Source organism: Coffea eugenioides, chromosome 5, assembly GCF_003713205.1.
Source record: "Coffea eugenioides isolate CCC68of chromosome 5, Ceug_1.0, whole genome shotgun sequence".
NCBI classification, from domain to species: domain Eukaryota; kingdom Viridiplantae; phylum Streptophyta; class Magnoliopsida; order Gentianales; family Rubiaceae; genus Coffea; species Coffea eugenioides.
The window spans coordinates 11,201,731-11,273,819 of NC_040039.1; the positions used below are offsets into that span (position 1 = coordinate 11,201,731).

General features: G+C 39.2%; 3 protein-coding genes and 1 pseudogene across 3 annotated transcripts in view; 3 read left to right on the top strand and 1 right to left on the bottom strand.

Moving 5' to 3' along the window:
* The window catches only part of LOC113772358 (anthocyanidin 3-O-glucosyltransferase 2-like), a 1,679-nt gene extending 376 nt beyond the window's left edge, over nucleotides 1–1,303 (top strand). Inside the window, exon 1 of the mRNA XM_027316949.1 lies at nucleotides 1–1,303. This exon is cut by the window's left edge and continues 376 nt beyond it. Within this exon, the coding sequence (XP_027172750.1) occupies nucleotides 1–1,088 (1,088 nt within the window). The 3' untranslated portion in view covers nucleotides 1,089–1,303.
* Nucleotides 1,304–11,225: 9,922 nt separating this feature from the next.
* Nucleotides 11,226–14,402, top strand: LOC113772219 (annotated as a pseudogene).
* Nucleotides 14,403–17,698: 3,296 nt separating this feature from the next.
* On the top strand, nucleotides 17,699–23,982 carry LOC113771166. The gene is made up of 6 exons (XM_027315781.1): nucleotides 17,699–18,106; nucleotides 18,306–18,998; nucleotides 22,479–22,547; nucleotides 22,633–22,761; nucleotides 22,840–23,025; nucleotides 23,869–23,982. Exons 1-6 carry the CDS (start codon nucleotides 17,699–17,701, stop codon nucleotides 23,980–23,982), a joined length of 1,599 nt encoding a protein of 532 aa, XP_027171582.1.
* A 26,951-nt stretch (nucleotides 23,983–50,933) lies between these two features.
* LOC113771167 lies at nucleotides 50,934–53,958 on the bottom strand. The gene is made up of 4 exons (XM_027315782.1): nucleotides 53,758–53,958; nucleotides 52,764–53,065; nucleotides 51,909–52,499; nucleotides 50,934–51,225 (listed from the first exon to the last, which is right to left on the bottom strand). Exons 1-4 carry the CDS (start codon nucleotides 53,956–53,958, stop codon nucleotides 50,934–50,936), a joined length of 1,386 nt encoding a protein of 461 aa, XP_027171583.1.
* Between the last annotated feature and the right edge of the window lie 18,131 nt (nucleotides 53,959–72,089).

Genomic DNA, 72,089 nt, shown 5'->3' on the forward strand with positions numbered 1-72,089 from the left:
ACATGTTTTGCACCTCTTTGATTGATGTAGCCAATGAATTTGGGGTTCCTTCCTATATATTTTACCCAGGCGGTGCTGCAACGCTTGGCGTTTTATTCCAGTTGCAAAGTCTGAGAGATGATCTCAATGAAGATGTGAGCCATTACGAGAATTCAGACGTTGAATTAGCTTTGCCTACTTACATCAATCCTGTTCCAGCTAAACTTTTGTCATCTGCATTGTTTGAGAAGGATGGAGGTGTCGACATGTTCCTCGATCAGGCACAAAGATACAGGAAGACCAAGGGAATCATAATTAACACTTTCCTTGAGTTAGAATCCCATGCGATTCACGCCTTGAGCAATGATAAAACCATCCCACCAGTATATGCAGTAGGGCCTGTATTGAATCTGAAGGGAAGCAATAGTCAAAATCAAGAAACTGAGATGATTATGAAATGGCTAGATCTTCAGCCAGAATGTTCTGTTGTGTTCCTTTGCTTTGGTAGTGCAGGTAGTTTTGATGGTGACCAAGTGAAGGAAATTGCCTATGCACTCGAGCGCAGTGGATATCGATTCCTCTGGTCATTGAGAAGGCCTTCACCCAAAGAAAATTTTGAGTTTCCAAGTGAGTATGAGAACCTGGATGAAGTCATGCCAGAAGGGTTCTTGCAGCGAACTGCAGCTGTTGGAAAAGTTATTGGATGGGCACCACAGGCGGCAGTTCTATCCCATCCTGCTGTGGGGGGCTTTGTTTCTCACTGTGGTTGGAACTCAATATTGGAAAGCGTTTGGTGCGGTGTGCCAGTGGCAACTTGGCCGCTTTATGCAGAGCAGCAGCAGAATGCATTCCTAATGGTGAAAGACTTGGCAATGGCAGTGGAGATCAAAATAGATTTCAAAAGGGATTTCGTACTGGGTGTGAGCAGTGAGATTTTGAGTGCAGATGTGATTGAAAGAGGGATTAAACATCTGATGGATCCTGAGAATGAAATCAGAGAGAAGGTGAAGGAAATGAAAGAGAAGAGCAGGTTGGCTCCTAATGAAGGAGGATCATCCTTTTCTTCCTTGAGGCGTTTTCTTGAAGATGTGTTAGATAACATTCCATGATTGAATAGTATGTCAGAATTGAATAGTGATAATGAATTACATGATCCCTTGTTTTTCATAAATTCAATAGCTGGATATCAACTACTACTACAATCATGAAATCTGCTATTATCAATTCTGTTTTGAGAGTCAGTGAGAATTAATCAATTAATGGAGTCTCGTTCCTTTATCCATCTGTTTTTCCTTTTGTACTTGCTTTTTGGCTATTCTGATCATCTATAATTGCATATGGTTCTTTGTTTCTTGTAATGTGCTCTGTATTCCTTGCTGGCTCTTACCTGATACGATTTTCCTTTTCCTTGTACCCTTTTATTCCCCTTTTTCCTAAAATTTTAGGGTTAATTACATTTACTTCCCCTATGGTTTGATCAAATAACAAACCAGCCCCTCATTTTTAACAAAACTATGAAAAGGTCCCTCAAACTCAAAGCTCCATAACAAAAACATCCCTGTGTGGCTGTGTCAGTCAACTAACGTTGATTTACAAACTGGCTGTAATGTCACGGCAAATATATGACAAAACTCCGAGAATGCCCATCAAAAATCTGTTACCAGTTATCTTTCTTCTTCCTTCCCCTTATGCAATCAAATAGTACTAAAACCATAATTTGTACGTTACTACTTATCTTTCTTCATCCTTCCCCGTATACAGTATACAGTAAGACACTAAAACCGTGACTTGTCCCAACAAGACGCCAGAGTTGAAGCATCCCGCTCCAATTGCCAATGTCAGTTTTAAAGTTTTTTTTTTTTCAAGGTTTGAGCCTTAACGTTTCAATATTTCAATAAACTTGATATAAAAAAAAAACACAAAATGTGGGTAAAAACGTGCTTAAATCGAAACTGAATTCTTCCAAAGTCTTCGGACAACTCCTAGAAATATTAGAAACACACACTGATGCAATAGCTCATATTCAATCATAAATGGACTCAACGAAAATCACCCGTTAACAAATATGGGTAGATCAGATTATGGATAGAAAATCATATTCCAATTCATAGAAGGGTAATTTCCCAATTTCATGGGCTATTAAATCCCAAAAACAAATTGTTACAAGGCCTGTTCATCATTGTCGGTGTGTGTTTGAAACAGAGAAAAAGGGATAGCGAGGAAATATGAAAAAAGCAATGGAGGCAGTGGCGATTGACAACAGAGTTGGCGGCGGCAATGGTATGGAGACATAACTTGTTCTTGGATAATTACTAGATTGATTCATATATGAGCTTGTTCTCCAAATTTGTGTGGTTGTTTAAATAAATTTTTGTTGAATCTTTGGTTTTGACCTGGGGGGAAGGGAAATAAGGAGAGACCCAATCTATGGTTTTGATCACTAGTATTTTTTTTTTTTTGGCACATTATATATTTTATTCTATATTTGCTCTTACTCTATGTTAAGGAAAGGGGATCCAAAAAAATCAAAGGGAGAAGAAGGAGGAAGAGGGGAGGAGACTGCTAGGGAGAGGGGAAAGAGGGACCTAAAGAGGTTAAAGGGAGAATTCAGAGGAGACTGAACCACCATCCAACTGGTGAAATTTGTTGGGGAGGGGGAGTGGGGGAATTGGGGGATCCAAAGGGGTCAAAAGAAGGGGGAGAGGGAAGTGGGGACCCAAAGGGGGGATTTGATCCTACATCCAAAGAGAGTTTTAAAACTCTCCCCGGTGACCAACTACTCTAAAAGTAGTGGTTTGACCACTAGTACTTAGTTTCTTTATTCTTATTTTTCTTTTCTTTTTTTCTCAATCTTTTCTTCTCTAATTTTTTTAATCTTTGTTTTATCTTGTACTATTGTCACCTTCACTTGCTTTTTCTATTTTTGGTAAAATAAATCTTAGAAGTAGCGATATGTAGCCTTATACAAAGAATGAGAGAGGATTTTTAGAAGATAAGAGATGGTATATAATGGTTGGTATTGAATTCAAGTTATATTTTTATATAGTATTTTTCTTTCATGATAAAAAATAGATTTCTCTCCGTGAACATAAATTCAATGATGGCATCAAATCATGTTAGGATTCAAGCGCGGAACACACAATAATTTAATGAAAAATAAGTCACAAGTATGAAAGATAAACAACACACAATATTTAAGATAGTTCGACTCCACCATTGAAGCTACATCTACAGAGAGAAATCCGCTCTTTATTATAAGAGGAAAATCCTATACAAGAATATAACTTGAATCCAAACCCAACTTTTGTATACCATCTCTCATCTCTCAAGAACCCTTTCTCACCACCCATGTATAAGGCTATATGTCGCCTCTTGTGTGCTCTTATGTGTCTCTTGTGTAGTATGTCAGCCCACCTATTTACAGATAATATATTTGGCTAAAAATTCAAATAACAATAGAAAACTAGTGCTAATTCCTAGACTTATACAGAATAGCAAATAACTTCTAATTTTAAACAAAATAAGAAATTCTTTGACTACTGTTTTAAGTAATTAAAACCAATTAGAAAGCTATTTACTTTCACACAAAATAAGAAACATGTTTAAAAGAAATTAAACCAATTTCCTATCAAATCTCCACCTTCACGAAAATTTCTTTTAGCAACCATTTGCCTTCAACTATCAAATAATATGTTACAGAATTATATACCCGGATCAATATAGTCCTGACACAAATGAACATGTGTAGTTACTCCAAATCCAACTTCCAGTTGACTCATGAGAAGGTGCCTCAATTTACCATATCCCTTTATAAGATTTCTTCTCACCACCACTTGCAATTCGAGATCCCCTTCTGTGAGTTCTATCTCTAATCATTAAGGCAATCAAGTATAAAATCACCATATTTCTTTCCATTCTCAGAACTGTCTCGCCATGTGTGATTTTTAAAACTCCATCCAAAACAAAATACTTGTAACTATCAAAATCTTCTGGCACCTGGAAATTAAATCTCTTTGTTTTTCTAGAACACATGCCACACCACCTAAAGAACATAACCGAGATCTAAAAGCCACCGGCATGAAATATCAACTGTTGGAGGTATGAGAAAGTCTCCACCGATTCACATCCAAAATCAACACTAGATTCCACCTTTTCCTTAACACTTGAATCACCTGCTTAGATTCACCGTCAAGTGTCTCCATGCTTTTCAGTTTTCTATTTTTCACCATCAATGCTTTTTGCCAAACTATTCAAACAAGGATATCATTCATTAAATTATTTAATTAGTAACAACTATCAATCCATTTGATCTCAATAGTTAACCAGGATCCAACCTTGAACCACCAAACTCTTGATCCAACCATTCAATTTGTTGGGATCCAAGTGCTTGTGAGTAACCCAATCTCGCAATCAAACTCTGATACCACTTGTTAGGATCCAAGTGCGAAACACACAACTATTGAGATATCAAATACATAACAATTTAATGATAAATAAGCCACAAGTATAAAAGATAAACGACATATAATATTTAACATGATTCGCCTCTATCATTGAATCTACGTCCACGAAGAGAAACCTATTCTTTATTATGAGAGGAAAATCCTATACAAGAATACAATTTAAACTCAATCCCAACCCTTGTATATCATCTTTCATCTCTCAAGAACCTTATATCATCACCCATATATAAGGCTATATGTCACCTCTTGTGTGTCTCTTGTATAATATGTCATCCCACCTATTTACAGATAACATTATTTGGCAAAAAATCCAAATAACAATAGGAAACCAGTACTAATTCCTAAACTTGTATAGAATAGAAAATGACTTCTAATCTTAATCAAAATAGGAAATTTCTTAACTACTATTTCAAATAACTAAAACCAGTTAGGTAACTAGTTACTTCCACACAAAATAAGAAATCTGTCTAAAAGAAATTAAATCAATTTCTTAACAAATCACGTTAAATCTTGTGTGTCATTTATCATTCATGTTTGTGGCTTGTTTCTAATTAAATTGCTGTGTTTTTATTTTTCAATGGTCATTTGTTCCGTGTTTCAATCCCAAGGGATCTCTCTTAAAGGTGTTTCTGCCTAACAAATGATATCAAATTTTCTAGTTATGAATCTGAATTACTCATGGACAAGTGAATTTTTCTCAGAATTGAACTGATAAAAATTCTCTTATGGGTAGTGGACCAAAGTATCATGGAGTTTGACTAGTGTTGGATCAGGTGCACTATGGATTTGGCAGACGGTCCAGTTGGCGTTAGACCAAAGAGTCAAGGGTTGGCAGGGGTCCAAAATCCAGTTTAGATGTTGAAAAGAGTTGGTCCATGATTGGAAAATAAGGTGACCTTATGTATTAAGATGATTTTGTGTTAAGTATTAAAGTGAGCTCAGAGAAGAGTTTGTAAACTTGGATTCAATGTGAGAGATTACTTATGAAAGGAAATATTGTTAGATTATGTGTAAGGAATTGTATCCCACATTAGTTGAGAGATAAAGAAAGAGTATTTGATATATAAGTAAGGGTCCAAAATCTAAAAGGTTAAACTTTTAGCTCAGAATTGAATTCCTGACTTACATTTTAGGTTCTTTGATAGCCTCTCTCTAAGATGTTTCTCCCTAACAACCGAAGACTTGGAATGTATTCAGAACACAATACATGAAACCCTTAAATCTATACATCAATTTTTTACATGCATGGACATTTTTTCTCATTATAAAGGTTGTTTTGAGTATCAAAACAAGTGCATTTGAATTGGCATTATTTACAAAAAATTATTTGTTTGCATAATAAAATTCAATTTTTTTTATTTTTTAAACTATCTTTTATTTCACATACATTAGATCATTTAAAAAATGCTACAATAATTATTCTAAATAACATTTCAAACAATCTCCTATCCAAACACAAATATTGAAAAAAAATAAATAAAGAAAAACATAGCTTTAGGTTTGGTTTTCTTGTGTGAGAAATGAGAACACTCAAATGTTTTCTCTCAACTTTTTCTGATCAATGAATATTGTTGGATCCACCCTAACTTGATAATTTAGAAACAGAGACTGGAGCGTTGCATATTTTAAAGATTCCTAGAATATTTCTGATTCTTTGACCATACAGCTATTATACTTGGCCGTTAATGTCATTATCATTGAATTTTTGGATAAAACATTATCTGTATTCTTTGATTGGTCATTGTAGGAGCTCAACTGTATATACTCAAAATATTTGGAAGGCAAATTGTTTCTAAGACCCAATTTAGAGGGGCAAAGCATAAATTAATGTCAGTTTGTCCATCAAATTGTAGAAGGTTGAGCTAAGCCAATCCTCCTCAAAGTTGAAATAATTGCATGACTTAATTACTGGACAGTGATGCAACTATATTGATTTGATCGTGAATCAGGTACCATGACTTCAAGCCGGATATCTTAGGTTGGACAGAGTGTAGGGACGATTGTGAACCCTAATAATTCATCAATCCAAATTTGTTAATAAGGCAAAAAAATTTGAGTTGTAAGAATCAGAAAATGCCACGTAAGTCTAATATAACTATCACGTGTGGACTGATATGAATAGTAATAAAATGTAATTTCTTTGTTATATTTTAAAAATTTCTTGTTAGGATCCAAACACGGAACAAACAACTATTGAGACATCAAGTGCACAACAATTTAATGAGGAACAAGCCACAAGCATGAGAGATGGACAACACACAATATTTAACGTGGTTCGGCTCCACCATTGAGTCTATGTCCATGGAGAGAAACCCGTTCTTTATTATGAGAGGAAAACCCTATACAAGAATACAACTTGAATCCAAACCCAACCCTTGTATAACATCTCTCATCTCCCAAGAACCCTCTCTCACCACCCCATGTATAAGGCTACATGTTGCCTCCTGTATGCCTTTGCATGTCTCTTTGTAGTATACCAGCCCACCCATTTATAGAGAACATTATTTGGTCAAAACCCAAATAATAATAGAAAACCAATTCTAATTCCTAGAGTTGCATAGTATAGGAAATAACTTCTAATTCTAAACTCAATAGAATATTCCTTGACTACTACTTTAAGTAACTAAAATCAATTAGGAAACTAATTATTTCCACACAAAACAAGAATTCTATCTAAAAGAAATTAAGCCAATTTCCTAACAAATCTCCACCTTGGCGAAAATTTCTTTTAGCAATCATTTGCCTTCAACTACCAAATAATATGGTACCGAACTACACACCTGAATCAATACAGTCCTGATCCCAAATTGATTCAATCGGTAAATAAGCATGTGTAGTTACCCCGAGTCCAACCTCTAGTTGACTCGTGGGAAAGTGCTTCAATTCAGCATCTCCCTTTGCAGGATTTCTTCTCACCACCACTTGCAATCTGGGATCCCCTTCTATGAGCTCTAACCCTGATCATTGAGGCAACCAAGTGGTAAAATCACCATACTTCTTCCCATCCTCAGGACTGTCTCGCCATGTATGGTTTCCAAGACTCTACCTAAAACGAAAAACTCGTAACTATCAGAGTCTTCTGGCGCATGAAAATTAGATCTCTTTATTTTTTTTGGGACACGTGCCATACCAGTCAAAAAATATAATCAAAATCTAAAATTCATCGGGATGAAGTATCGATAGTAGGAGGTGTGAGAAAGTCTCCACCGATTCACGTCCAAAATCAACATTGGACTCCACCATTTCCTTGACCCTTGAATTACTTGTCTAGATTCATTGTCAAGTATCTCCATGCTTTTCGACTTCTCATCCTTTACCATCAATGTTTTCTGTTAAGTCATTGAAACAAAGATACCACTCATTAAATTGTTCAATTAGTAACAGTTACCAATTCTCTTGATCTCAATAGTTAATTAGGATCCGACCATGAATTTTGCTCATTGCCCAATCTCGCAACCTGAAATTCTGATAGGTTCATGAGTAAATGATTGTGTCCTACATTGATTCGAGAGATGGAGAAAAAACGGTTAATGTAAGTAAGGGTCCAAGATCTAATAACTTAAGTTTTTGGGTCAGAGTTGGATTCCTTACTTAAATATTGGGATGTTTGGTGGACTCTCTCGAGATGTTTTCCCCTAACAAATTGCTATCAAAGTTTCAGGTTGTGAGACAGGGTTACTCATGGGCAAGTGGATTCTTCTCGGAGTTGGACCAGGTGAAAATTTTCTTCTTGATGGTGGACCGAAATGCCAAGGAGTTTGGTTGGTGTTGGACTAGATGTGCCATGAGTTTGGCAGGGGGTCTGGTTGATATTAGACCAAGAAGCTAAGGGTTGGCAGGGGTCCAGAATGAAGTTTAGATGTTGAAAAAGAGTGGGTCCATGTTTGAGAGAAGATGTGACCTTGGTGATAAAGGTGGACTTGCATTAAGTATTAACGTAGGTTCGAAAAAAGAGCTTGTAAATTTGGATTTAATGTGGGGGTTACTCATGAAGGGGGAGATTTGTTAGGTTCATGATTAAAGAATTGTATCCCACATTGATCCGAGAGATGGAGAAGAGCGGTTAATATGTAAGTAAGGGACTAAGACCTAATAGTTTAACCTTTTGGATCAGAGTTGGGTTCCTGACTTACATATTGGGTTCTTTAATGGACTCTCTCGAGGTGTTTCCCCCTAACATTTCTATTATAAAGATGTACAAGTTATTTACTGATGAATTACAACTTGTTAAAGTACTCTTACATCATTTAGAAATACTTACATCGATAACTTTTCCTACCACTCTCCATCTCGAGTCAATATGTTCCCTTTCCTTATATTATTGTGCCCCAATATACCAAAAATCTTGGAACCCCGCATTTCTATGGATATGATGCAGACGTGGAGTACGTATTCTTTGGAATTTGGATAAGATGTAGACTTGGCCTGGGTTGAGACATCCACAAGTTGTAGAGAATTAGACATTACAATGGACATTACGATGGCTGCCAACACCGCAAAAGGATCAGGAATAAAATTTGGGATAATTTCATAAACCATCCCTATGGTTTCTAGCAAGATTACTTGCACCCTTAAAATTTAAAAAGTATCATTGAATTCCCCTATTTTAAACTTTTTTGTAACATTCTCAACCCATTTTAAAATATATCATTAGAATATTTATTTTAAGAGAGAAGATAACTTGTTTCAGAAAATTGCCCTTTTCTCGTGGTTCTTTAATTGTCAAAACATACAAATTTAATCCCTCAATATTTCAAAACTTGACCAATGTAATTCGTTAAGTGAAATTATAAGTTTTTAACTGGGTTGAGTGATTCTTTAATAGTTTTTGTGTTATGATTTGGATACAAAATCCAAACTTCTACAAAAATTACAAATTTCATAAATATGTCCTGAAAAGCTATAAAGATTAAGAAAGTAGCTGTTTGTTCCTTAAGAAAAATCTCAAATAAGTTTTTTGGTATAATTTTCAGAACTTTTCTTTTTTCTTTTAATACTCAAGCCATTGATTGGGATAACAAGAATTTTAAGATTCTAAACAACTATAAAACTCCTTCGGTTAACCAAAATGCCTATACATTTAAGAAAGTTATTTGATGCTCTATTGGCACACGATAAGCACATAAAAAATGAAATTGGATCCATATTAAAGTTTTTAAATTAGTGCCCACCTCTTGAATTGCAACACTTTCACACGAGAATTTTACCTTCTTTTAAAAAATAGTACCGGGCTCATTCCTCATCTAGTGCCCTTAGGGCACCGAACCTTAAACACATTTCAAATAAATTTTTAATTTTTTTGGGCCTCAAAAAACATACTGCTGATAGTCATTGTTGGTATATTTTATCACATCAAACTTATGCCTTCATGCATTTTTTTGTCTTTGTTTTTTGCCTTGAATTAATATATTTTTACTCATATGTCTTGAAATATGTTGAAAATGTTGAAAAAAAAGGAGGTCAATGACATCTCTCAAAATTCAAGGGTGCTAAATGATATTGTCAAAAATCTTAGGGAAAATTTCTAAAGTTATCCCTCAAAAGTTGGCAATACTTTAGAAAATATAAAGAGACATTTAGGTAAATAGTATTTCTTATAACCAAAGGTTGTTATAATGTTTATATTCATAGTTGGTGTGTATACAATCACCTATAACTGATATTAAAAATGACTGATGCATTGGATCACCGGAGGTTTTCAGCAATTGTTAAATGTGATTCTACTATACTGAAAACAGGAAAATTTTACGGTATCTTCTCTGAAACTGTTGCTTAGATTGTATCCTCAATGATGATATTAACTTATATTTTAAATAGTTGAAATTGTTATAACTTAATTGAAAATAAAAGAGGCCAATGACATTTTTCAAAGTCGTCAAAAACTTTACAGGAGATTTCTAAAAGTATCCCTTAAAATTTGGAAATAGTTAAGAAAAATACAAACAGATATTTAGGTAAACAGCACTTATTATAACCAAAAATTGTAATAATGTATATATATATATATATATATAGTTGGCGTTTATATAATCACCAATAACTCAGACTAACAATGACTGATGCATTGGATCACCAGAGGTTTGCGGCAATTGTTGGACGTGATTCTATCATTTAAAAGGAAAATTTTATGATCTATTATGGAAACTTGTTTTTAGATTTGTATCCTCAATAATGATCTCTTATTTGAGATAATTTTGGATTGTAAATTATTTGAGATAAATTTGCGAAAAAGTACTGTAGCACCTTTTTTATATGATGTATGTGAGATAAAAAAGTGATTGGAAAATGTGTTGATAATGCAAGCAAATCAGTGTGTGTAAATAAAGTGAAATAATCTTTAATCCAAACACACTTTCAACGGAAAAATCTAATCTAGGTCTTGTTTGGATTGCAATTTTTCTCCAAAACATTTTTATGTTTTTCATAAACACATTTTTTAATTTGTCTTTTTACTTCACATATATCGAATTGTTACAGTATATTTTTTTATACAAAAATTCTAGAAAATAGCAATTCAAATGACTCTAACGTTATGATATCAAAAGGAATTGTAGTAAATCCTTTAAAAATAATGGTGGGGATCGAAGATAAAGGAAAATTTTGAAATTATGGAGGGACTCGGACGTCAAAAATACCCCATCACGGGCATTGGTAGTTTAGGTTGTCTACATTTACAAACCTTATCTTCATCTACGATTTTAGTATCTGTATTACTTGTTTTAGTGTCTACATAATTACTGCAATTTGTATTAACATCCTTCTGCTTTTGAAGTAAACTGGATAGAATACACATCCATATTCTTGTATCACAACTCACAAGCTAGGGAGAAACTAGAAAGGCGAATAAATTTTTTGGAACTTCATCTTCAATCTAGTCCACAGAGTGAGGTTAACGGAGAAGATGAATGAAATGAAGAAAGCAGAGCTCGTGTTCATTCCTTCACCAGGGATGGGTCATTTAGTATCAAGTGTCGAACTAGCAAAGTTTCTCATTGAACGTGAGGAACAATTGTCGATTACTGTTCTAATTATGAAGCTGCCCTTTGACACAAACATCATTAGCTACAGAAATTCATTGTCAGCGTCTTTGAGTTCGCGCATAAGGTTCCTTGAGCTCATCAAAGAAGAGCCTTCTTCACAATTGACATTTTCTCATTCATTTCTGTTTCAATTTATCGACAACCATAAAAGTTGTGTGAAGGAGGTTCTTGCTGAAATATCCAATTCTGTTTCGTCTGATCTCAGTGGAATTGTCATAGATATGTTTTGCACCTCCTTCATTGATGTAGCCATTGAATTTGGAGTTCCTTGCTATATATTCTACACATCTGGTGCTGCGATGCTTGGCCTTGTATTCCATTTGCAAAGTCTGAGAGATGATCTCAAACAAGATTTGAGACGTTATGAGAATTCGGACGTTCATTTAGCTGTGCCTACTTACATCAATCCTGTTCCAGCTAAAGTTTTGCCTCCGGGACTCTTTGACAAGGAAGGAATTGGCGACATAATCCTCAATCAGGTCAGAAGATTCAAGGAGACCAAGGGAATCATAGTTAACACTTTCCTTAAGCTAGAATCCCATGCGATTCACGCCTTGAGCAATGATAAAACCGTCCCACCAGTATATGCAGTAGGGCCTGTATTGAATCTGAAGGGAAGCAATAGTCAAAATCAAGAAACTGAGATGATTATGAAATGGCTCGATCTTCACCCAGAATGTTCTGTTGTGTTCCTTTGCTTTGGTAGTAGAGGTAGTTTTGATGGTGACCAAGTGAAGGAAATTGCCCATGCACTCGAGTGCAGTGGATATCGATTCGTCTGGTCATTGAGAAGGCCTCCACCTAAAGAAACATTTGAGTTTCCCGGTGAGTATGAGAACCAGGATGAAGTCTTGCCAGAAAGATTCTTGCCGCGAACTGCTGCGGTTGGAAAAGTTATTGGATGGGCACCACAGGCGGCAGTTCTATCCCATCCTGCTGTGGGGGGCTTTTGTTTCTCACTGTGGTTGGAACCATGGTTCGCGGTCGCGATTGTTCCACATCCGTCACGGCATATCGATTAAATATCGGGTGATATGCAAGTTAAAGTATATAAAACTTTCAAAAATTCTAAAAAAAATTATTAAAAATAAAAAATAATATAAGCAATACAACTATCAAATTAAATTTGATAAAAAAACCTAAGTTAACATAGATACCATGTAAGTCTTTGAAAAAAATGACGTAGTTCTAATTAATAAACAAAAGATGTTGAAAAAAACCCAGTACATTTGTTGTTAACTAATCCAATTTAATATTTGTTGGACTATTCTAATCTTGTTCCTTTCGTGTTAGGGGGGTTGAAATGTTGAATAAATGGAAACGTGAATGCATTCAAAAAACAGAGGAATGAAGTTTTAGGTATCCCCCTTTGATCAAGAAATGTTTGTTCGGGTAAGTGAGAAAGAATCTGGTGGCCTTTGAGCTGTGATTTAGCTGTATTTTTTTCTTTTTCTTTTTTTTTTGTTGGGTGATTATCTCTCTCTCTCTCTCTCCTCAATCCATTCTATCCCCTCACATTCCCACATACACAACCCACGCTGCCTCCCATAGAAAACGTCCTTCCATTCCACCGCCTTCCCCCCTTTATTTCTCTGTCTCTCTCTTCTCAAGCTCCACCACCATTACCAGTTTACCACCACCCACAAAAATCTCCAAAACCCCGAATCCCACAAAATTTTTACAGATTCATCTTTCCACCGCCTTCTCCCCCTTTATTTCTCTCTGTCTCTCTCTTCTCAAGCTCCACCACCATTACCAGTTTACCACCACCCACAAAAATCTCCAAAACCCCGAATCCCACAAAATTTTTACAGATTCATCTTACTTCCAAATTTGCTCCAATTCTTCTTGTTCGTACTCCCAATCTAAAGATTAGGATCAATCCCAACGAAATTACGAGTCTTACAATCACAACCCTCAAGAAACCTCAACTAATTATGATGGGTTGCACTAGCAGAAGTGATGGAATGAGGATGGCAACCGGTGGGAGAGAGAAGAAATCATGTGGGTGATTTTGTTGTCTGACTCGCGAGTTGACTCGGCCAAACTCGGTAAGTTTTACTGATTTCTTATTGATTTGAGTTGACTCGGCAAATATCGACCGAGTCAATTCGAGTCAACTCGGATTCCGGTGAAACGGCGATGCGGGTGTCGGTATCGTACTGGTGAGTCCTGTTCCGGTTATGACTCGGCCGAGTCAACTCGGACTCGGCCGATTTGGCGAACCATGGAACTCAATATTGGAAAGCGTTTGGTGCGGTGTGCCAGTGGCAACTTGGCCGCTTTATGCAGAGCAGCAGACGAATGCGTTCTTAATGGTGAATGACTTGGCAACGGCAGTGGAGATCAAAATAGATTTCAGAAAAAATCTGCTACTGGGTGTGAGTAGTGAGACTTTGACTGCAAATGTGATTGAAAGAGGGATTAAACATCTGATGGATCCTGAGAATGAAATCAGAGAGAAGGTAAAGGAAATCAAAGAAAAGAGCAGATTGACTCTAAATGAAGGAGGATCATCCTATGCTTCCTTGAAGTGCTTTCTCGAAGATGTAATAAATAGTATTCCATAATTGTTTGTCAGATCTGAATTGTTATAATGTATTGCATAATTGCTTCTTTTTCTTAAATCCAGAGCTGAAGGTCAACCATTACTAATATCCATTAACTCTGCTATAACCAATTTTACTCTGAAAATCAGTCCTTTTTTCTGCTTTTGCTTGTTAGGCTTTCTTATGTTTTCCCTTTCGCACTTTCGTTTGCTATTCTAATCTTCTACGTGGTACTTTGTAGGTCAAATACAATCCGTGACTTTGAAATGGACTAGCAAGGACAATGTAGACTTACAATTGAGTTAATACTAACAGTGAATAGCTAAACTTGTTAAACTTCGGAGTTGGCAAGTTTATGGAGTATTGTAGTGCTAAACCAAAAATGATGGAACTAAATTGTGACAACTTTACTGCGGCATTGAGAGCAGAGTATGTCTTTTACAGCATTTAGTGTGGTGCGCGCTGTTGTACTTGCAATAATTGGTACAAAATGCATGCTCCCTTACATTTTTTGGACTGCAATTAAAGCATAGTTTACTCTTATAATGCTGAGAAGGTGGTACTGTTTTTCTTCTAATGTATTGTATCATTGCAGGCTCTTACCTGGTAAGTTTTCTTCTTTTTTTTGCGTCTTTTTTTTTTTTGCATTTTGTGAAATTTGAACTCAATGAATACGAAAAATCCTCAAAATTGACTAAAAGAAGGCAAATTCTCGTATGCAACTTTAAACTTTGTAGGCAACATGTTCAAAACTTCATTGGAATTAAATTGATTTACGACCATATAATAGGAAACATTTCTTTCACTACACAATTGAAGACCAAATAATAATGCCTGAATCTCTGCCTCCAACACCTCAGCTTCCCCCAAACTCTTTATAGAAAGCAAAAACCAAGTTACCTCTGTGATCACACACCAAACCACCACCTGCCACCCTACCATGTACTACACTCGCATCTGTGTTTAATTTGCAAAAATTCACCGGGGGTCTCTTCCAGCAAACAGAAATTAATCTAACAATTGTAGAAGGATGAAAAATAAATTGAGCCAAGGAAAAGTCCATGTCTCCACGGAAAACACAAAAAGTTTGGAATAAAGTGGCCTGCATTAGAGAAGTAACAATTAAATTATTTGATACTTCCTCCGTCCCATTAAAAGTGTCGTACTTTTCTTTTTGGTCCGTTCCAAAATTATGTCATCTTACTAAAAATAGATAAATAAATTTAGTGTCGTTCCAAGCATTGCCCTTTATTCACATGGTCAGGAGAGGTTTCAAGAATTATTGTGGGTCCCAAATAATACATCTCATCTTTTCCAAGATTGCTAAAATAGCGGAGCTACTTTGCACGAAACTATGATAACTCTAGAGCCTGAAGCTACGTATACCTCAAATGGTTATTAATAGTTTATCAAAGTAATTAAGGGCCCACAATTGCGTTAATTCTTTCATCGTAAACTGGCTACAAATAGGGATACAAAAGGAAATCAAGCAAAATTAGGTGACTGTTGATAAAAAAAACACAGTTTCCGAAGAGTGTCAAACTTATTGTGACAAAGGGAGTAATAAATACATTTTGCACAATTGTAATTTGTTTGGGTAAATGATCCAACTATTCCTCAACACTCATCATTGATCATATTTACCCGGACCATTAAAGCGGGGAAAGTTGACTACTTCATAAACTTGGAATGGCCAAACAATCAAGATGAAGGGATAATTGCAGAAACCTCCCCTGAGGTTTCTGACACTAGCACTTACCTCCCCTATAATTTTCGAAATAACGCTGACCTCCCTTAAAAAAAATTGGGGCCTATTGTTGAGGTAAAAGTGTGTGAATTTACTTGGCCACCCCAATTATTTTTCATGTTATCAGATGAAAGGTTTAATTGTTTTCATCAAAGCCAACAAATCCTTTGTTAAAATAATTAAACTAATTAAACTATTTACATGTTAAACTAATTAAACTAATTAGACTAATTAGCTAACTAACTAAAGTACTTGACAGTCCGTCCTTGTTTGATCAGACTTGGAGCATGTTTAAGCATTATTTGTAGAGGCAACCACAAGGCGGCAATGGAGGAGGAAGATGGCACCATGAATTGATGCCAATTTGTGTTTTGATAGCTCTTGAGATGACAAGCTGTGTACTTGCTCCATAAGAGAGGTAAATGACTGATAAAATGTGATCATTGAGGGAAGGAAACAAAAGGGAAGACACTGGAGCTTTTGCTTAGTTCATGAGAGGTTTCATATGCGTGAGAGAGGAAGCACAATATGCAATAGAAAGGAACCAAAATTTGAGCATCTACTCCAGTTAACTTGCAAGAATCACAGTTGTATAGGTAAATTATTTCTGATGTTGTCACTTGAAGGCACAGAATTTGCATGTTAGCTCTTATATGATAATAAGGCAAAACCTGACTACAGTGAATGTATGTTAGCTCTTGCATCATGATTTGAATATGTCAGTAATGATCAATGACATATGAATGTGATGTTATTCTAGTTGTTGAAGACTTGCTGCTGTACTATTTCAGTTGTTTAAGACTTGTTGCTCTGCTATTCCAGTTGTTTAAGACATGTTTATCAATGGATGATGTATCATGATCTGTTTTTGATCTTCACAACTCTTGTATAAACATGGTGTATTAGTCATTGTCTGAGTTCATAACTGGTCTATAATACAAATATAGAACATTTTAGTACAATTGTAAGGTGTTGTGATTCATCCTTGCTCAATAACTGTCACTTTTGAAACTTAGGATGGCTCTTCTTCCTGCTTATGACATATCTGTCCACTATGAGGGGAAACAAGTGAGAATTCCAAATGTCGATCCAATTAGTTACTATTATATTAACTTCCTGTTTGATGTTGCCGAGAAAGTATTCAGTCAAGTCCCTGGGCATCTGAATAAGTTAATACACATGAGGTGCCTATTTCTTAAGACAGGTCGCATGTTTGATATTACAGATGATGATAATAGTGTTAGTGAAATGTTCAAAATGCATGTCTGTAATAGTGATTAATGTGCATGTGCTGGATATGGATGTTATTCCCAATGTTCAAACTATGTTGAGGTTGAAAATGGTCATAACACCTATCTAAACTTAGGAAAAAAAAGGAAATGACAGTGTATCTGCTGTTGAGATTGATGATTCTGAGGATGAATATAACGACTTTAGCTCCGATTCAAGTTGGCTACACAACATGGATAGTGACAATGAGGATGACATAGATGTTGATAGTATGTCTCTGGCAGGTAGTGAGAATACTGACATGTCCTTTTTTTGATTTTGATGATAATGAGAAGGTGATATTGTTTCTGATTCTGAAAATGAGGAAGAATGTGACCCCATTCAGCAAGTTTTGAAATAAAAAATGTGGACGTATAACCTAACAGGAAACATAGAGTTTAAGAAAGGTCAGCTGTTCACTAATGTTGATGCATTTAGAAAGGATTTCCTATTGTGAGAGTGAAGAATGAAAAGAGTAGAGTAACCGCTATTTGTGGTGTTGAAGGATGCAAATGGAGAATTCATGCATCACCAGTAGCAGATTCCATCACCTTTATGATTAAGTTTTACCAAGGTGAACACACATATGTGATGGATAGGAAGAACATAGAAGCTACAGCTGACTAGATTGCAAAGAAACTAGTACCAGTCATGAGAATTCACCCTAACATATCTTCCAACGGAGTAGAAGTAGAGATGATTAAATATGGTGTGCATCCAAGCAAATGGCAAATTTATAAAGCACTTTCAAAAGCAAGAAATGAGATTGAAGGCAATCACAGTGAATCCTACACCAAATTGCCAAAGTATGCAGAACTTCTCAGGAAATACAACCTGCACAGCATCTGTAAAATACATTATGATAGGCCTACTCTCCTTGTTGAGTCTAGATTTTTGAGAATATTTATTAGTTTCAAAGCTCAAAGAAGTGGATTTCTTGAAGGCTGTAGACCTTTTGTTGGTTTTGATGGATGTATTTTGAAAGGTCCCTTTGGTGGTGTACTTCTCACAGCAGTTACTTTAGATGCTAACAATAGCATCTTTCCTATTGCATTTGCTGTGACTGAGTGTGAAAATAAAGAAACATGGAGTTGGTTTTTCCATCATTTTGAGGAGTTTTTTGGGCCATTTGGAGAGAATGGTCCTTAACTTTCATGAGTGACAGGCAAAACGTACATTAATTCTGCAATAGTTTTGTTCAGTTCTGATTCTGTTAGTCATCAGTGTAACAATATAATTTTTTTGGTTTTCATATCAGGGCTTGAATCTTGCTTATGAAGAGATAGTGCCTATTGCTCATGGAAGGCATTGCTGTAGGCATATCTGTAGCAATTTTAAAACTCAATTTCCTAGTATTTTGCTTAGTAACCTGTTCTGCAGAGCAGCAAAAAGCTTTGACATTGCAGGGCATAATGAAGCCATGGCCAACATAAAGAAGCTAAACATAGAAGCTTGGAGATATCTAGAGAAAATTCCCAAAACAAGTTGGTGTAGATATACCTTTAATACTGGAATTAAGTGTGATCATGTCACGAATAACTATACTGAGTCCTTTAATGCATGGGTAGGTGAGCTAAGAGGGAAACCTATCTCAACATTGGTTGAGGGGTTGAGGAAGAAGTTCATGAAGAAAACGCACAAGAGATATCAAAAAGGGTGCACACTAACCACTATTGTCACCCCAAAGATGATGGATAAGCTGCAAAAAATAGGACAAGCATCAAGACAATGTCAACTTACTATGGCAGATGATGACATATTTGAAGTGGGGGATATGAACAGGTCTTACATAGTCAATTTGCCAGCTAAAAGTTGTAATTGTGGAGCTTTTCAAATTTTAGGACTTCCTTGTAAACATGCTACATTGGGGATTATTTACAAGAGACAGAAGCTAGAGTCCTACTGTGACCATTGGTTCTCAAGAGATATGTACTTAAAGACATATGCAAGTGTGAGGACTCATGTTTTTATTCTTAATTTAGTCTATTTTATAATTATTTTGCCCTAGTGTTATTTAATTTTACTATTTTTGCATGAATTTTTCTTAATTAAGCTTTTATCGCGTGTGTGTCGAAAGTTTCTCGAAAGTCACACCGACGCGACTAATTGGAGATTTGAGGATTTAATACTAGACTAGTAAGTATGAGTAATTGTAGTGCTAGAGGAATTACCCTGGAGGATAGTGTATAAGTGTAGCAAACAAGAGAGAAATTGGTAGTGCAAGGCACTATTGAGCCACTATTGAAAGTTAACTTTTTATACAAACTTATGGTTAGCCTTTCCTTTATTTTTCCACCACAAACAAATTAAACATTTCACTCCCTCACACACACTCTCTCTCAGACGAACAAGGAGAAGAAATGGGGGAAGAGAAAAGCTTCACATTTTGCTCCAATCTTGCTTGATACTTTTCATCCAACCCACAAATCTCTTGGAATTTTGCTATAGCTTGAAGAAAGGTGCAACCTTGTGGTGTTTCTTGGTGAAGTATTGGTGGAAAGTCTTGTTTACAACTAGGGTTTAGGAACTTGAAGAGGTAACCATTTCATCCTTCTTTAATCTTTCAAATTTTACCAAGAGTAGAGGTTGTATTTCATGGATTTGAAACCCTAATCAAGAATCTAGGCTAGTGGACTTGAGGAAAACTTTTATTTCTTGCTTTACATCTAGGCTAGTGGTCTTGAGGTGGCCTTTTAAGTAGCTGACTTGAGGTTCTTGCTTGATTGTTGTTGTCTGTGTGATGAGTGACTTGATATTGGCTTGGTAAGAGGAGAGAAAGTTGGAAGAAACTCATGGGAAGAGCTGGCCGAAAATTTCTGCCTTGTTGCCTTGCTTGGATTTCGAATTTTGTTGCTTATATGGCTGCTAAATTGCTTATTATATGTTGTATTATGTGTGTGGAAATTGGTTTTAAAAAATCATTTCAATTGGTTACATAAAACTTGGGTTTTGCGGAAAGGTAGCAATCTGAAAAACAGCGGCCAGGGCAGACTAAGGGTACTTTGTCTGAGCATAAATCTTTGTACAAAAGTCAAAATCAAGTGCCGTTTGTGGCATTTGAAACTAGACACCAAGAGTTTTCCAACGGTATAAAATTACCCTGCTAATTCGTTTTGAATGAGCCATAGCGAACCAGCAAATTGGACTGACCTGTTTTACCTGTTTATCCAAGAGAAACTGTGAAACTGTATCTTGTGGCTCAATTTCATCTTACTTGTGAAAAGAGTCTGAAAATGATGTCTTTTGATGAATTATTGCATTTTGAATCTAGTTTCTAACGCCATAAATCATTCTCAATTGGACTTGTGTAGAGTTAGATATGGTCTGATTTCAAAACTGTGTTAAAGCTGGTAACTGGAAAATTGTTGAACAGGTTATGAAATCCAGCCATCTTCAAACTGTTGTATCTTGCTGTTCAAAAATCCAAATTTAGTTCTTCTTGCTGCGTTTGAAACTTGAATTGAAACTCTTTCTGTGTTATAAATTTCAGAGGTTAATTCAATTCCTGTGAATTTTGCCGAATTTCCAAACATTGCTGAAAAATCAAGACTGGTTCTGCCCTGATTTCATGAAGTAGCAAATTTGAGCTGAGATTTGAATGATTTCTAGTTGGAATCTAGGAAAAGTGTCTTCTGGAAAGTTTTAGTACTATGAATCTAGTTTCCAACAGTGTAAAGTTTCCAAATTTTGGACTTACTAAACTCAAGATTTGATTTTTCAAGTATGGTCGCGTAAAGCTGAAAATTTCTGATTTCTTAAGGAATGAACTTTTAAGAACTTCCAACTTCCTTTTGAGATTGATGGTCCGTTATAAACTTGATTTCATGGATGATATAAGTTTCCCTTGTGACTTTAAATCCTCATTTTTGAATCTCGATTTTCGATGAGAAAATCTCTTTTAAAGCATTGTCTTAAATTTTAAGCAAGTGCATTTCCTTCCTTGAATGTTAAGTGGTCTAGAGTATATGTGAGTAATGGTTGGTCACTATTTCTTCAAGTGCTCATGGGGGTTTCGAAGGAGATCCCGGTACGGACAATTGAAGGACTTTATTTGCTCACTTATTTTTGAATTGGTGAGTGTCAAGTGCATGACTTGTTGCTAAATACTTGAATTTTTTTTTTGTTAATTAAGTGATTTGGACTTGTCGAGACGAGTGTGTATTTTATCGCACTCGTTCTCTTTTACCTGACTAAACAATTGACTTGTGTGAACGTGACTTGATAATTGAAATGCGTGAACTTGGCAAATTGTATTTATACATCTAGGGATGCCCAAAACTCATTGGCTAACCTTGCAACTCGAGTCGACATGGGCTTGGTCGAGAAGCCTGGTGAACCATGAGAAAATTATAAGCTTGGTCTTTTGAGGTCTTACTTGGCATACTCGTGTAGTATTTCCCTTCTAGTGAGTGTTTGGTTACGGATTCGAGAGGGTGAAATGAGGGATGGAGGAAGTAAATGGGGTTTCTACGGACTTGCTACCTACCTGGTTGACGGAGTGCCATCACGTGGAGGTATTGGATCAAGTCTTGGCAAAGCAAATGGGAATTTAGCTCCTGAGATCTCCCGTATCCTTATTGATTGTGCTTTATTGTTATTTGTGAATTACATGAACTTTCTAACTATATTTCTTGCACAAGTGTTATTGTTATTTGAGCTTATTTGTTTGCATGTTTTTCTTGGCCTCGCTGAGCGTTAGCTCACCCCCGTAGTTTGTTTTCCTTAATAGGAGCTCGGAATGGAAAGATTTTGGAGAAGTTGACTTGATTACCTTTTGATTAGAATTTGGATGTAAATGGTTTAGTCAAATTTGAATGGTTGTATTTTGGAAAAGTTGATGTACCTTTTGGAAATTTTGTGATGTAAGACTTGAATGATTATATAAGAAAGCGACTTTTCTTTATATTGACTTTTATTATTGGTTGTTTACTTTTAACTTTAAATTTGACTCGTATTGAGCCCTGGCGAGAGTTAGGCAGGCGGCCCGCCGAAACCCTAGGGTTCGCCTTAAGGAGAAGTGGAGTCGTCACAGCAAGTATGATTCATCCAATTCCTGATAACAAGATGTGGCCACCTATGCCACATGTTACCCCTTCAACAGTCTTAAGGAGAGCTCAAGACTCCTCAAAACTCCACATATTACCCACATGTTGCCATCTCCTTTGAGGAGAGCTCCACGTAGACCAAAGGTGAACAGGAGAAAGGAACATGATGAAGGACAATCTGTATCACAATAAAAAAGGTCGAACAGATTCAAGTATGGAAATTGTGGCTCTTTTGGTCACAATAAGAGGTCTTGCCAAAGAGCACCGTCCAGAAGAAGAATGGCAGCACAACTCCTGGCCAACAGGTCTTATATGTGCTGAACTTGCTACTGAAAATAATACTGAAAATAAATAAAATGCACTAATGTTAGCTTATTCCCTAACAGTTGAGCAATAGAAGAGGCAAACCAGGAAGAGGGACTGTAAACACTGACCTGTCAGGAGCTACTCTTTGGGTAAATTTTTTTTTGATTTATTATCAGGATTGTAGCATTAAAAACCTTCTAATATCTAAAGCTACTTGTCTATGTTTACTGCTAGGATCATGTGCAAGGCAACGTGCCTGTTGTACGCTTAAGCCAAAGAAGCAATCATTCTCCTCCAAGTCAACCTGCAACTGTGAATGTACAACAGCAGATTCAGACCACAACAACTGCTTCAAAGAAAAAGGTTCATTCAAATGACTGCATTTTATACATGCTTCAGTATAATGCTTGAATATAAGGTTTGATCTCTGTGATTGTGTAGACAGGAAGGCCATTGTGCAATACTGGAACAACTACTAGAGGGAGTAGCAAGAGAACTAACTCAAATACAACTACTCAGGTCACTCAAACTCTGGAACCTCCTCCAGTTCAACAAATTGCAGCATCTCAAGTTGCTATAGCTGCATCTTTGTCAATCAATGTAGCTATAGCACTGCAGTCAACAAATGTCAGCAGCAGCAACAGTTTTAGTATGCAATTCTAATGCATACTCTGTAGTTTTCTGCTTACTGCTTCAGTTTCAACTTAGTAGTATGCCTTGCATTTAGGTCACTATATACGAATGTTTTGTATGGCTGTTGCAGTGATGACATTTGAACTGATAGGTCTTTGCAATCCTCATTATTTGTTCTCAGTCATTGCAGCAGATAGTGTTTTGAAACTAATGGATTGCGCAGTCATGCTTTTGTATTAATGGATTGTTCTGATACTCTTTTGTAGTAATGAATTTTTCTGATGCACTTTAGTATTAATGGATTAGTCTTGTAATGCAACTGCTTTTCGTATCTTTTTTGCAAGTATTGGTAGATGAACTAGATTTTGTACTGATGACAGTATACTTAAACTTAATTGGTTGCATTATAATGTAAACTAGAAATGGTGCTGCATACATGATGTTCCACTTTTCCTCTCCTATATCTTACAACACCAATTTTTTCTACAACTACATCTTATATTTAGATATGTATATTTGAACCGGCACATCATCACAATATGGATGAAAACATACACAGCAACAAATATGAGATTGATGATAAAAAATATGTTGACTGCTACATTTAGAGCCCCTGCCCTTGCCACTAGAATTGGCATTTCCTTTTGCATTGCCGTTGACCTTTGCAGCTGTTGTTCAAATTGCAGAACTGAATTGGTGTCAGTTTTTTCTATTGCTGACCTCTTCTTCATTAGGACCTTCATAACACTGGAATTACTTGCATTTGGCACAACAAAAATATAACTTGTTGGGGTTCTTTTCAGTCTCATAGATCTTCAATGTTGCCTTCGATTGCAGCTGCAATATTTGTTCCTTATTGTGAAGGATGTTGGGGAGTTCCATGATGCTCCCTTGTGGTTGGAAGCAGCCATACTCTTTGCTGCAATATTTCACCTCAAGCTGCCAAATTGAAGTCAATCAAACCAGCTGTGTTTTATGTTGAAAACAAACAACTCATTTTTTTCCTAATATAGAGTTTCATGTATTGCAGACCATCTTTTATAAGCTGGTGCAAGAACCTAGCCATTTAGCCATTAACTAGCCGTTAGTTTCCTTAAGTGAAGAAGCTGTTGCAGGTTGCTTGGAAATGGTTTGCGCTTACACCCCTTGAACTTTCTCGATCCTTAATACCTTTGTCTCTCACTTGCTAATACTACTTGCCAAGCAAGATCAAGGGCAAATTTGATACAAAATTTTCATCTCACTCCTTAAAATCATTTTTTAATGGGACATTTTCTTGCCTGGACTGAATTTGCAACATATTTATTAAGTTCAAGGGTGCTGCATGCTATTTCTTAAACCTCAGGAGAGGTGAATGCTAGTGTCAGAAACCTCAGGGGAGGTTTCTGCAATTTTCCCCAAGATAAAAGAATTTCAAATATCAACTCTTACACAAAATAATGTAAAACTATATTTCGTACTACATTTGTACTTATAATTAGATAATATAGTTTTAATATAACACCATCATAAATTTAAAAACAAGTTCAAATGTGATGTAGTGCTTAGAAATCTCATGCATGTTGACAAAGAGGTCCTAATGTTGTGATATAAATTTTGGGTACAAGGCAAAAATCTCATCGGGTTTGAAGATTTAAGTTGATCAATCCTTGATTTTAATGATTAACAAGCACAAATAATTTGGACTAATGATTTTGACGATTAACCTTGGTTGTGTGTAAGCATATTGATACGTGTTAATTTTGCATGTTTTAAGTGTGTTTTATTATTTATGTTTTGGTGTGTTTAGTCATTTTTATAGCTAAATAACTAGGTTTCTAGTGAAATTTGCATTTTATGGTCCAATTGTGAAAAATTACATTTCTATGAATTAAAGTGGTAGAAATTTCATATTTTTATAGATCTAAAGGCTCAATCATCAAATGGAGTGAATTGAAAATATATTTGGATTATTATTGATGATTTAAGTGATTTAAAGTGAATATGAAGTGTAAAATGTTCATAGGATGAGATGCAACCAAGTACAAAAAAAAAAAAAAAAGTTTGATAGTTTTGATATCTTTTGGTATTTTGACTATATCTTGAGTTACAAGTATTAGATTGAGATAATTCTTAAACCATGATGAAGCTAATACATAGATTTACAATTCTCATAAAGATATCAATATCCAGTTCATGCATTTTCCTGTCCAAAAGGTCGATATACTACCATGCATTTTTGCTTTCAAAAGGTGAAATAGGGGATTGAATAGTTAGGGGTGTTTTGGTCATTTTTTTGCCCATAGACATCTAAATGAGATGATTCTTAATGAATTCAAAAGAAAACTCAAAGTACTACAATTTTTATGGTTTGTGAAAGAGCTAATTCGGCTTCTATCATTGAGGAAATTGCAGTTGAATTTGGTCCAAAAATAGAACAATATTGAAGATTGAGCAAAACAGTGCAAACCTACTGCAATTTTTTTTTTTTGTCAAACCAAAAATTTATTATCACATAACATTGGGGAAACAAATGAAGAGGCCACTAGTCCTGCAGGAACCTCCTAATTGACGGAACCCTTAACCTATCTAGGCACATGGGGCCTCTAGCAATCGAAGGTAACGATGAGGTAGACGTGTAAACCACCTTTCCCGCATACGAGTACCCTACATTCGAAAGGACATCAGCAACCTGGTTCACTTGGCGGAAACAATGGGAGACCTGTGGAAACCGCTCTTTCAAATCCAACAACTGCTGCACCTCCTTATAGATACTCCATGGACAGCCAACCTTTCTAAGTAGACTGTCGACTAACACGAGCGAATCTAATTCAACTTCGAAGAAGTCAAACCCTCCCTGGATGCACATTTCTACCCCAATAAGAAGGGCCCGCGCTTCGGCCTATAAATTGGTTGCCTTCCCAAAATGGCATGAGAAAGCCAAATAGAATCCGCCGCCGCCATCCCGAAGGATCTCTCCACTACCACTAATACTTGGATTGCCCTTGGAACACCCGTCTGTATTAAGTTTGAAGCCACCAGGAAGAGGCCGAACCCACTTCACAGGCTTAAAGGAGGAACGGAGAGCCCACCTAGAAATCTCTGTATAGAAATGTCCCCAAGTCGCTGGGAAGACCTGCGGCTTGGGAAGAATAAAGCAAACAATTCCAGAAGATCTGTGAAGACCAACCCGCATAACCTATCCTCCTGTATATGGGTCTCATCGTACTTCCTGGCATTCCTGCCTTTTCACAGGTGCCAACAGATCAGAAGCAGAAGGACATGCTGAACAAACTCCAGATACCTATTGCTCTTCTTACCATACCACCATGCTGCCATGCATATGCGAAACGACAACCCTCTCGAGGATACACCTACTGTATCCCCGAAGAAGTGCCAAACCCATGACACCATATCACCCCTAGCAAACACATGGTCTACCGTTTCTACCTCCGGGGATTGACAACATCCATACTTGGAGGGCCCCTGAAACCCAAACTTCCACATACAACAATCCACCGGAAGTTGTCCGCGTAGTTAACGTACTCTAAGAAGAAAGAGATTTTTAAGGGCAACATCGGATGCCATAGCGGTTGAGACATGAAGGATCTATTGCTATGCCACCGTACTAGGTTAAACGCAGAATGTAGGGTGAACTGTCCAGACTGTGAAGGTCTCCATGCCATCAGATCAGGAAGCTGGCCCACCGGTGGATCAACTTGAGCAATCTCGCGGGCGATCCCTGCCGGCACCCATAGCCGTATAAGCTGAACGTCCAAGTGCTATCCTTAACAAAATCAGCGACATTGTCCAATCTCGACACCAGTGTCCCATTTCCTAACTAATTATCAAACCAAAAGTTCGAGCTACTAGACCGCCTAATCTAACCAATATGCTGCTCCGCAATATGCTGCACCGCTATCATCCTTCTCCAAGTCTGCAAGCCGCCATCGGATGCACCAGATTATGATGCATCTCCGCACAAAACTTAGCTTTCATGAAAATCACCCAAAGAGATGACAGAGAATAGAATCTCCATCATAACTTGATGGAGAAAGCATCGTGAATATCCTTGAAGCACCGAAATCCCAGCCCTCCCTTATCACCTGGAAGACATAGGTCTCCCCACCTAATTCAATTCAGTTTCTGACCCCCATCGGCTTCACCCAAGAGAAAATTAGAAAAGTGCCTTTCAAGCTCTTTAAGAACGGACTTCGGAGGAAAGGCAGCAATTAACAGATATACTGGTAAAGCGGCGAGGACGTGCTTCAACAGCACCATCCTGCCCCCAAAAGACAACAACTTGTTTCTCCAGGACTCCACTCTACTCACTACTGTTTGGCAGAGCCCAGCAAAGTACTATCGCTTTTGCCACCCGTAGAAGAGGGGGTACCCTAGATATTTGATGGGAAAAGGCCTAGAAGAGAATCCCGTAACCTGCTGGATTTTCAACTTCCGTGGTCTTCCCAAGGCCGCATGTACCAAAAAACAACTTTTTTGTTTATTGATCAACTGGCCAGAGACTATCTCATAATCCTCCAGTACCTTCATCACCAACTTGAGAGAAGTCGTATTAGCATCGGAGAAAATCAGCACGTCATCCGCATAACCCAAGTGCGTAATAGTCGGGTAACCTCTTGGAACCCGGAAGCCCTGGAACCCACGATGAGCCACCAATTGGTTAAGAGAATGAGATAGCACCTCCGTCCCGATAATAAATAGAGCAGGGAACAAAGGGTCCCCTTGCCGAAACCCCCTAGATGACTTAAAAAACCCACAAAGCGACCCATTTATTATGACGGAGAACCACACGTTAGAGATAACCCTTCAGATCATATCTATCCAGCGATCTCCGAACCCAAACGTGCGTAGGACTTGTATCAAGAAAGGCCACATCATCCGATCATACGCCTTTGACATATCAAGTTTGAATATGACATTCCTCCCGCGCGCCTTCCTCTTTATACCCGCAATTATCTCCTGGGCGAGTAGGTAGTTGTCTGATATCGGCCGACCCCGAACAAATCCACTCTGGTTCATTGAAATAATCTTAGGTAGGATAGGAGCTAACCAGCGAGCCAGGATCTTGGAGAAAATCTTGTTCACAAAGTTGCATAAACTGATAGGACGGTACTGGGAGAAATCCTTTGGCTGCTGAACCTTGGGGATCAAAACAATGGAAGTCGCTGTAATTCTCCTTGGGAGCTCGGCACCACAGAAGAAACTTTGTACCACCTTATGCACATCACCACCCATTATCTCCCAGGCAGCGGAGAAGAATTCACCAGTGAATCCGTCAGGCCCTGCTGCACTACTAGCATCCATTTCACATACAGTCTGCCGTACCTCTTCCAAGGACGGAACTGCCTCCAACATCTCATTGTCCTCCCCTAACACCAATCGAGGGATGACCGCGGGGACATCTAGCATACCAGGGCCATCCGCTGACGAGAATAAGACAGAGAAATACCGAACCGCCTTCGTGCCAATGAGCTCATCCTCAGACACCCATTCACCATCAGACTTCTGTATCCAATGAATTACCGATTGTATGCGTTGTTGTTTTACCACTAAGTGAAAAAACTTAGTGTTACGATCTCCTAAGGCTAGCCATTTTACCCGAGATCTTTGTCTCCACAGTGACTCCTCCATGGCCAATGCCCGTCTCAGCGTAGCTTGGGTCAGTTACAAATCCGAATGCATAACCTCAGACCCTCCCTCCTCCAAACACTTTTCTAGCCTCCCAACCTCTTCTTTCGCCTTTTTAACATTGTCTGAAAAGTTTCCCACACGGTTCTTGTTCCACCATTGAAGTTGACACTTGAGCCGCTGCAACTTGGAACAAAAAACATGCATTGGGGACCCATCACATTCCTGCTGCCATGACTCTTTCACCACTCCCAAAAACTCCTTATGATCAGCCCAGGCATTGATGAAACGGAAATGATGGAGCTTACCATCCATTCTTGTAGCAGTGGAGATTAACGATGACGCATGGTCGGAAGGATGACGCTCCAGGTGAGCAATACCAAGCGAAAGTCTAGCATCAAAACACTCCACATTCAGCAATAAGCGGTCTAGCCGTTTCCAAATCCTGGCACGGCCATGGTGATTATTGCACCAGGTAAAGCTAGAGCCTGAGAACTCGCCGTCCACCAAACCTGCTGCACTCATGAAGGCCCCAAAGTCAGCAGCTTGCGCAACCGCAAATGGCCTTCCCCCTCTCTTCTCTTTTTCCCCCACGACGACATTAAAATCCCCACATACCATCCAAGGTCCGTGGGACGGTTGACATTGAAGCAAGCCAGCCCAAAGATCTTTCCTTTCCTCCGCAGTAGTAGCAGCATGAATAGCCGAGAAAGAAATCGAGCTCCCCAAGTATGGGTGGAGAATAGACAGAGACAAAAACTGACCCCCTTCTTCCGCAATTGAGCAACTAAAAGGAGCATTATAGAAAACCCACAACAAACCCTCAGAATGAGAGACTACAAAATCAAACTTTAATCTAGCCCGAAACTCCTCTGCCAACGACATATGAACATACGTTTCACATACTACCAGCAACTGAATATTATGAAACACTACTAATTTACGCAATCTCCGAAAACGGGAGGCCTTAGCCATACTCGTAATGTTCCAAAATAATGCATTAATCATGGGATAAAGGCTGGAAAGAATTTTGCGAAGCCCTTACCGTGGAACGAAGCTCCCTATCTGATGGAAACTTCGCGCACACGCCTTTGGATTTGCCCGTGACTACCCTGAAGGAGTCATCAGCGACCTGGCAGGGCTGTTCAGCAGCGAGCCCATCCTCACCTTCCCATACCTCCCCTCTTAGTGCTGTGCCCCGAGGGGAAAGATTCCCTGTGACAGTCCCACCTCACCCTAAGGCGAACCAAAGGGGTCGGCGGACTGCCTGCCCAACTCTCGCCGAGACTACGGATCTGAAACAAACGTAAACCCTACCAACTGCTCGAAAAAACTTCGAGGAGATAACAATTATAACCCGTTTGAGCCAAATTAAAAGATACAATAAATCTTTGGTACTACGTTCCCACGAAAATCAAAACGAAATAGAAGTGCTGCTGCCACGTCACCGTCTAATCCAGTACAAGTAAACTTTGTTTGACATGAGAGAATGTACATTCCCAAATACATATGTCACATAAACATGAGGAAACACTTTAACATATACATATTAGTAAGTTTACAAATCACAAGGAAACATTGTATTAGGATACATTTAGGGTTTCCAAATTATCGAGGAGCTATACCAAAGAACAAAAGAATGTCTAACTAGCTCAATCATTCTTCGAAACATCGAAGTTCCAAAAGATGGTTCTCTGTAAGGAAAACAAGGATAACGGGACGAGGTGAGCTAAAAGCTCAATGAGGTACCAAAAGTATAAACGGTAGGAACAGTACAACTCATGAGAAATCACTTTTAAGGCATATGTTCACATCAAATACAAGAAATGAATGAACACCACAATGTAAAGGATACAGGTGGCTCTCAGAAGCCAAATCCCCTTTGCAATACTTGATCCAGCCCCATTGACCCTCCATCAACGTTCAAATAAAGGAACCAATCCAGTAGAACACCACTTTAATGCCAACATTCCGTTCACCAAACATACCTCTTATCAGGTCCGAACGCCAAACAGGAACAGGAATGGTAATACTCGAGTATGCCGAAAATTCAGAGTCTCCAATACCCATAGATTCCCTAGGAACAGACACCTATGGATTGTCAATTTCCTCGACCAAGCCCTTGCTGGCTCGATTCAATTAACTCCCCATGAGGTTGAGCTCAGATTTAACAGAAAAGTCATTGGATGCACTTCCAAACGACATTATAACAGGCGCAAGTAACAGATTGAAGTATATACAGGAAACAAGTCACACAGGCTAGAGAACGAGTGTGATAAAGTACACACTCATCTCGTACAAAATAAACAGTCGGGAAAGACATTCAAATAGCAATTTGCAAGTACAGATAATCAGTTTAGCAATAATTCAGGGGAGTAGTACACTCACCGGTTCAAGTACAGATACTTCAAAAGTTTTCACGTCAAAGTGGCTTTTATCGCCCAAAAACCCTAAAAGAACCAAAGTAAAACAATTGAAGGTTCCACATCCAAAATCGAGTAAACGGAATGCACAAGTGAGGCTCGACTACTAGTCGTATGCCTCGCCAAATAATTACTAATACAAGGGTGCAAAACATGATTTTGGGAACGAAAAGATAACATGAAAACCTAGGGCTCAAACAACCCCAAAAGCCTTTCTTATGTATATCCCAAACCAACCAAACTCGAAAAAATCCCACATTCCCAAAATTTGGATAGCATGTCCCCTACATTTCCTTACTTTTCCATCCTACAATCTGTGAGAACCCGTATTTTTCATTTTCTAGATTATATATATTTTTTCACGGCTTGTTTTCTGCATTTTCGTGATTAGAAAAAATTTCTAGATGAATTTAAGGAGCAGATATAAGATGTTTTTTCTAGTATCGAATGGATTTTGAGAAATTAAGAGCGTATACGGGACGTGGGACCCACTAGTGCGAAAAGTCCGGAAAAATTCGACCAACTAGGTTAAGTTTTGGATACTGGAATTAATTTATCGGGTGTTAAGAGATAAGTAGAGGTTGCAATTTGGATTGGTGTGAGAGGAAACAAAGTGATAGACTTGCATTAAATGAAGTAACACATGTCACCATTTGAGTGGTTGAACCTTAAGACCACTATTCATGGTCTTACCATTTGACTTAAATAAACCAAAAATGACCCAAAAATCATCAAAAAATCCTCCATGGTAGCCGGCCCTCTCTTTCTCTCTCTCTCTCTTACTCTAAGCACAAGGAAGAAAACTCTTCAAGCTTGCTCCAAATCATCAAAACCAACCATCCAACCTTGATTTTGCTCCATAAAACCGCTTAAGGAGGTGTTGGTGAGTTGTTGTGTGAAGTTATTTGGAAAGTTAAGGTGTCCAATAGCTCTCTCTCTCTTGTTTTAAGGTAAGTTGTGAAGAACCACCCTCCTCCCTTAATTGATGCCTAAATCATGCTTAGTGGTAGTATGAGATGCAAGTTTATGGGTTATTTCTTGATTTGTGATTGAAGTGATGAAGTTTTATTATTTTTGGAGATTTTTCTGTTTTAATATATGCATGATTGTGTGGCTATCTATGATGATTGGCAATGGTATATAATGACTCTAGGAGGTGGAAAAAGTGATTAATTGCAACCAATTTCTGGTTTGGAAGAAATTTCAGAAAATTAGGGTTCTTGAGGGAGCATTCTGCCCGAATTTTTAGCTCCTATTTAGAGGCCGAATTGGCCTTAGCTTAAAACATGAAAGTTGTAGGGAATGACATTTTAGAGGTACCTACAAAATTTCAGGTCAATCAGAGTAGTGTAGAATGAGAAAAGTTAAAATTACTATTGCTGTTCTGGTTTTACCCGAATGTAAGAGTTTCGCCTGTAATTGGTTGTTGAGGCCTTCTGATGAAATTTAGCCCTGTTTCTTAGCTTTCAGCTGGTTTTGGAATTTCTAGATTTGGACTTGGAGAGCCTGAGTTATGATGTTTCCGCTAGAATGCGTTTTGGTGAATTTGTTTTACATTTTTGATGTAGTATCTTGCATTCTTGACCTGTTTGCACTCAAAACTGGGTTGAGTGACCTTCTGTGATGTTGTAGCCCTGTGTTTTAGCTTCGAAATGGTGGGTCTTGTACCCTCATCCGATAATCTTAGTGAAATTGGTGCCATTACCGCAAAATGAGGACAAAAACTATTTTTTTTTCAGGGCCAAAGCTAGTTACATTTCCGAAATTTCTGGTTTCCTTTAATGTTTGTATATGCTTATGGAACCCTATTGGGGTCATGTTTGGCCTTGGTTTATGACTCGTTATCGAGTCTCATTGTATTTGTTTGCATGTTTTAGGACGTGACCGTGGTGCACAACGTTCTTTTGACGGAAGTGCATGAAACCACATTTGCGAGCTTGGTGAGTGTACTACTCACTTGTGTGTTATTATATGACTTTGATACTTGAACTTGAGATGTTGAATGTTAATTGATTGACGTGAGAGTGTACTTTATCACTCTCACTTATTGTTTCGCATGTTATTGGAAAGTTATTGGAATGTTATATGAAATGTTATATGAAATGAAATACATGACTTGGTGTCGTTTGGACGAGTCTCCAACGACTACAATTGTTATCCGTGAGCTCAACCCCATTGGTAATTGATTGAATCGAGCCGGCGAGGGCTTGGTCGTGCCAATTAATGTGTCTTAGGGCAATGTTATATGGAATCTTGTAGTATGAGAGACTCTCGATTCCGATTTACTCGAATAATACCACAATGCAAGTGTTTAAATTTCGGGCCCGGTTGGGGAATGTTAGGTGGAAGGAATGGAAGTAAAGTGGAGTCTACGGTTGGTTATTTTTGAACATTGACGGAGAGTCAATGACGTTCGATCAAGAAATGCAAACGAGGAAAAAGGGCTCTTGAAAGCCATCTGTATCCTTTTATCACCATATTTGACGTGTGACTTTGCTTATTTTACTATATTGAATGAAAGTTTGATGCTTATATGCACTTGGTTGCGTAAGTGATAGTATCTCACTGGGCAATTAGCTCACACCGTTTCTTTTGTTTTTCTTACAGGAATATGACTCTTTTTGGAATGAATCTTGATAGATGGTTGCTGAATTAACTAGATGTATATTTTTTTGTATGGTATATGAAGTGATACCCTAAATGTATCTTTAGGACCGTTTTCGCTTTCAATTTGGCAAATTGCGTATATATTCACTTTTGACAACTTTTGTATGTCACGTTGGATTGTATTTGCTAAAGTTCAAGATGTGAATGTTTGTTCGATATTTGGTTGCGTTCTGACGGGTCGGTTACTATTCATGACCGACTCCGAATTTCTTTTTTTTTTTGGTTATTTTGCCCTTTTGCCTTGTTTACGCGCGTTTATAAGTTCCGGAACGCAATAGATCGCTCTAAACTGCACCATTAGTCCTGGCGAGAGCTGGGCAGGCAGTCCACTAACATCTTTGGTTCGCCTTAGGAGAAGGTGGGGCTGTCACCGGTGGTATCAGAGCCTAGGTTTGAATTAGCCTGGGTGTTATAGGAATGCTTGATTTGAGGGTTTATTGTTTATGGCCTTTAAGATTATTTATGGTTAATTGCTCTTTTGGTGTAGGATGGACGGATCTAGTGGACCGAGTGGTGACTCTGTAGGCGAGCGACCTCGCGGAGCACTCCCAGTGATTCCGTACCAGATACGGCCAGGAGGGGCCGTCGTGCGCTGGAGCCCGTCTAACCGTCTCCGACGGTGTGAGTGTAAACATAAGTATGCCTATCCGAACGCTCTCGTGTTTGCAGTGGACAGGGAGCGTAAGGAGTTGGCCAGGGAGAATGCTCGACTTGAGGCCGAGGTGACCCAGCTTAGGGCGGCCAATGAGAGACAGACTGAGCGCATTGAGGGTCTGAAGTACGATTTGCTTGAGGCAGAGGATAGGGTTGATGACCTCTGCACTCAGCTGAGGGAAGTCCATGAGCGCGAGTCCAAGCGAGCTCGAAAGGTGAAGAATCGAGCCGCTGTGATCCTGAACCTCTGCGCCGAGGTGGTGGAGGGAGTGAGCGACGAGGACTCCCGTGCGGGGTCTGAGGCTGGGGTTGGATCCACTCCGTCGGGTGGGTCTCATAGCTCGTCATCGGTCTAGGTTACAACTCCTAGAGTTGTTGTGGATAGTTTTGGTCTTGTATATAGGGCGGATAGGGAGTAGGGCCTTAGTTAATCATTTTGTACGGCTAGATTAGCTACGTGTATATTTCTTTTGATGAGGCCATTCCCTTGGGGATTGTCCATACTTGTACTTGACTTGACTGAACTTGACTTGACTGATTATATATATGTGTGTTGTTGCCTTGTTTGGAATGTATATATTTGTTTGGAAAAGTTTTGGGTTACTTACATGCATTGTTTTATATTGGTTTAGAATTATTGCCTAGACCAAGTGAAGTTATGGAAGGAACACGTAGTGGACGGGGACGTGGGCGCGGAACTAGACAACCCACACCGGATAGGAGTATTGGGGAAACCTCTTCTAGACCTAACCCTGACCCCAATGTGCAAATCGCTGCCGCTATGCAGTAAATGACCAATCTGCTGGCACAAGTGGTGCAGCAACAAGGCCAGAATACAAACCCTAATCCTGGAAACCCTGGAAACCCTGGCAATCATGTCGAGAGCGAAGACAGAGCTCTCGAACGTTTTCAAAAGTTTGCTCCACCCAAATTCATTGGGGGACCTGATCCGGATGTTGCCGAGCGATGGCTCGAGAAAATGGTTGATATTTTTGCGGTTTTGCACTACACCGATGAACGGCAGGTGACCTTTGCCGTATTCCAGTTAGAAGGGGTGGCCCGTTCCTGGTGGAACGTCATACGACAAAAATGGGAACGGGAACAAACGCCCAGGACTTGGGTGAATCTCATCAGGGAAATCAACGCGAAATTTTTTCCTCCTCTAGTTCAGGAGAGGAAGGAAGATGAGTTCATCCGACTCCGCCAAGGAACTCAATCGGTGGCTGAATACGATAGCCAGTTCACCCGTTTGTCCAAATTTGTGCCTGAGCTGATTATGACGAAGCAACGGCGAATCAGGCGTTTCATCCAGGGCTTGAACGTCGAAATTCAGAAGGATCTCGCAGTGGCTCAAATCAATGCTTTTAACGAGGTCGTAGAAAAGGCCCAAAGGGTAGAGAGTGCTCGATTACAGGTCCGGAACTTCCAGGTGAAAAAGCGGGGCTTTCCTGGAAGCAGCTCCGGACAAGGGGACAAAGGTACTCCCTCCAAGTTTGGACGCGGAGCTGGAGGTGGGCGACAGTCAGGTTCCGGCAGAGGGGCTCAGTCTAGGGGCGGCCCGGCCGGGAGAGGCCAAGGTGGAAATTTCCAGAAAGACTCAGGTTCGGCGTCCCGTGGACCTTGCGAGTACTGCGGAAAGCTGAATAACTCTGAAGACAATTGCTGGAAGAAAGGAGGCAAATGTCTGCGTTGCGGAAGCGCAGACCACCAGCTTGCTACCTGCCCACTTTTAACGCAAGAAGGAAGGGGAGCTCAACCCACGTTAAAGACCAACACGGGACCGAATAAGGGGAATGAGGCGAAACCTAAAGTGCCAGCTCGAGTCTATTCCTTAGAACCTCGACGGTCCTAGATTCCTCAGAGGTCGTAGAAGGTACGATCCCTATTTTCCACCGTTTTGCCAAAGTTTTAATTGATCCTGGTGCCACCCATTCCTTTGTTAACCCTGATTTCATGTGTGGCATTGATATAAAACCTGCTAGTTTACCATACGGCCTAGAAGTTAGTACACCTACGGGGAATCAACGTTTGGTTACTAGTATGGTTTATAGGGATTGTGAAGTGTGGGTAGGAGAGAAAAGATTGTTAGGGGATTTGATAAGTCTGGTCATCAAGGGGTATGATGTGATTTTGGGTATGGATTGGCTAGCCAGGTATAATGCCCAACTGGATTGTAAAATGAAAGTAGTGGAATTCTGCATTCCTGGTGAGGCGACCTTAAGGTTGGATATAAGGGGTAGGTTAGCCTTATCTGCTTTGATTTCGGGCATTCGGGCTAGGAAATTGCTAAGCAGAGGAGCGCAAGGATTTTTGGCCTTTTTGATTAACACCCCCACGGATAAGTTGAAAGTGGAGGATGTGGCCGTAGTGAAGGAATTTCCGGATCTGTTTCCTGATGAATTAGTAGCCTTACCTCCGAAAGAGAAATTGAATTCAAAATAGACCTGCTACCGGGAGCCTCACCCATCTCAAAGACACCATACTGAATGGCTCCTGCCGAGCTCAAGGAGCTAAAATTGCAATTACAGGACCTTCTGGAGCGGGGATTCATTCAAGAGAGTGGGTCTCCTTGGGGAGCTCCTGTACTGTTTGTGAAGAAAAAAGATGGTGGTTTGAGGATGTGTATTGATTATCGGGGCCTAAATAATATTACAATTAAAAATAAGTATCCATTGCCCCACATTGATGAGCTATTTGATCAGTTGCAAGGAGCGGTGGTTTTCTTGAAACTGGACCTCCGCCAAGGGTACTACCAGTTACTAATCAGGAAGGAGGATATTCCGAAGACCGCCTTCAACTCGAGATATGGGCATTACGAGTTCGCAGTGATGCCCTTTGGACTAACCAATGCTCCTGCCGCCTTCATGGACCTAATGCATAGGGTTTTTAAGCCATACCTGGATCGATTTGTAGTGGTCTTCATCGATGACATCCTGGTCTATTCCAAGACCCGTAAAGAGCATGAGCAACACTTGAAGACTGTCTTGCAAACCCTGAGAGACCATCAACTGTATGCCAAGTTCAGCAAGTGCGAATTTTGGCTGGAGAAAATTGCTTTTCTGGGGCACGTAATTTCTCAAGAGGGTATTTCAGTCGACCCGGCGAAAGTAGAGGCTGTGACTAATTGGAAGAGGCCAGAAACTCCCACAGAGGTCCGCAGCTTTCTAGGACTGGCTGGATATTACCGGCGTTTTATCAAGGACTTCTCCAGACTAGCCGGTCCTCTAACCGATTTGACGAAGAAACATGATCGGTTCTTATGGAATGCCCGAAGTGAGACAAGTTTTCAAGAATTAAAGAAAAGATTGACCATGGCTCCAGTTCTAGTCTTACCAAACGGGGTGGACGGATATGCTGTGTACACTGATGCATCCCGAGAAGGCCTGGGTTGTGTATTAATGCAAAACCGAAATGTGATCTCTTTTGCCTCGAGGAAGTTAAAACCCCACGAGCAAAATTACCCGACCCACGATCTGGAGCTAGCTGCAGTTGTTTTTGTTCTGAAGAAGTGGAGGCACTACTTATATGGAGTAACTTTCGAGGTTTACTCCGATCATAAAAGCCTGAGGTATCTTTTCTCACAGAAGGAATTAAACATGAGGCAACGACGGTGGATGGAATTCTTGGAGGATTATGACTGTACCATCAACTACCATCCGGGAAAAGCAAACGTGGTGGTCGATGCTCTAAATCGCAAAGCTCAGGTCGCGAGTCTAATGATCAAAGAGTGGGAATTGTTAGACTCCGTGTGTGAATGGAAACCCTGCCTTGGGAGCCATAAGGTGATTTTTGGCAATATTAAAGTGACTTCTACCTTCTTGGAAAGGATTAAAGAAGCTCAAAAGGAAGATGCATTGGTACAGAAATGGGGAGAGAAAGTGGGAAAAGGAGAAACCACTTATTTCAATTTTGGTCCTGGGGGTATTTTAAAATACTGAAACCGGATTGTGGTGCCGAAAGATGAATCATTGAAAACGGAGATTCTAGAAGAAACCCATCGATCCAAGTATACAATTCATCCGGGGAGTAGCAAGATGTATCAGGATCTGAAAGGAAACTATTGGTGAGACAATATGAAGAATGAAATCGCTCTGTCAGTGCAAAAATGCCTCGTGTGCCAACAAGTTAAAGCAGAGCATCAAAAACCATTGGGTTTGTTACAGCCCCTTGAGATACCCGAGTGGAAGTGGGAAAACATCACTATGGACTTCGTTTCAGGTTTGCCGCGAACGCAACGAGGACACGATGCCATTTGGGTGATCGTCAATCGGTTAACCAAGTCGGCCCATTTCTTGCCGGTGAACATGAAGTATTCCATGGACAAGTTGGCTCAACTGTACATGAACGAGATCGTAAGGCTACACGGCGTTCCAGTCAGTATCGTCTCTGATCGAGATCCACGTTTTGTATCTCGATTTTGGCAAAAGTTCCAGGAAACTCTAGGGACGAAACTCAACTTGAGCACAACCTATCACCCTCAGACGGATGGACAATCAGAACGAACCATTCAAACTATCGAGGACATGCTACGAACTTGCATTCTGGATTTTGGAGGCAACTGGGGTCAACACATGACCTTAGTAGAGTTTGCATACAACAATAGCTACCATTCGTCGATTCAAATGGCTCCATATGAAGCATTATATGAACGAAAATGCCGATCACCAATTTACTGGGATGAAGTTGGCGAGAGGAAGACATTAGATCCAATCACTATTCCTTGGATGGAGGAAGCTCGAGAAAAGGTCAAGTTGATACGACAACGACTCCAAACAGCTCAAAGCCGACAAAAGAACTACGCAGACAATCGAAGAAAAGACTTGGAGTTCGAGGTTGGAGACCATGTATTTCTTAAAGTCACACCTTTACGAAGTGTCACAGCGGGTAAAGGAAAGAAGCTCCAACCGCGGTTCGTTGGACCCTACAAGATTCTCCAAAGAGTAGGAACGGTAGCGTATCGATTAGAGCTGCCGTCCAGTCTTTCTCGGATTCACGACATTTTCCACGTCTCGATGCTAAAGAAATACTATCCCGACCCAACCCATGTCTTACAACCAGAAGAGATCGACGTAGACGAATCGCTTGCTTACGAAGAAAAACCTGTCCAAGTGCTTGACCGAAAAGTCAAAGAGCTAAGAAACAAGCAGATTTCATTGGTGAAGATACTGTGGAGAAACCATGGGATAGAGAAAGCTACCTGGGAAATGGAAGAAGAAATGCGAACGAAATACCCTAACCTTTTCGTGAGTTAAGGTGAGAAATTTCGAGGGTGAAATTCTTTTAAAGGGGAGAAAGTGTGAGAACCCGTATTTTTCATTTTCTAGGTTATATATTTTTTTCATGACTTGTTTTCTGCATTTTCGTGATTGAAAAAAAATTTCTAGATGAATTTAAGGAGCAGATATAATTTTTAGATGTTTTTTCTAGTATCGAATGGATTTTGAGAAATTAAGAGCGTATACGGGACGTGGGACCCACTAGTGCGAAAAGTCCGGAAAAATTCAACCAACTAGGTTAAGTTTTGGATACTGGAATTAATTTAACGGGTGTTAAGAGATAAGTAGAGGTTGCAATTTGGATTGGTGTGAGAGGAAACAAAGTGATAGACTTGCATTAAATGAAGTAACACATGTCACCATTTGAGTGGTTGAACCTTAAGACCACTATTCATGGTCTTACCATTTGACTTAAATAAACAAAAAATGACCCAAAAATCATCAAAAAATCCTCCATGGTAGCCGGCCCTCTCTTTCTCTCTCTCTTACTCTAAGCACAGGGAAGAAAACTCTTCAAGCTTGCTCCAAATCATCAAAACCAACCATCCAACCTTAATTTTGCTCCATAAAACCGCTTAAGGAGGTGTTGGTGAGTTGTTGTGTGAAGTTATTTGGAAAGTTAAGGTGTCCAATAGCTCTCTCTCTCTTGTTTTAAGGTAAGTTGTGAAGAACCACCCTCCTCCCTTAATTGATGCCTAAATCATGCTTAGTGGTAGTATGAGATGCAAGTTTATGGGTTATTTCTTGATTTGAGGTTGAAGTGATGAAGTTTTATTATTTTTCGGGATTTTTCTGTTTTAATATAAGCATGATTGTGTGGCTATCTATGATGATTGGCAATGGTATATAATGACTCTAGGAGGTGGAAAAAGTGATTAATTGCAACCAATTTCTGGTTTGGAAGAAATTTCAGAAAATTAGGGTTCTTGAGGGAGCATTCTGCCCGAATTTTTAGCTCCTATTTAGAGGCCGAATTGGCCTTAGCTTAAAACATGAAAGTTGTAGGGAATGACATTTTAGAGGTTTCTACAAAATTTCAGGTCAATCAGAGTAGTGTAGAATGAGAAAAGTCAAAATTACTATTGCTATTCTGGGTTTACCCGAATGTAAGAGTTGCGCCTGTAATTGGTTGTTGAGGCCTTCTGATGAAATTTAACCCTGTTTCTTAGCTTTCAGCTGGTTTTGGAATTTCTGGATTTGGACTTGGAGAGCCTGAGTTATGATGTTTCCGCTAGAATGCGTTTTGGTGAATCTGTTTTACGTTTTTGATGTAGTATCTTGCATTCTTGATCTGTTTGCACTCAAAACTGGGTTGAGTGACCTTCTGTGATGTTGTAGCCCTGTCTTTTAGCTTCGAAATGGTGGGTCTTGTACCCTCATCCGATAATCTTAGTGAAATTGGTGCCATTACCGCAAAATGAGGACAAAAACTATTTTTTTTTCAGGGCCAAAGCTAGTTACATTTCCGAAATTTCTGGTTTCCTTTAATGTTTGTATATGCTTATGGAACCCTATTGGGGTCATGTTTGGCCTTGGTTTATGACTCGTTATCGAGTCTCATTGTATTTGTTTGCATGTTTTAGGACGTGACCGTGGTGCACAACGTTCTTTTGACGGAAGTGCATGAAACCACATTTGCGAGCTTGGTGAGTGTACTACTCACTTGTGTGTTATTATATGACTTTGATACTTGAACTTGAGATGTTGAATGTTAATTGATTGACGTGAGAGTGTACTTTATCACTCTCACTTATTGTTTCGCATGTTATTGGAAAGTTATTGGAATGTTATATGAAATGTTATATGAAATGAAATACATGACTTGGTGTCGTTTGGACGAGTCTCCAACGACTACAATTGTTATCCGTGAGCTCAACCCCATTGGTAATTGATTGAATCGAGCCGGCGAGGGCTTGGTCGTGCCAATTAATGTGTCTTAGGGCAATGTTATATGGAATCTTGTAGTATGAGAGACTCTCGATTCCGATTTACTCGAATAATACCACAATGCAAGTGTTTAAATTTCGGGCCCGGTTGGGGAATGTTAGGTGGAAGGAATGGAAGTAAAGTGGAGTCTACGGTTGGTTATTGTTGAACATTGACGGAGAGTCAATGACGTTCGATCAAGAAATACAAACGAGAAAAAAGGGCTCTTGAGAGCCATCTGTATCCTTTTATCACCATATTTGACGTGTGCCTTTGCTTATTTTACTATATTGAATGAAAGTTTGATGCTTATATGCACTTGGTTGTGTAAGTGATAGTATCTCACTGGGCAATTAGCTCACACCGTTTCTTTTGTTTTCCTTACAGGAATATGACTCTTTTTGGAATGAATCTTGATAGATGGTTGCCGAATGAACTAGATGTATATTTTTTTGTATGGTATATGAAGTGATACCCTAAATGTATCTTTAGGACCGTTTTCGCTTTCAATTTGGCAAACCGTGTATATATTCACTTTTGACAACTTTTGTATGTCACTTTGGATTGTATTTGTTAAAGTTCAAGATGTGAATGTTTGTTCGATATTTGATTGCGTTCTGATGGGTCGGTTACTATTCATGATCGACTCCGAATTTCATTTTTTTTTTTGGTTATTTTGCCCTTTTGCCTTGTTTACGCGCGTTTATAAGTTCCGGAACGTAATAGATCGCTCTAAACTGCACCGTTAGTCCTGGCGAGAGCTGGGCAGGCAGTCCGCTAACCTCTTTGGTTCGCCTTAGGGGAAGGTGGGGCTGTCACACAATCAACACCAATTCATCTCAAATCAACCACATACAAATCATAGATGATAAAACACACCTTTCCGTACAATAACCATAACTGAAGCTACACTAATCGGATTGAAACAAATCTTATGGCGTTTCGAAACCAAGACATATACCTACATTTCTTATGAAGACCTCCAAAGCCAAATCATGCATTTTCAGGGTCAAAAATAGAAATTTCCACGAAAATAGAAATCTGGCCGCGAAACAGGGCTCATGAGCAGTCAAGGATATTTCGGTCATTTCACATGCTACAGTGATCTGATTGAGCTGAAATTTTACAGGTAACTAGCTAACTCAATTACCAATAACTTTCATGTTTTGGGAAAAGGCTGATTCGGCCTCCTTCAAGAACGCACATGCAGTGTAAAATCAGGGCATATTACTAACCCTAAGCTGGAATTTCCGCACAAAGTCTGAAATTTTCCGCAACAACTACAACTAACACACAAATGATTCATTTCTCACCATATCAAGCTATCATTCATGGCCAACCACTAATTATCATATGTAATCAGAAAAATCACCAATAAAACCTGAAATTTAGCTAACTCTACCTCAAACCAGAAAATCCTCCATAAAATAGCATATTTAGCCACCACAAACCATTAATTTGACATTAGCATGAACAAAGAGGAAGTTTGTAAGCAAAGTACCTTAACACCTCAAGAAAGATGATAACTTAGGGTTTTTCTTTTACAAATCCCTCCACTAGAATCTTTAATCGTCCTTATCTAGCAACCTTGATGGTGTATTTTGCAACTCACTTGGTTAGAACTCAAAATTGAAGATGCTGCAGAATAGGGTTCAGGAACTTGAGAAGTCAAAGAAGGAGTCCAGTAATTTAATTGAAGATTGGATGAAAAATGCAATACAGGTTGAGGTGGTTGCCAGAGAGATGATCGAGAGTTTAAAAAGGGAGCTCAAGGAGAAAACTAATGAGACTCAAGGACAGGAATTAAGGGAAGGTGCCTTGCATAAGGAAATTATCAAATTTTTGGTTTCTAATACTGAGGTAGAGAAGGAGAAAGAATTTTTAAGGCATAATGTTCAGAAGCTAGTGACTAATACCGTTTGATTGAGGAATAGAAATATTGCTTTGGACTTGGAAGTCAATAATTTGAAGTATGAAAATATCTATCTAAAAATAGATATTGAAACTTGGAGGACTGAAGCCAAATTAATGGGAGAATGCGGTGGAGGAAATGAATGATTATACCTATGAGCGAGGGATGGCCTACCATGATCTAAAGGCCAAGTATGAGTAAAAGATAAATGAGTTTCGCACTATCATAACTACATTTGCACCAATCCTCGAGTTCGAAAACTTTTGGACAAATGTTGAAGGTAATAATGAGGGCGAGAATGCCCCTATCATTGCCAACAATGAGAATGAAAATGCTATGAATGGATGAAGAAGAAGAGGATCCTATAGTGGAGGAAGAGCAAGAGAAACCCATAGAGAAGGAAATAGGCAATGGCGATGCTCTTGGGGATGCTCAAGCAGATGAAGAAGATTTAGGTGTTGAGGATATAGTAGATCCTTAATACCTTGATACAATAGAAAAGTAATATGATTTCGTTTATTTAAAATAAAATCTCTATAATAAGTTGTAATAAGTTAGGTGTTATTCCCTAATGTTTGACAATTTTATTGGCAACATTATTATTATCTTTATTATTCATATTCTACTTTTGATATCTGTTTGTTTAACTTTTGATCGAATAATTCACGAAATTCATGCTTACCATTGATTATTACATTCATTAGTTGCTTGCACTAGATAACTCTTCTCCTGCTTTACATTTTGAGGCAAAAAAATGACAACAACTTTATGACTTGAACTTAGGTTGTTCAATGTATATAGATCTTTGGCATAACATAGATGAGTTGATAGATTTTGTCATTTTAGGAAAATGGTACAAACTAGGAGTAATGGTTAAGGTGAGAGTAGTAAGAACTAGAATACAAATAGTCAAGGTGGCAATGGAAACAACAATCAAACTGTGAATGGTCAAGGTGACAATGGACATGTAATGATATTGCCATCAAAATTTATCATAGCATTAACTGTTGTGGCATAAGCTATGCAAGGCCATGTGCAGTTGCAAGCCCAAGCGGTACAGGCAAATGCACAAAGATAGATTGGTAGTCATGTACACTATGACAGAATGACGAAAGTGCAAGTCCCAACCTTTGATGGTTCTCTGAATCCAGATAAAGTAGAGAAATAGTTGGGAGAGGTTGAGACTAACTTTTAGTTATTGCAAGTTCCAGATGAAGTGAAACATGAGATAATTACACCCTTTTTAGTTGAAGATGCAGAGAAATGGTGGTCAATTGTTAAACCTACCATTGCACGACCAATGAATTGGGAGAAATTAAAGGAAGCTTTCCTTAACTATTTTTTCCACCAGCTGTTTGTCTTCAGAAAATGGAGGTAATTGAATCACTGAAGCAAACACCAGGCATGGCAGTTGTCAAGTTTGCAAATAAGTTTTGCACTTTGGGTCCCTTCTATTATGGCAAATGAACAGTTAAAAATGTTAAAATTCACAAGGGAATTATCAAGCAAAATTCAATCAAAGCTGTCAAACACTATGATCTCTGACTATGATACACTGTTCCATACAAGTGTAAGAATTGAGGCAAAACATTTCAAGCGGAAGAAAGAGGTGAAAGGCCTCGACTTGAGAGTGAAGGTAGTATGGTCGGTCCAAAGAGACCAAGCAGAGTTTTTTGGTTGGTAAGGAGAAACCTGAATACCCCTTCACGGATGGTTACATCTCAATCTAAAGGAAAAGTTCCTACTAAGAAGGAATACCCAACTTGACATAGGATGCATTTGGGAGAATGGCGTCTGAAAATTGGTGCCTATTTTGGGTGTGAACAGATGGGTTATTGAGTGAAGGATTGTCCAAATCCTAAGAAAGAAGGTGATAAGTCTACTAAACCCCTTGAAAATAGGCCAAGAATCAATGCAAGGGTACATGTGATGACTAACTTTGAGGTAGAAGAATCTAATGACGTAGTCACAAGTACACTTCTTGTAAACTCTACGCCTGCCTACGTGCTCTTTGATTGTGGCGTTACCCATTCTTTTGTGGCTAGAAAGTTTGCTAAGACCTTGAGCGTGCAACATGAATGGTTAGATAACCCATATCGTGTGTCTAACCTAAATATAACAATTGTTTGACTGAAATTGAGGGTAGAACATTACAAGCTAATCTAGTTGAAATCAACATGAGTGACTTTAATGTCATTTTAGGAATGGATTGGTTAGTGAGAAACCAGACACATATTGATTGTAGGAGAAAAAAAAGTGATTTTTAATGATCCTACTAAAGATAAGTTTCTTTTCAAGGGAATTTAGGAAAAAAGAAGAAAATGCGAGAACTTGTAAAATCCCTTATATTTTTCTTAAAATTTTCTTTTATTTTCTTTTATTACTTTATAATAGCCTTACAACTCATTCACCCCACAATAAGTGCAAACAAACATAGAATCAAGGGTTTTTCCTTTCGTTTTCAAGTTATCGTCAATTAGGGTTTTTACGCCTTTTCGCAGTGTGATTATTCGGTATGGAGTGTGTATCAAATTTAGTGATTTAGGGTGAGTTTTAGATGATGTTAAGTGTGTGATTGGAAATGATAATAATAAGTTAGTGAATTATGAGTTAAAACCCTAGTATACGCAATTTAAGGAAAATCGGCTCGAATCGATGGGTATCGTTCACTACCGATTAAACATACCACTTGAACACCACTTTCCTACCATAAACTATCATTGATATTAGTACAAAATATCCCCCCCACACTCAGTTAAGGTTGGCCGAAAATGTTGACCAAAAAAAACAAAGGAAAAGAAAAAAAATTTGAGAGTTAATCAGCCCGTGACAAGTGGCGGTCATTCATGAATTGTTGACCAACTAATTTCCTCCATATTTATAGCCAAAAACTACTCAAAATGCTCTCCATTTCCACCCTATCAGCCATGAGAGAGAGAGGGAAAAACAAGAGAAAGAGAGCTTCAATCCATCTTGGATTTTGCTTGATTGAGTGAGAAAACAAGAAAACTAAACCGATTAACTTGCAAATTGAGATCTTGGGAAGTTTAGGAGCTAAATTTCACAAGAAAAGGTGAAGGATAACTCTTTCAAGCCCTTTTATTGAGGTATTATGGCTGACCATCCTTTCCTTTTCCCTTACTCTTGTTTGAGTTATGTAGTAACTTGAATTCATGCTTGGTGATACCTAATCTAAGTGATTTTGATGATTGTAGTGATGAATTTTGAGTAAGGGTTTTGAATGGTTCACTTGTAATTCTTGTTGTTTGGATGGTATATGGTGTATGTAGGCTTGTATAGGAGGTAGTAGTAGTGGTTTTAAGCTAGAAATGTGAAGTTACACTTTGAATACCTTAAATTCCAGAATTGAGATTCTTCATTGCTCTGTTCTGCCCGGTTCTATTTGACCATGATGGAGGCCGAATTAGGCTTAGCACAAAACATTAAAGTTGTATAGAATGATATTCTATAGCTTCCTGTAAAATTTCAGTTTAATCCAAGCACTGTATCTAGTGAAAAGACAAAAATACCCCTGACTGCCATAGGTAGAGCTCTGTTGACAGTGTTGACATTTCACCAATCTGACTGTGTCTGTTCACCCTGATCTATACTGAATTAGCATTTGGCCAAAACACAGAAGTTGTAGTGCTATGTCTTAGCTTTCCAACAGCTCTGAAAACCCATCAATCGGACTTCGGTACCCTGAGTTATTGTCGTTTAAGCATAGTATGGTTAACTAGCCTGATTGTGAGATTTTGGTTCTGTAATTTGAAATTTTGACCTGGATACACTATGAACTAGACTGAGTGGTCTTCATCAAAGTTGTAGCCCTTTATTTCAACTTCGAAGCAGTATAAATTGTACACCAATTCGATAAGCATAGCTTCGGTTGTGTCCGATACGCTAAGCGATGTCAAATCAGTCTTTTGTTTTATGACTTAAACTTCATTTCCGGACATTTTCCTAGCTTGATTTTGTACTTGTACGACATTAGCCTATTAAATAGCTATTGAAATGAGATTATTTTGTGTGTGACTTTGGAACTGATTGATGAAAAGAATGAAGCCATAAATGGCTGGAAAATAGGTAAACACAAGGGGTATGCTGCCCAAATCTTCACTCGCAGGCTAGTTGGATGTACTTATGACTCAATCGAAAGGTTTTTAGGATTGTTCAGGTTTTAAGACCAACTGCTACCTTTTTACTCCAGCGTCACATTGTTATTTCTTCGCATTAGTAGTTCACTTGGTTGGGCACACGACTTATAGTCGAGTTTCATTTGTGCATTTCGTTTCCTGGGTTAGTGGATGGGAGAAACCATAATTGTTCTATCTTGGTTGTTGATAGGACGTGACGGTAATCAAAGCCATCCTTTGGGAGAAAACTTTTGAAGGTAGCTTTGCTTGAACTGGTGAGTGTACCACTTCTCTAATGTGTTGCTTCTCTGGTTTATCTATCTGGTTTATTTGTACTTGCAACATGCAATCTGATTATCTGTGACTTTTGTATGCTCTGCATGAAACGAGGGTGTACTTTATCACACTCGTTTCTCTCATCTGTCTGTTCTGGTTCCTGTATATGTTTTAATTTGTTATCTATATCTGTATATGTATCTGTTTGATGTCGTTTGGAGGTTTGTATCCAATGACCCTTCTGTGACCTTTGATTTCAAAACCTGTGGCTAGTTATTCGAGTCGAATTGGTAAGGGTTTGGTCGATTAGATAACGAACCACGGTAGTCTGTTTCTGAGAAATCCTTGGGTATTGGAGACTTTGAATTTTCGGTATACTCGAGTATTACCACCTTTGTTCTGTATGTGATGTGCGGGCCCGGCAAGGGGTATGTTCGGTGGACGGAATTTGTTGACAAGTGGGGTCTATGGTCATGTATGTTCTCTAAACGTTGATGGAGAGTCAACGAGGTTGGATCAAGTACTGTAACGGAAATTTGGCTCCTGAGACCCACTTGTATCCTTTCTATCTGAGGTGTTTGTTCATTTCCTTATATGTTGTGTATATGTGCCTTAAAAGTGAAATACCATGATTCTTTACTACTTGTACTTGTAGTACCTCATTGAGCATAAGCTCACCCCGTTCCCGTTATCTTTGTCTTCCTTACAGGGTTCAATATTTTGAGAGTTATGATTTTGAAGATAAGAGTTGAGCTAGTTCTAGACGTTTCCTTTGATTAGGCTCTTCTGTACTGGCAAACCCTAAATGTAGTTTATATAAGTATGACTACTATGGTTTGTACTTCAAGTTAACTAGTTGAAAACTCTGATATACATATGTAAATAAGTGTTTGATCAAGTGTTTCACGCGTATTCATTTGAGATTGTACGTTTCTATAGCTATGTGAACTTTCTTGTATCCTTTTGGAAAAACGAGCGAGTGTGAAGCTTGAACGAGGAAGAAAAAAATTTGGTTGGATTTCGACGCAGCCGCGGTCCTTAGTGCTTTTCGATGATTCATTTTCGTAATGATTTGATCTGTAGTTCTGGCGAGAGTTGGGCAGACAGTCCGCTGACTCTTTGGTTCGCCTTAGGAGGAGGTATGGCCGTCACAGATGGTATCAGAGCTGGTTCGCGTGGTCTCTGCGCGAAGTGAGCTTGGGCCTAGTGGTAAATAAGTGTAAAGGACTAAGTGCTCTTTTGAGCATACGGTATGGATCGTGAAATGTTATAGGTCTCAAACCTTTATCATGGTACTTGGAGATAATAGATATGTATGTTAGGTAGAAATTTAAGATGTAAATAATTTACTCTTGGGACTGGCCAACTCAAGTTGTGGATTAATTTATTTTGGATTTTTGTACCTGAATACTAAAGATGAGAGCTTAGATTAGAAATAATTTGGACAATCTAGAACTTTGATTCTACGGAAGTTCGTGTGATGTGTTCGGGTGCCATTAAATATGATTAACCCATAAAGGGGAGAGTACGTTGGCTCAATTGGGAACTAGGTTAGGACTCCTTTGAGTCATGTTTTGATTCCCTGTGAGAGATATTTAGGGAAAGTTCTCAGTTAGTTGTTTTGTACTTTTGGCCTAGTTTGTGCATTATACTTTTGAATGACCTCGATACTTTCATGGAATTCTTTTTGCTTGTATCTGACTGACTACTACTGTGTAATCTATTTGATAAAGATGTGTTATATGTATACTTGCCTTGTGAGTTGTGTCTTCTTTTGTCACTTGTACCTGATAAGGCAACCCTAGGGGAAGACCCTCCTAGAACCTCCCAACCTTGTAATATCAGAGCTGGACCTTTTCTCCCAATGGAAATTGAACTCGATTGTTCTCATGAACTCAAGACCTTTGACACACGAAGGTAATCAACAACCTTAAGCAAATAAAGATGGATGAAGAGACACCCCGATTAGGGAACAAACTAATCGATAAAGTCAGATTTGAATCCTAAGCAATAACTCAAGAATTCAAGAGTAAGTTCGATTAAGAACTTGAAGGAAAATTCCTCACGATTTCTGGTTGTAATATTTTGTGTCTTTATTCATACAAGAGTTGCCTTTTTATAGGCTAAAACTAGGGCAAAATCCGGCCCACATAAACTTGGAAGAAATTCGGTCCGCATAAAGAGCTTAAAGAGTCAGCTCTTTAAGGCTTTCTGATAAGGCCCAATAAGTAATAAAATATTCAACGCCTAACAACTACTAAACTAGACAGTCTTAAAACAACTACCAACTAAGCTAACAAGTATGAGATCATTCCTTCACTTCAAACGTACAAGTGAACAAAGTAACTTCATGGTCCATCAAATTTTCAAACTTAGCTTGTTCCTTGCTTGTATGATGAATGATCAAGGCTCGTAAAGCTTCCTTCACCTTCTTGGTTCTTGATCTTGTCATCGGACCACCAATGTTGATCAAAGGGTCCTTGACCCAAGGTTGAAGTTGTTGCGCACTCGTATCCGCATCATTCCCTCCCTCCTCGAAAGGATTCGTCCTCAAATCTTCAAAGTCTGTATCAAAGTCAAAAGGGGATAGGTCAGACACATTAAAAGATGTGCTTATGCCATACGCACTTGGAAGTTCCAATTTGTATGCATTGTCGTTAATCCTCTCTAGGACTTGAAAAGGTCCGTCACCTCTTGGATGTAACTTGGTCCGTCGAGATGCTGGAAACCTTTCCTTCCTCATGTGCACCCAAACCCAATCACCAGGTTCGAATATAACATGTTTTCTTCCCTTATTCGCATGTTATGCATATTGCGCATTTTTCTTCTCAATTTGAGCTCGAATTCTCTCATGCAAGGTCCGAACAGCCTCTGCTTTTTTGACACCATCTGCGCTTAAACACTTATCAACAGGAATAGGTGATAAATCTAGAGGAGTTAGCAGCTGAAACCCATAAACAATTTCAAAAGGAGAATGATTAGTAGTACAATGAGTGGTTCGATTTTATGCAAACTCAGCGATAGACAAACATTCTTCCCACTTCTTCAAGTTCTTTTGAACAATGGCTCGAAGTAAAGCACCAAGGGTTCGATTGGTTACCTCGGTTTGACCATCCGTTTGAGGATGACTAGAAGTAGAAAATAGCAACTTCGTTCCCAATTTTCCCCAAAGTGATTTCCAGAAGTAGTTTAAGAATTTCACATCCCTATCACTTATAATAGTACGCGGTACCCCATGCAATCTAACCACTTCCTTGAAGAATAAATCAGCAACATGGCGTGCATCACTTGTCTTCCTACAAGGGATAAAGTGAGCCATTTTAGAAAATCTATCAACTACAACAAAGATACTATCCATACCTCTAGAAGATCTTGGTAAACCAAGCACAAAATCCATGAATAAGTCTGTCCAAGGAGCATGAGGTACGGGTAGAGGAGTGTATAATCCATGAGGGTTACTCCTTGACTTGGCCTGCTTACACTTTAAACACTTATCACAAATGTTAGCAACGTCACGCCTCATTTTAGGCCAATAGAAGTGTTCATGCAAGATGTCAAGAGTTTTATCAATGCTGAAATGTCCCATCAATCCTCCCCCATGGGCTTCTCTAACAAGTAATTCCCTAAGCGAACAATTGGGAATACATAGGCTATTCGATTTTCTTTGAACAAGAAACCTTCATGCCTATAGTACTTTTGAAATGCAGCATGTTCACAAACTTGAAACACATTAGAAAAATCGTCATCATGTGCATACATGTTTTTAATGTGCTCAAAACCAAGTAGCTTAGTGCTCATGTTAGTGATCAAAGTATACCTCCTAGACAATGCATCTGCAATGACATTATCTTTCCCCTTCTTATACTTAATGATGTACGGAAAGGAATCAATAAATGCAATCCACTTCGCATGTCTTTTATGCAACTTACCCTGACCCTTAAGGAATTTAATTGATTCATGATCTGTATGTATCACAAACTCCTTAGGCATAAGATAATGCTGCCACACTTCAAGAGCACGCACAACAGCGTACAATTCTTTATCATAAGTAGGGTAATTAAGAGCTCCCCCACTCAACTTTTCACTAAAATAAGCCAAAGGCCTATTATTTTGATGTAAGACAGCCCCTATGCCGATTCCACTAGCATCACATTCAACTTCGAACGTCAAGTCAAAATTAGGCAAAGCAAGAATAGGTGCCGAAGTTAACAACTTCTTAAGCTTAAGAAATGACTCTTCTTGCTCTTTTCCCCATTGAAACCCCATATTCTTTTTAATTACCTCATTCAAAGGTGTTGCAATAGTGCTAAAGTCTTTAACAAATCTCCTATAGAAACTTGCAAGACCATGAAAAGACCTTACTTGAGACATATTGGTTGGAGTCGGCCACTCTAAGATGGCTTTTACCTTGGCGGGATCAACACTTATGCCATTTGCACCAACAATATATCCAAGGAAATTAACTTCAGGAGTGCAAAAGACACATTTTTCCATATTAGCAAACAATCTATCTTCACGCAAGGCACTTAAAACAAGTCGAAAATGCTCATCATGTTCATCTAAAGACTTGCTAAAGATCAATATATCATCAAAATAAACAACAACAAACTTCCCAAGAAAATGCCTTAAAACATGATTTATTAACCTCATGAAAGTACTTGGAGCGTTTGTTAAGGCGAAAGGCATCACAAGCCACTCATAAAGACCATACTTTGTTTTGAAAGCAGTTTTCCATTCGTCACCTTCCTTTATCCTTATTTGATGATAACCAGATCTTAAATCAATTTTAGTGAAAATGATTGCTCCATGCAATTCTTCTAACATATCGTCTAACCTAGGAATGGGATGACGATACTTAACAGTAATTTTATTAATTGCACGACAATCTGTACACATTCTCCAAGTCCCTTCTTTCTTAGGTACTAAAATGACTGGAACCGCACAAGGACTAAGAGATTCATGAACCTGGTCCTTTTCAAGGAGGGAATCGACTTGCCTTTGGATTTCCTTTGTTTCCTCCGGATTTGCTCTATAGGCTGGTCGATTTGGTAGAATTGCTCCAGAAACAAAGTCGATTTGATGTTCAATACATCGAATTGGAGGTAATCCTTTCGGTAGTTTCTCCGGAAACACATCCTTGAATTCTTGCAAAAGAGAGTAAATTGCACTAGGAAGAGAATTGGTTATGCCAAGTGTATAAAATAAAAAGAAGAATAATCGGCTTCCCGGTACATAAGTACTATGAGAAGACTTTGTGCATTCAAGACCCTATATATCTCACGCACACTTGTATAAAAGCTCATTTTCTTCGCTTTCAAGCTCTCGGCCTCACTGAGTCTTTTCCCACTCGAATTTTCTCTTTCACTCAACTCGGCCTCTACTTTCTTTTTTTTCTCATCCTTAGGCACATTCGGCTTTTTCTTTGCCTCTCTCAGTTGCCTTTTCTCTCGCTCTTTTCTTAGATGTAATTGTTCTTCATACACTTGTGTAGGTGTCAAGGTTGAAAGAGTGATCTTGAGGTTGTCCATAATGAACTTATACTTATTAGTGAGTCCAATATGATCAGCCTGCCGATCATACTCCCAAGGACGCCCTAACAAGACATGACTAGCTTGCATAGGAATTACATCACATAAAATTTGGTCCTTGTATCAACCAATAGAAAAAGCGATTAAAGCTTGTTTGGTCACCTTGACTTCCCCCCCATCATTTAACCAAGATAGTCTATAGGGTTTAGGGTGGTAAGTCCACGGAAGGTGTTTTTGCTCAACAAAATCAGCAGCTACGTAATTAGTACAAGAGCCACTATCAATGATCATGAGACATACCTCATCTCCAATTTTGCATCTCGTATGAAAAATGTTGGTCCGTTGGAGATCATCTTCTTGAGCTTGTGCATTTAGCACTCTCATAGTCACCATAGTTCGAGCTATGAGGTCCTCTTCTATTTCAACCAGGTCATCATCCTTCCCCTCTTCTTCAAGCGGTGGCATGTCCGCATATTCCTCCTCTCCTTCGCTTTGCCACATTCCCTGTTCATTCATGTACATGATGCTTCGGTTAGGGCATTGAGCCATGAGGTGGCCAATTCCCTTACATTTGAAACATGCCTTTGGCTGGTTGGTAGACGTATTTGCCCTTGGAAGAGTCGGCCGCGGGGTTGGTTTAGAAGGAGTTGCACTCGGATGGAACGGTTGCTCCATTCGCCTGTTTTCCCTTTCTTTATTGCCTTGTCTCGGCCAAGCATTGGATGTTGGCAATTGATCTCTTCTCCAAGGTGTGGAAGAGGATGTAGTGGTTCGGCCACTAGGTGTCTTTATAGGTAAGGCTTGCTTTTCCACCTTCTCTGCATAAGACACCATTTGTTGTAGCTCAAAGTGGTCTTGAAGCTCAACCTTCTTCCTAATTTCAGGATTTAATCCATTAAGGAATCTTGCCATGGTTGCTTCCGGATCCTCTTGTACATTGGCCCTTATCATTGCTACCTCCATTTGTTTGTGGTACTCATCAACCGAACTGGACCCTTGGGTGAGTCGTTGGAGCCGATTGTACAAGTCCGTGGTGTAATGGAAGGGTACAAATCGTTTCCTCATCACTTGCTTCATTTCAGCTCAAGTGTCAATTGGTTGTTCCCTATTTCTCCTCCTTGTGGCACATACTTGCTCCCACCAAATGGATGCATAATTTTCAAATTCAATAGCCGCAAGTTTCACCTTTTTCTCTTTAGAGTAATTGTGGACTTCAAACACTTGCTCAACTCTCCTAACCCAATCTAAATAAGCTTCAGGATCATTTTTCCCATGAAAGGTAGGCATCTTAGTCTTGATGGAACCAAGATTGTCATCGGTTCTCCTAGGTCGGTCTCGGCCTTCCCTCGCTTTCCTGTGGCTTTTCCTTGATCGGTATGAGCTGTTAGAATGATATCCAGCATCATCCGCATCATGGTCAGCACTCTGAGCACTCGAAACCCGATTGTGTGTATCTCCGGTACCTCGCATCTCAAGGGCAGCCAACCTGTCGGATAATTGTGTCATCACAAATTCTTGTCTCTCCGCTTTTTTTTGAAGAGTTTGGAGCACCAATTTGAGTGGTAAGTCGGTCTCAGACGGCTTGGGTATGTTCCCCTCTTGAGACATATTGTCAAACTTGCAAAAACAAGTGTATCCTAGTCTACCTTGCAAAGCACTCGTGTATCACTCAAGGAAACACACTCACACTCAATTTTCCTTCTCGAAGTTCTTAAAACAACTCAACTCTCAAAAATTCCAGAATTAATTACCTTATAAGTAATAAGACACAAAACAGAATTTTTACGAATCCTAGAAAATAAAAACTCTACCTGAAGCTGGAACTTTTTTTTTGAGCTGTTGTTTTGCTGAGTTTCTGATCAGTATTTTGGAGTATAAATGGTGCTTTTGGGGTGCTCAAATAATGTACGAACCAATCCTCAAATTTCAGTCAAATCGGATCGCAAAACTAGCTCAATCGATTTTAGAAACTCAAGAACTCCCAAGGCGGTTTGGGCTAAGGTGTTTGGTTTGGTTTTGAAAACGGAATTGGGTGTGTTTGGGGCTGGTTAGGTCGTTTGGGGTCTTTGGAATTCAATCAAGATTGGAACTTAAGAGTTGGAAACCAATCAAGTTTAGGAAACTCAAGTTTTGGGAAATCAACCAAGATTTGAAGACTAATCAAGATTTGGGAACCCACCAAGAATTGGAAACTCACGATTTTTTTGGAAACTTGATTTCCTTTGTATGAGAGCCGATTCCTTCTTTTCTTTCTTTCTTTTTTGTTCCCGTTTTTTTTTTTTTTTGCTTCGGCTCTTCAAGGAACACAAAGTCAGATCACACCAACAAGTTCAAGAAAACAGATGAAAGGTTATGCCAATTCCAAGAAAACCCTAGTTCTTGGTTTATTGTTCAAGAATTTTCAAAACAAGATTTGGTGGTCCAAGAACTTCAAGAATTTGTTCAAGAAACTCAAGAATTTTCCCAAATTATGTTGCGGTGTCTAGGGTTTGCAAGAACAACAACCAATACTCAAGAAATAAGCAAAACAGAATTTCAGCAATACTCAAAAGAAAATTCCAGCAATACTCTAGCAACTTGAACACTAAAACAAGATAAGGTACGTGACTCTTTTTTTTTTCTTTTTTTGTCTTTAAACCCTAACAACCCAAACACAAATATAACAAACCCAAGAACTTGGACAGAAAACACAAAAAGACAACACCCAAACAGTTTTTTTTTTGACTCGGATGAACAGTAACGTGAACAGTACGCTACATTACGATGAACAGTAATTCGGAACAATAACGATGAATAGTAATCGCTACAGTTTTTTTTTTTTGACAAAAGACACAAACTAACAAGATATGAACAACTTCAATTAAAAGAGAATTAACCTGATGCTCTGATTACCAACTGATAAGGCAACCCTAGGGGAAGACCCTCCTAGAACCTCCCAACCTTGTAATTATCAGAGTTGGATCTTTTCTCCCAACAGAAATTGAACTCGATTGTTCTCATGAACTCAAGACCTTTGACACACGAAGGTAATCAACAACCTTAAGCAAATAAAGATGGATGAAGAGACACCACGATTAGGGAACAAACTAATCGATAAAGTCAGATTTGAATCCTAAGCAATGAACTCAAGAATTCAAGAGTAAGTTCGATTAAGAACTTGAAGAAAAATTCCTCACGATTTCTGGTTGTAATATTCTGTGTCTTTACTCATACAAGAGATGCCTTTTTATAGGCTAAAACTAGGGCAAAATCCGGCCCACATAAACTTGGAAGAAATTCGGTCCGCATAAAGAGTCAGCTCTTTAAGGCTTTCCGATAAGGTCCAATAAGTAATAAAATACTCAACGCCTAACAACTACTAAACTAGACAGTCTTAAAACAACTACCAACTAAGCTAACAAGTATGAGATCATTCCTTCACTTCAAATGTACAAGTGAATAAAGTAACTTCATGGTCCATTAAATCTTCAAACTTAGCTTGTTCCTTGCTTGTATGGTGAATGATCAAGGCTTGTAAAGCTTCCTTCACCTTCTTGGTTCTTGATCTTGTCATCGGACCACCAATGTTGATCAAAGGGTCCTTGACCCAAGGTTGAAGTTGTTGCGCACTCGTATCCGCATCAGTATCTGTACACATTTTTTTAATATTGTATTCGCGTTTCGACCCTAGGCTGATTAAACCAAATGGAGGGCACTCGTAGTGGACGAGGCCTTGGGCGCAACTCTAGGCAACCGTTGACTGAAAAGCGTACTCATGTACAAATGCCGGAACCAAACCCTGAATCTGGAGTGGATCCTAATGCTCAGGTAGCTTCCGCTATCCAGCGTTTGGCTGATCTGTTGGCTCATGTAGTGGAACGCTAGGGCCAAAATCCTATTTCCCAACCTGAAAACCTTGGAAACCATATAGAGGGTGAGGATAAGCCCCTCGAACGATTTCAAAAGTTCTCTCAACCATAATTTATTGGAGGACCAGACCCAGATGTGACCGAGAAGTTATTGGAGAAAATGATTGACGTTTTCGCTGCCCTGCATTATAGCGAAGAGAGACAAGTAACATTTGCTGTCTTCCAGTTAGAGGGAGTAACCCGTTCTTGATGGAATGTGATCAGAATGAAGTGGGAGAGAGAGCAAACACCAAGGACTTGGGTCAATTTCATGAGAGAGTTCAATGCCAAGTATTTTCCTCCTCTAGTTCAAGAGCAAAAGGAGGATGAGTTTATTAAACTTCGTCAGGGAGCTCAAACCGTGGCAGAATACGAGAGCCACTTTACTAGGTTGTCTAAGTTCGCTCCAGAACTTATTGTGATTGAGCAAAGGAGGATACGGCGATTTATTCAAGGGTTGAATGTTGAGATTCAAAAGGATTTAGCCGTAGTCCAGATCAATACATTTAGTGATGCCGTAGAGAAAGCCCTACGAGTTGAAAATGCGAGACTTCAAGTTAGAACCTTCCAAGAGAAGAAATGGGGATGGCCTGGAAGTAGTTCGGGACAAGAGAATGAAAGTACTCCTCCCAAGTCTGGAAGGGGCACTGGAGGAGTAAGACTTTCCAGGAAGTCAAGGGGAACCCAGGCCAGAGGTGGACAAGTTGGGCGAGAACCAAGTGGTGCCTCACAGGGAGGCTCGTCTTCTGCATTCCGTGGTCCCTGCGAATTTTGCGGGGGGCCAAATCACATAGAGAATAATTGCTGAAAGAAAGAGGGAAAATGCCTGCACTGTGGAAGTGCCGATCATCTGATTGCTAACTGCCCAGATCGATTGCGAGAAGAGAAAGGGACCCAGCAACCAACCAAGACTAACCTTGGACAGTCGAAAGGGGAAATGACTGGATCAAAAGTACCGGCTCCGGTGTATTCCCTAGAGCAACATCGGGTCCCTGCCTCGCTTGAGGACGTAGAAGGTATGATTCCCTTAATTCACCATTTAACTAAGATTTGGATAGCTCCTGGTGGTAAGAAAATTTCGAGGACGAAATTTTTTAAGGAGGAGAGAGTGTGAGGACATGTAAAATCCCTTATATTTTTCTTAAAATTTCCTTTTATTTGAAATTTATTACTTTATAATAGCCTTACAAATCATTCACCCCATAATAAGTGCAAACAAACATAGAATCAAGGATTTTTCCTTTCGTTTTCAAGTTATCGTCAATTAGGGTTTTTACGCCTTTTCGTAGTGTGATTATTCGGTACGGAGTGTGTATCAAATTTAGTGATTTAGGGTGAGTTTTAGATGATATTAAGTGTGTGATTGGAATTGATAATAATAAATTAGTGAATTATGAGTTAAAACCGTAGTATACACAATTTAAAGAAAATCGGATCGAACCGACGGGTATCGTTCACTACTGATTGAACACACCACTTGACCACCACTTTTGTGAGACCCTAGTCCGTTCGTAAGTTGATATTAGGGTTATTCATTATTTTGTACGGTTAAATTAAGGTTTTAGGGTTAAGGAGAAACCCTAGTTTATGTATTAGTTTGAACTGGTTAGCAAACTCTAGATTAGCAAACCTCTAGTGTTACAATTTATTAGAAAGTTTAAGTGGAGTTTTATTAATCGCCCGCCTTTTCAACATTTTCTTAATTAGAAAATTCCCCAGATAATTTTTATTGAGTAAATATAGTTTTTAGATGATTTTTTTCTAGTATCGGTTAGTTTTTAAGAAATTAAGAGCGTATACCGGACGTGGGACCCACTAGTGCGAAAAGTTCAGAAAAATTCGGACAACTAGATTAAGTTTTGAATACTGGAATTAATTTACTGGGTGTTAAGAGATAAGTAGAGGGTGCTAAGTGGATTGATATAAGGGAGACAAGGTAGGTGAGCATTTAATAAAAGGTGACAAGTGTCACCATAAGATTTAGTCTTGACATTTGACTTACTATTCAACCTTTTACCATTTACCATAATAACTTCAAAAATTGACCAAAATATCTTCATTTCTAAGCTTCATATGGCCGAACCTCTCTTGACAAGAAGAAGAGAAAAAAACTCTCCAAGTTCTTGATTTCATCTTGCTCCAAATCATCAAAACAACTACTTAATCTTACTTTTGTTCCATAAAACCTCTTCACTTAGTGTTTGTAAGGTGTTTGGTGAAGTTATTTGGAAAGCTAAGGAGACCTATTGCTCTCTCTCTCTTGTTTTAAAGGTAAGTCTTGAAGTACCACTCTCCTCCCTCTAATGATGCTTAATTGATGCTTAGTGGTGGTATAAGGTGCCACTTTATGGATTATATTGTGATTTTTGGTTGGATTGATGAACTTTTATAATTTTTTGGGAATTTTCTGTTTTAATATGGATATGATTATGGGGTCATGTATGATGATTGGAAATGATGTTTAATGACTCTATGAGGTGGAAAAAGTGATTAATCGCAATCAAATTCTGTTTTGAAAGAAATTTCAGAAAATCAGGGTTTTGTGATGAACATTCTGTCTGAATTTTTAGCTCCTAGTTAGAGGCCGAATTGGCTTTAGCTCAAAACATGAAAGTTGTAGGGAATGCCATTTTAGAGGTGCCTACAAAATTTCAGGTCAATCGGAGTAGTGTGGAATGAGAAAAGTCGAAATTACTATTGCTATTCTGGTTTTACCCGAAATTGGGATTTGCGACTGTAATTGGTTGTTTTGGTTAGGATTGCTTCCGAATTGGTTGTTGAGATCTTCTGATGAAATTTAGCCCTGTTGCTTAGCTTTCAGCTGGTTTTGGAATTTCTGGATTTAGACTTGGAGAGCCTGAGTTATGATGTTTCCGGTAGAATGCATTTTGGTGAATCTGTTTTACGTTTTTGATGTAGTATCTTGCATTTTTGACCTGGTTGCACTCGAATCTGGATTGAGTGGACTTCTTCAATATTGTAACCTCTTAAGTCCTGAATATATCTGCAAAATTTCCGGTCAAACGGATCTGTGTAACTCGAGTTATAACCAAAACACTCGCACCTATTTTGTACCCTGAAATTTGTGTACGTTTTGAAATCAGTCTCTGACCATGTATTTTTTTGTTTTGATCCCGTACGATCTGGGTTTTGACTCCTTCATAAGAAATGTAGATCTTAGTTTTGGCTTCGAAATGGTATAAAGTGCGTCACAATCCGAGTTTCGTAGCTCCTGTTATGACCAAAACAAGATCAATCGTCAGAACTGCCTTGAATCTGGACAGTTCTGACGGGTACATTGACACTCACATTTCGTTCTGTTCTGAGTGGATTCAGGTCTTGGCCAAAACATCAAAGTTTTAGCCTTATGTCTCAGCTTTCCAACGCCTTTGGAATTTCTTGATTTGGATTTGTGAGCTGTGAGTTATGGTCCAGCAAACACACCCTGTTCGTCACCCAAACACGTAAATTTCTGGTACTGTTTTCCATAATTTCGACCTGTTTCCATTCAGATCTAGATTAAGGTGTCTTCATGAGAATTGTAGCCCTTCCTCATAGCTTCGAAACGATGTCTCTTCACCTTGATCCGATATTCCTAGCCTAACTTTTGATCAAAACAGTTTGAGAAGGCAGATTTGGCCATTTCCGTTTGCCGTTCCGCGCGGGCGCGTGTGCCCATTTTGCCGTTTCCGCACTTGCATGTGCCGATTTTGCCGTTTTACTTGTTTTAAGTGTGTTAGTAGCCGTTTGTGATATATTGTGACACAATCTTCAATTTTAGACGTTGGTGAGCTAGGTGGTGCCGGTGGGGCCTACTAGCTACTCCTCGTGGCACGAATTTCGTACTTTTGCTCTTTTGTTCGTTGTATAAGTATTCAGGCCGCTCTTATGTGTTAGTTGGTTATGTGTTTCGATATGTATGAAGAGGGTATTTAGGCGAGGGTGTACTTTATCGCACTCGCTCTAAACCCGAATTTGCGCACATATTTGTACATGACGTATGTATGTGAATCATTTTGGAACTAAAACCCTTGAGCTTGTGGCTCGGGGTGACTTTTGAATAATTTTGTGAAGTTTGTGAGTTTGGGGCCCGATCTCTTGACCTAGATGGACTATTCGAGCCGGTTAGGGCTTGGTCGAAGTCAGTCCAACCTGGTTGGAGGTCACCAAGTTTGTGAATCCGGTTCACCGAGTATGTGGACCAAGTTTGTGACCCGAGCTTGTGACTCAAGCTCAAGTTTGTGATTTCGTTCGCCCGGGCAAGTTTGTGAGGTGACTGGCCAGTGAGGGTGATAAGGTGTCAGTGGGTGTACAAGTGAAGTTCTACGGACCATTAATTGTGGTCGACGGAGTGTCGGCAGGAGATCACACATGGCACATGAATTGGCTTTGGAGCCACCCGTATCCTTATTATGTGATGTTACCTTTCTGCTTTTGCTTTACTCTTACTGTGCAACTATTGTTACGTGAAATTTACGCTTTCGCCCCTGTTTACATACTAAGCATATAGCTTACCCCTTTCCTTTTGTTTTCCTTAGCAGGGGCCGACGCGGGGACTTTTGGCGTACACTAGTATAGTTAGGTTTGTTTGTAATAGTTGGACATATGGTATGTTTGTTTTGTTTTGGTTTTGGTGGTAGTTATAAGGATGTAATAGTGTGAGCAGGAACTTTTTGAGAATGTAATTATAACTCTTTTAGGATTGTATATAGTACTCTTTTGAATTTTCTGACTTTTATTGTTTTAAGTTTTGAGTACTGGCGCGAGCTAGGCAGGCGGCCCGCCGATACCCTTGGGTTCGCCCTTGGGAGAAGTGGGGTCGTCACAGTTGGTATCAGAGCCTGCTTCGCGTGGTCTCTGCGCGGAGTGAGCCTGGACTAAGTGGTGAACAGGTAGGAAGGAATAAGTGCTCGTTTGAGCCTAAGCTCTGAATTGTGAACGTTATAGGCCTTAAATTTTTCCTGTGGTAATTGAGGACCATAGATAGGTACGTCTGGTAGGAATTTCGATTGTAGATGGTTTACTCTTGGGACTGGCCAGCTCGAGAGGTGAATTGTCTTATTTCGGATTCTTGTGCCTGAGTACTCCAGAGTTGAGGCGGTGTTAAATATGTGAGATTTGCATTTTGGGAACATGAATAGGCTTTGTTCAACTGGAATGAGTACAAGAGGTTCATGGATAATTCATTGGAATAGTAAGTGACGTGAGAGATCGGACGGGGTATTTTAATTGGGTATGGGACGATATCGCCTTCATTCTTGATTTGCTTTGATACCGCTATGACATGATATTGGTTTGAGTAATTGTGCATATGATTATTTGTCTAAATTGACATGTATTGATGTATTGGATTGTCTACCATCTTGATACATGGTGTTATATGTGTATATGTCTTTGGTGTAATTGGTGTGCTAGAATTCGATTACTTGTGTCGCTTTACTGCATTTATTCGCTGAATTACCTTGGGGAAGGCGTTTAGGGTCGCTTTTGTACTTTTGTTTAGTTAGTGGATTACTTTTGTTAAAACTAGCATGACCACTTTCTTTCGTTACTGGGTTGACTGACTAGATTTTTGGAGCCGGTGCTCATGTGTACATTGGGTTTTGTATCAATTGGAGGTCGGTAATATGTGTAAATCTTTTGGTGTGACTTTGTAAGTATATGTATATATTTGAGTGGCATTTTGAACTTATCTTTCGTGTGTCTTTTGTGCATACGCTTTACGTCCGTACTTTTGCTCATAGTTTGGATAATAAGTATACGTAATGTTCCGATCTATAGACTTTAGCACTTAAATGGCCTCCGGTACTCGAGGTGGAGGTAGAAGGCGAGCACGAAGCCCTGAAAGAGAACAAGGACAGGAGCCAGATCAAGTAGCTACAGCCATTCAGCGGATGGCTGATTTACTAGAACGTATGGTCGACCATCAGGGTCAGGGCCATGGGAATGCTGTTGGAAACCCTGGAAATAATCCGGGTAATCACGAAGGAGAGGACCGTGCTTTAAAACGGTTCCAAAAATTTGCACCTCCTAAATTTATAGGTGGACCTAATCCTGACCTAGCCGAGGGCTGGATGGATCGTATGTTAGACATATTTGCCGCGCTTAGGTATTCGGAGGAGCGGCAAATATCCTTTGCCGTCTTTCAGTTCGAAGGGGCCGCGCGAGCCTGGTGGAACGTGATCAAAGCCAAGTGGGAGCGAGAACAGACCCCCTGGACATGGGTCAATTTTACTCGAGAATTTAATGAGAAATACTTGCCGCCCATTGTGCAAGAGAAACGAGAAGATGATTTTATCCGCCTGCGTCAAGGGGCATCTAGTGTAGCGGAGTACGAGACCCAGTTTACAAAGCTCTCCCGTTTTGCTCCGGAGTTGGTGCTAACGGAGCGAAAACGAATCCGTCGCTTCGTCCAAGGCCTGAATGTGGAAATCCAGGAGGCTCTAGCAGCTGCTCAGTTGGACACGTTTAGCCAAGCGCTAGAAAAAGCCCAACGGATTGAGACAGCCAGGGGACAGGTTAAAGCCTTCCATGACCAGAAAAGGAGGCAACCCAGTTCGAATGACTCAACGGTTGGACAGAGTTCGCGAAACGAGCCACCAGCTAAGACGAGTAAAGGCACAGATGGTCCGCGACCTACAAGAACCCTGAATAGCTTTGGGCGAGGTCAGATAATGCAAGAGCCCCAGAGGAGTGCCCAGCGTGGAGGGTCAAGTACGGCCACTAAGCCAACCTGTGGTTTCTGTGGGGCCAATCACACCGATGAAAATTGCTGGAAAAATAGTTCGGTACGAAAATGCTTCAAATGTGGTAGCACCGAACATCTGATTGCCCGGTGCCCTAAGATGCAGAAGGAAGGACTCAAACCACCAACAGAAGGGACCACAACGAAGCCGTCAAATGCAGGGGAAAATCGACCCAAAGGGCCAGCAAGAGTGTATGCAATGGGTCAACAAGAGGTGACTGACCCTTCGGCGGGTTTCGAAGGTACGCTTTGACCAAAGAATTAATTTCGAGGACGAAATTGTCCTAAGTGGGGGAGATTGTGAGGCCCCAGTCCGTTCGTAAGTTGATATTAGGGTTATTCATTATTTTGTACGGTTAAATTAAGGTTTTAGGGCTAAGGAGAAACTCTAGTTTATGTATTAGTTTGAACTGGTTAGCAAACTCTAGATTAGCAAACCTCTAGTGTTACAATTTATTAGAAAGTTTAAGTGGAGTTTTATTAATCGCCCGCCTTTTCTACATTTTCTTAATTAGAAAATTCCCCAGATAATTTTTATTGAGTAAATATAGTTTTTAGATGATTTTTTCTAGTATCGGTTAGTTTTTAAGAAATTAAGAGCGTATACCGGACGTGGGACCCACTAGTGCGAAAAGTTCGGAAAAATTCGGCCAACTAGATTAAGTTTTGAATACTGAAATTAATTTACCGGGTGTTAAGAGATAAGTAGAGGGTGCTAAGTGGATTGATATAAGGGAGACAAGGTAGGTGAGCATTTAATAAAAGGTGACAAGTGTCACCATAAGATTTAGTCTTGACATTTGACTTACTATTCAACCTTTTACTATTTACCATAATAACTTCAAAAATTGACCAAAATATCTTCATTTCTAAGCTTCATATGGCCGAACCTCTCTTGACAAGAAGAAGAGAAAAAAACTCTCCAAGTTCTTGATTTCATCTTTCTCCAAATCATCAAAACAACTACTTAATCTTACTTTTGTTCCATAAAACCTCTTCACTTAGTGTTTGTAAGGTGTTTGGTGAAGTTATTTGGAAAGCTAAGGAGACCTATTGCTCTCTCTCTCTTGTTTTAAAGGTAAGTCTTGAAGTACCACTCTCCTCCCTCTAATGATGCTTAATTGATGCTTAGTGGTGGTATAAGGTGCCACTTTATGGATTATATTGTGATTTTTGGTTGGATTGATGAACTTTTATAATTTTTTGGGAATTTTCTGTTTTAATATGGATATGATTATGGGGTCATGTGTGATGATTGGAAATGATGTTTAATGACTCTATGAGGTGGAAAAAGTGATTAATCGCAATCAAATTCTGTTTTGGAAGAAATTTCAGAAAATCAGGGTTTTGTGATGAACATTCTGTCCGAATTTTTAGCTCCTAGTTAGGGGCCGAATTGGTTTTAGCTCAAAACATGAAAGTTGTAGGGAATGACATTTTAGAGGTGCCTACAAAATTTCAGGTCAATCGGAGTAGTGTGGAATGACAAAAGTCGAAATTACTATTGCTGTTCTGGTTTTACCCGAAATTGGGATTTGCGACTGTAATTGGTTGTTTTGGTTAGGATTGCTTCCGAATTGGTTGTTGAGGTCTTCAGATGAAATTTAGCCCTATTTCTTAGCTTTCAGTTGGTTTTGGAATTTCTGGATTTAGACTTGGAGAGCCTGAGTTATGATGTTTCCGGTAGAATGCATTTTGGTGAATCTGTTTTACGTTTTTGATGTAGTATCTTGCATTTTTGACCTGGTTGCACTCGAATCTGGATTGAGTGGACTTCTTCAATATTGTAACCTCTTAAGTCCTGAATATATCTGCAAAATTTCCGGTCAAACGGATCTGTGTAACTCGAGTTATAACCAAAACACTCGCACCTATTTTGTACCCTGAAATTTGTGTACGTTTTGAAATCAGTCTCTGACCATGTATTTTTTTGTTTTGATCCCGTACGATCTGGGTTTTGACTCCTTCATAAGAAATGTATATCTTAGTTTTGGCTTCGAAATGGTATAAAGTGTGTCACAATCCGAGTTTCGTAGCTCCTGTTATGACCAAAACAATATCAATCGTCAGAACTGCCTTGAATCTGGACAGTTCTGACGGGTACTTTGACACTCACATTTCGTTCTGTTCTGAGTGGATTCAGGTCTTGGCCAAAACATCAAAGTTTTAGCCTTATGTCTCAGCTTTCCAACGCCTTTGGAATTTCTTGATTTGGATTTGTGAGCTGTGAGTTATGGTCCAGCAAACACACCCTGTTCGTCACCCAAACACGTAAATTTCTGGTACAGTTTTTCATAATTTCGACCTGTTTCCATTCAGATCTAGATTACGGTGTCTTCATGAGAATTGTAGCCCTTCCTCATAGCTTCGAAACGATGTCTCGTTCACCTTGATCCGACATTCCTAGCCTAACTTTTGATCAAAACAGTTTGAGAAGGCAGATTTGGCCATTTCCGTTTGCCGTTCCGCGCGGGCGCGTGTGCCCATTTTGCCGTTTCCGCACTTGCATGTGCTGATTTTGCCGTTTTACTTGTTTTAAGTATGTTAGTAGCCGTTTGTGATATATTGTGACACAATCTTCAATTTCAGACGTTGGTGAGTTAGGTGGTGCCGGTGGGGCCTACTAGCTACTACTCGTGGCACGAATTTCGTACTTTTGCTCTTTTGTTCGTTGTGTAAGTATTCAGGCCGCTCTTATGTGTTAGTTGCTTATGTGTTTCGATATGTATGAAGAGGGTACTTAGGCGAGGGTGTACTTTATCGCACTCGCTCTAAACCCGAATTTGCGCACATATTTGTACATGACGTATGTATGTGAATCATTTTGGAACTAAAACCCTTGAGCTTGTGGCTTGGGGTGACTTTTGAACAATTTTGTGAAGTTTGTGAGTTTGGGGCCCGATCTCTTGACCTAGATGGACTATTCGAGCCGGTTAGGACTTGGTCGAAATCAGTCCAACCTGGTTGGAGGTCACCAAGTTTGTGAATCCGGTTCACCGAGTATGTGGACCAAGTTTGTGACCCGAGCTTGTGACTCAAGCTCAAGTTTGTGATTTCGTTCGTCCGGGCAAGTTTGTGAGGTGACTGGCCAGTGAGGGTGATAAGGTGTCGGTGGGTGTACAAGTGAAGTTCTACGGACCATTAATTGTGGTCGACGGAGTGTCGGCAGGAGATCACGCATGGCACATGAATTGGCTTTGGAGCCACCCGTATCCTTATTATGTGATGTTACCTTTCTGCTTTTGCTTTACTCTTACTGTGCAACTATTGTTACGTGAAATTTACGCTTTCGCCCCTGTTTACTTACTAAGCATATAGCTTACCCCTTTCCTTTTGTTTTCCTTAGCAGAGGCCGACGCGGGGACTTTTGGCGTACACTAGTATAGTTAGGTTTGTTTGTAATAGTTGGACATATGGTATGTTTGTTTTGTTTTGGTTTTGGTGGTAGTTATAAGGATGTAATAGTGTGAGCAGGAACTTTTTGAGAATGTAATTATAACTCTTTTAGGATTGTATATAGTACTCTTTTGAATTTTCTGACTTTTATTGTTTTAAGTTTTGAGTCCTGGCGCGAGCTAGGCAGGCGGCCCGCCGATACCCTTGGGTTCGCCCTTGGGAGAAGTGGGGTCGTCACAACTTTCCTACCGTAAACTATCATTGATATTAGTGCAAAATATCCCCCCCCATACTCAGCTAAGGTTGGCCAAAAATGTTGACCAAAAAAACAAAAGAAAAGAAAAAAAATTTGAGAGTTAATCACCTCGCGACAAGTGGCGGTCATTCATGAATTGTTGACCAACTAATTTCCTCCATATTTATCACCAAAAACTACTCAAAATGCTCTCCATTTCCACCCTATCAGTTGTGAGAGAGAGAGGGAAAAACAAGAGAAAGAGAGCTTCAATCCATCTTGGGTTTTGCTTGATTGAGTGAGAAAACAAGAAAACTAAATCGATTAACTTGCAAATTGAGAGTTTGGCAAGCTTAAGGAGCTAAATTTCACAAGGAAAGGTGAAGGATAACTCTTGTAAGCCCTTTTATTGAGGTATTATGGCTGACCATCCTTTCCTTTTCCCTTACTCTTGTTTGAGTTATGTAGTAACTTGAATTCATGTTTGGTGATATCTAATCTAAGTGATTTTGATGATTGTAGTGATGAATTTTGAGTTAGGATTTTGAATGGTTCACTTGTAATTCTTGTTGTTTGGATAGTATATGGTGTATGTAGGCTTGTATAGGAGGTAGTAGTAGTGGTTTTAAACTAGAAATGTGAAGTCACACCTTGAATACCTTAAATTCTAGAATTGAGATTCTTCATTACTCTATTCTGCCCGGTTCTATTTGACCATGATAGAGACCGAATTAGGCTTAGCACAAAACATTAAAGTTGTACAGAATGATGTTCTATAGTTGTCTGTAAATTTCAGCTCAATCCGAGCACTGCATCATGTGAAAAGACAAAAATACCCCTGACTGCCATGGGTAGAGCTCTATTGACAGTGTTGACATTTCACCAATCTGACTGTGTCTGTTCACCCTGATCCGTACTGAATTCGTATTTGACCTAAACACAGAAGTTGTAGTACTATGTCCTAGCTTTCCAACGGCCCTGAAAACGCCTCAATCGGACTTCAGTAGCCTGAGTTATTGTCGTTTAAACATAGTGCGGTTAACTAGCCTGATTGTGAGATTCTGGTTCTGTAATTTGAAATTTTGACCTGGATACACTATGAACTTGACTGAGTGGTCTTCATCAAAGCTGTAACCCTTTATCTTAGCTTTGAAGCGGTACAAATTGTACACCAATTTGATAAGCGTAGCTTCGGTTGTGTTCGATACGCTAAGCGACGTCAAATCTATCTTTTGTTTTATGACTTAAATTTCATTTCCGGACATTTTCCTATGTGTGATTTTGGGACTGATTGAGGAAAAGAATGAAGCCATAAATGGATGGAAAATAGGTAAACACAAGGGGTATGCTGCCCAAATCTTCACTCGCAGGCTAGTTGGATGTACTTATGACTCGAGCAAAAAATTTTTAGTGTTGTTCAAGTTTTAAGACCAACTGCTACCTTTTTACTCCAACGTCACATTGTTATTTCTTCACACTAGTAGTTCACTTGGCTGGGCACACGACTTATAGTCGAGTTTCATTTGTACATTTCGTTTCCTGGGTTAGTGGATGGGAGAAACCATAATTATTCTATCTTGGTTGTTGATAGGACGTAATGGTAATCAAAGCCATCCTTTGGGAGAAAACTTTTGAAGGTAGCTTTACTTGAACTGGTGTGTGTACCACTCCCCTAATGTGTTGCTTCTCTGATTTATCTATTTGATTTATTTGTACTTTCAACTTGCAATCTGATTATCTGTGACTTTTGTATGCTCTGAATGAAACGAGGGTGTACTTTATCACACTTGTTTCTCTCATCTATGTGTTTTGGTTCTTGTATATGTTTTAATTTGTTATCTATATCTGTATCTGTATCTGTTTAATATCGTTTGGAGGTTTGTATCCAACGACCCTTCTGTGACCTCTGAGCTCAAAACCTGTGACTAGTTATTTGAGTCGAGTCGGCAAGGGCCTGGTCGATTAAATAACGAACCACGGTAGTCTGTTTCTGAGAAATCCTTGGGTATTGGAGACTTTGGATTTTCGGTATACTCGAGTATTACCACCTCTATTCTATATGTGGTGTTCGGGCCCGGCAAGGGATATGTTTAGTGGATGGAATTTGTTGACAAGTGGGGTCTACGGTCATGTATGTTCTTTAAACGTTGACAGAGAGTCAACGAGGGTGGATCAAGTACTGCAACGGAAATTTGGCTCCTAAGAGCCACTTGTATCATTTCTATCTGAGGTGTTTGTTTATTTCCTTATATGTTGTGTATATGTGCCTTAAAAGTGAAATGCCATGATTCTTTACTACTTGTACTTGTAGTACCTCATTGAGCGTAAGCTCACCCCATTCCCGTTATCTTTGTCTTCCTTACAGGGTTCAATATTTTGAGAGCTATGATTTTGAAGATAAAAGTTGAGCCAGTTCTAGACATTTCCTTTGATTAGGCTCTTCTGTACTGGCAAACCCTAAATGTAGTTTATATAAGTATGACTACGATGGTTTGTATTTCAAGTTAACTAGTTGAAAACTCCGATGTACATATACAAATAAGTGTTTGATCAAGTGTTTCACGTGTATTCATTTGAGATTGTACGTTTCTATAGCTATGTGAACTTTCTTGTACCATTGGGAAAAACGAGCGAGTGTGAAACTTGAACGAGGAAGAAAAAAATTTGGTCGGATTTCGACGCAGCCGCGATCCTTAGCGCTTTCCGATGATTCGTTTTCCTAACGATTTAATCAGTAGTCCTGGCGAGAGTTGGGTAGACGGTCCGCCACCCTTTGGTTCACCTTAAGAGGAGGCGGGGCCATCACAGAAAATACACGAGCAGTTATTATTGACTGCATTACAAGCATCTAGGGCATTAAGAAATGGTGTAGAAAGTTATCTTGCCTATTTGGTAGACACTAAAGAGAATGGTATTTCCTTAGAAAATATACTAGTAGTTAAAAAGTTTTCAGATGGTTTCCCTAATGAACTACCTGGGATACCCCTAATAGGGAAATGGTGTTTGAGATCAATTTAGTATCTGAAGCAGTACCCATTTCTAAGCCACCTTATCGAATGGCCCCAGCAGAATTAAAAAAATTAAAAGACCAACTTCAAGAATTACTTGATAAGAAATTTATTCAGCTGAGTACGTCACCTTACGGAGCACCTGTGCTTTTTGTTAAAAAGAAGGATGAGAGTGTGAGACTCTGTATAGATTATCGAGAATTAAATAAAATCATGGTCAAGAATAAGTACCCACTTCCAAGAATTGATGATTTATTTGATCAATTGGAAGGTGCTGAGGTATTTTCTAAAATTGATTTGAGATCTGGATATCATCAATTGAAAATCAAAGAAGGGGATATTGTGACGCCCCCACTTCTCCCAAGGGCGAACCCAAGGGTATCCGCGGAACGCCTGCCTAGCTCTCGCCAGGACTCGAGACAAATCAATTCAAACTTAACAATATATAACAATTTATACCAGTCTAATAAGGAAAACTCGCTTCCATAATCGAATATCCAAGTCTTGTACCACGTGTTCAAAATACATCCGTTATCCAATACTTACGTCAGGATCCAACAGATACATCAATTCCCAAATATATACAATAGCCAAAATGTCTAGCCAATTACAATTGAACCCTAATACAAAAGTACATCCAAAGGGTTCCAACGAGTTTCACTCTATCCATTCCTGTTAAGGAAAACAAATCTACGGGGTGAGCGAAACGCTCGTGAGGCCAAGAAAACACACATGCAAGCACGTTGTCCAAATAACAATCCCAATATTCAAGTAATTTACAATTCGAGCGAGAAAAAAATAAACAGAAACAATTCAAGGATATAGGAGCTCTCAGGAGCTATTTTCCTCCTGCTTCGCCACGGCTCGATCCGATACCCCCTCGTGATGACACTCCGTTATCCTGGTGGGTATTTTATCCGTAGAAACTTCACTTATTACTTCCTCCGACCAACATTCCACCCTATCGGATCCGAAACCAAACACGCACGAAAAAAAAGGCGATACTCGTCGAGTATGCCACACGAGATCTCAGGAGATCAAGTTTTGATTTTTGAACACGCACGAAAAGGGCGATACTCCACGAGTATGCCGAACAAGATCTCAAAAGATCAAGTTGTGTTTTGTTACTCTCTTGGTTTATCAAGCTTCTCGACCAAGCCCATGCCGGCTCGAGTTGCAATATTGGTTAAGAGAATTGGGCGTCCCCATAAGTCGAGGAGGTTCACTCCACCCGACAACAAGACACGCACGACATACACGACATGCATGGCAACACGACACGCACACGAAAACGGGTATATTTTAATCGACGAGATTCACTCAATCGACTTTGAAAACCAAGTTAATACAAGTAAAGTTCA

Coding starts and splice junctions, on each gene's coding strand:
- LOC113771167 (XM_027315782.1), bottom strand. CDS start 53,958: ATGTGGCAAAGCGAAGGAGAGGAGGAATATGCGGACATGCCACCGCTT. Junction 53,066..53,757: donor GATGCAAAATTGGAGATGAG/GTATGTCTCATG, acceptor CAAGAATTCAAG/GATGTGTTTCCGGAGAAACT. Junction 52,500..52,763: donor TATCGTCATCCCATTCCTAG/GTTAGACGATAT, acceptor ATTGATCTTTAG/CAAGTCTTTAGATGAACATG.
- LOC113771166 (XM_027315781.1), top strand. CDS start 17,699: ATGAGAATTCACCCTAACATATCTTCCAACGGAGTAGAAGTAGAGATG. Junction 22,548..22,632: donor TGTCAGGAGCTACTCTTTGG/GTAAATTTTTTT, acceptor GTTTACTGCTAG/GATCATGTGCAAGGCAACGT. Junction 23,026..23,868: donor TAGCACTGCAGTCAACAAAT/GTCAGCAGCAGC, acceptor CTTCGATTGCAG/CTGCAATATTTGTTCCTTAT.